Source organism: Leuciscus leuciscus (assembly GCF_965113295.1).
Source record: "Leuciscus leuciscus genome assembly, chromosome: 7".
Lineage (NCBI taxonomy): Eukaryota > Metazoa > Chordata > Actinopteri > Cypriniformes > Leuciscidae > Leuciscus > Leuciscus leuciscus.
In genome coordinates this window covers 20,584,125-20,656,213 of record NC_138731.1, presented here as the reverse complement: position 1 = coordinate 20,656,213, position 72,089 = coordinate 20,584,125, and the positions used below count along the sequence as shown (strand labels likewise).

General features: G+C 36.0%; 3 protein-coding genes across 6 annotated transcripts; all 3 read right to left on the bottom strand.

Moving 5' to 3' along the window:
• Positions 1 to 11,992: 11,992 nt before the first annotated feature.
• Positions 11,993 to 16,373, bottom strand: LOC309503713 (melanoregulin). 2 transcript variants are annotated; one of them, XM_082176488.1, is made up of 5 exons: positions 16,113 to 16,321; positions 14,986 to 15,172; positions 13,459 to 13,549; positions 12,373 to 12,536; positions 11,993 to 12,183 (listed from the first exon to the last, which is right to left on the bottom strand). In XM_082176488.1, exons 1-5 carry the CDS (start codon positions 16,178 to 16,180, stop codon positions 12,112 to 12,114), a joined length of 582 nt encoding a protein of 193 aa, XP_082032614.1. In that variant the 5' UTR covers positions 16,181 to 16,321; the 3' UTR covers positions 11,993 to 12,111. The 2 variants fall into 2 exon arrangements, with proteins under 2 accessions (XP_082032614.1, XP_082032613.1); XM_082176487.1 differs by having other exon boundaries at positions 12,000 to 12,536; positions 16,113 to 16,373.
• A 267-nt stretch (positions 16,374 to 16,640) lies between these two features.
• Positions 16,641 to 44,472, bottom strand: cfap65 (cilia and flagella associated protein 65). Of its 3 annotated transcripts, none has more exons than XM_082176463.1 (33): positions 44,338 to 44,472; positions 43,565 to 43,644; positions 43,006 to 43,175; positions 41,684 to 41,786; positions 41,276 to 41,469; positions 40,930 to 41,129; positions 39,181 to 39,305; positions 38,865 to 39,087; positions 38,504 to 38,772; positions 38,064 to 38,261; positions 37,430 to 37,816; positions 36,416 to 36,553; positions 35,573 to 35,812; positions 35,072 to 35,296; positions 34,845 to 34,991; positions 32,644 to 32,809; positions 31,854 to 31,982; positions 31,500 to 31,713; positions 31,277 to 31,405; positions 31,015 to 31,191; positions 30,860 to 30,926; positions 30,666 to 30,776; positions 29,740 to 29,931; positions 29,389 to 29,538; positions 21,990 to 22,133; positions 21,727 to 21,843; positions 20,860 to 20,997; positions 20,719 to 20,763; positions 20,378 to 20,601; positions 20,143 to 20,265; positions 18,909 to 19,199; positions 17,051 to 17,185; positions 16,641 to 16,879 (listed from the first exon to the last, which is right to left on the bottom strand). In XM_082176463.1, exons 2-33 carry the CDS (start codon positions 43,637 to 43,639, stop codon positions 16,759 to 16,761), a joined length of 5,367 nt encoding a protein of 1,788 aa, XP_082032589.1. In that variant the 5' UTR covers positions 43,640 to 43,644; positions 44,338 to 44,472; the 3' UTR covers positions 16,641 to 16,758. The 3 variants fall into 3 exon arrangements, with proteins under 3 accessions (XP_082032589.1, XP_082032591.1, XP_082032590.1); XM_082176465.1 differs by having other exon boundaries at positions 41,276 to 41,442; XM_082176464.1 differs by having other exon boundaries at positions 44,436 to 44,465.
• A 556-nt stretch (positions 44,473 to 45,028) lies between these two features.
• Positions 45,029 to 48,711, bottom strand: mnx2a (motor neuron and pancreas homeobox 2a). The gene is made up of 3 exons (XM_082176768.1): positions 48,092 to 48,711; positions 47,203 to 47,363; positions 45,029 to 46,266 (listed from the first exon to the last, which is right to left on the bottom strand). Exons 1-3 carry the CDS (start codon positions 48,513 to 48,515, stop codon positions 45,916 to 45,918), a joined length of 936 nt encoding a protein of 311 aa, XP_082032894.1. The 5' UTR covers positions 48,516 to 48,711; the 3' UTR covers positions 45,029 to 45,915.
• Between the last annotated feature and the right edge of the window lie 23,378 nt (positions 48,712 to 72,089).

Genomic DNA, 72,089 nt, shown 5'->3' with positions numbered 1-72,089 from the left:
CTTTCTGTGTTTTTACTGTAATAAGGTATGAGGCACTATTACGCATCTCCTGATTGAGTACCTCCAGATCAAAACGCAGGCCAATAAGCAGAAACAAGTGATATCATCAGGGCAATGATGTGCCCTGGGCACGGATGTCTCAAAGGCTCCCTTCACCAAATTTTTCACCAACAGTATTGCACCTGTATGCCCCATCATACAGGATTAACAATGGCACTAATACGCGGGGAGAGAATGCACACAATATTCTGTACTTTCACACCACAAATTGGTTTATTTATATCTCACCAGTATCTATTAACATCTAAAAAAGCTTCTGACCTCTCCAAATCATATCACAGGAAAAAAATTCAATGAATAATTTACATTTACATTTCTACATTTAGCAGACATGCTAACTGTCGTTCACCACAGGCATTTAGCGTAGAACAAAAAAGTTGTTTTAACTTTACCTTAGCTGAGGGGTATCTTTCTCGATTTCCTCAGAGAAAATGCTTCCACAACATCATCAAAATCCAGTTCCCTCACAAAATCGCATTCAATGGCCATTAAAGACAGTGAACTGAGACGTCCTTGACACATTTTTTAGTCTTGAAATTGTGCCATGATATTGTGAAAATGACCAAAAGGCGGTGGCTTATTTTTTTTTTTTTAATGCTGGCGGGAAAGAGTTAAGATAAAAATGTTGGTAATTGGATGATTAGATGTAACCATAGGCTGTCATATTTTTGCACAGGATCAATTAAACATGAAAAGAAAGGGAGAGATATCAGAGTTCTTTTTAAAGAAGCATAACCAGGCAGTTGCTCATTATCATTTTAAAGAGATTTTCACCGAAACGGGTCGCTGTGAACAGAGCTAAAAAGGTAAAAAGGGTGTTGTTTTACACAACCATTGAGGAATTTTAAGAAAAGTATATTACAAACTTTACACGAAGACCCTAAAGAATCATACGAACTTGTGGAAAATGGGCATCCGATGACCCCTTTAACTGTTTATGCCAGCTCCAGTTTGGATCCTGCCTCTTACGATGATTTTAGATGACCCAACCCCTGCCAGGACTTCAGATGATGCCAACTGTGAATCAAACATACACAACTGCAAAAAAATAAATAAAAAAATCATTATGATCCCAACTTGTTATAATTGCTTTAATGAGCTCATTGTTTCTGTTTAAATGAATACATGATGTTATACATGATCTGTCTTGTCTTAGAACTGTACATTTTCTGACTTTACTTTGACACAGTCACCTCTGATAACAGATTAAACTACATTGTAATGTGGAAACATGCATTTTCTGTAAAGCTGCTTTGAAACAATATGTATTGTGAAAATTGCTATACAAATAAATGTGAATTGAACTTCACAATAAAACAGACATTTGTTTTATCTTTGACTGCAGTAGTAATGTGCGGGGCGTTCCTATAAAGGATGCACTAAAGTATCTTGCTGAGTGCAATAATTATCTGACTGTACTTTGCAGATGTTTTAATGTGTACAAATAAATCATACCAAAGGAAGATTCCTCTTCAATTATAGCCTTATATCCACCACACTGGGCTCCTCTACGGTCGACCTCTACCAGCCTGCCAGCCTTGGGCGTTCACTCGTAAGTGAATTCAGCTGTGTATATGTCTGTGATATCTTGGTGTTTCTTCAAATTGGGGCACTTTTATGTTCTAAAAGTTTTAGTTTTATTAAAACAGTCACATTTTTTTATTAAAACTTTACTTTCATTGTTATAGAAAGATGACATTTAAACTATATTGGAAAACTTCTATGTTATTTCTTTTTGTCATTGTTATAATATAGGCCTAGTTATAGTTTTTGCTGTTGATTTGGTTATTTATTATTTATTTAATTGTCATGTCATTTCCACCACAGCCAACAATTTGTCCCTTTAAACGTTATTGTGAAAATACAATTTGTATATTTAGGATATATAAAATATTAAAATGCTATGAATCATACAAATGTCCAAAATGTCATTTATATCACCATAATCTCCAAACAAACAAACAAACAAAATAATTCATTCATTTAAATAGAAATTGCGACATACTGTATATTAGATTTTGGACTTTTGAAATAAATATCAGTTTGCTATATACACTCACCAGCCACTTAATTAGATACACCTTGCTAGTACAGGGTTGGACCCCTTTGCCTTCAGAACTGCTTTAATTTTTTTGCGGCATAGATCGCAAGGTGCTTGACACATTCCTCAGATTTTGGTCCATTTTGATATGATGGCATCAAACCCTAGAGATGTTTGTGTGTGAAAATCCCAGTAGATCAGCAGTTTCTGAAATACTCAGACCAGCCCATCATCAACAATCATGCCACATTCATATTCACTTTAAGAACCTTTCTTCTCTATTCTAATGCTCAGTTTGAACTTCAGCAGATCATCTTGACCATGTTTACATGCTTAAATACATTGAGTTGCTGATGGGCTGATTAGATATTTGCATTGACGATCAATTGAACAGGTGTATCTAATAAAGGGGCCAGTGAGTGTAACTGTGTAATTCATTCATCTATTATAATATGGCAAATGGATATTCCAAAAGTCCAAAATGTCATTAAGTCTGTCACAACAGGTCAGACAAGATGAAGAGCTGGGGATCTATTTGCAGCAATAAATATATTTTTTTTCCAAAAACAAGATAACCAAAAACAAGATAATCCTTACTTGAAACCATGACAGCTTTGTAACACAAAGACAACACCGAACAAAGAGAGAACCGAGCTGAGGATTTAAATACACAAGATAATGAACAAGAAACTGAACAAGAAACAGGTGGTTAACATAATCAGTAACTAAGGGAACAAATGACAACATACTTAGAAACCATGGCTGAATCCAAAATCGCCTCTTAAACCCTAAATCACTATTCCCCATACGTTAGTCCACTAATACTGCTCACTTGAAGGAATGAATGAAAACGAGTGAGCGAATTCGGACAGCTGTTGAGCGTACATCGTCTGAACACTCGTTATTGTGGTGCAATGTGGGATTGAATGAGTGCACTCAATAAAGTCCACTATGTTTTCGGACACTACTATAAATGGCTGTACCCTCAAACATCGGCCTATTTGAGGGTATAGGAGGCAATTTTGGATTCAGCCCCTGACAGCCGAAACAGAAACTAAACAGGAAAAGGGAAATCAGGAGAAACGGAACAAAAGAAACGTCAAACTACAATTGACGTCAAACGTGACGTCACTACAATTTCCTTAAAATAAATAAATAAAATATCATAATTGTATGAAAACTGGATAAAAAAAAATAAAAAAAACTTAAATGTCACAAAGTTAAATGTTTGTTTTGTTTTGTGTGTGCCTACATTCATAGGTAATTAGACGTTTTTGAAAGCGCTCTTCTTTTTTTCCTGTTACGTGGCAGTCTGAATTTCTCCCTTTCTTTCCAACACTTTTTCTTACTGCTGTCAGCATGATGTTATTGTTATATGGGACGGTTTGGTATTTCAAGGTCACAGAGTCAGGTTTGGTGAGAGCCAGTTTTCCATGGGAACATACACACAATCAATTGAGCATTAGTTTTGCAGGGCAACTGACACAGTCAGATTAACATAGCATAGATTGGGATTTATTAAACGTTTTTGAACCAAGGACTCCTTTCATAACTCGGAACTGTTCATTAATCCCCTCACCTTAATAAAGCATTGTGAATTACATAACGGAATCTGTATGTCTCCATCTTTGCAAAGTTTTCAATTTGAATATTTGGATATAACCTCTAACATGTCATATACTAGAATTATAATAGATTTTAGATTGTATTTTGGTGTTTTTGTCTTTACAAAATGCTGTGATTCATCTCAGAGCTGATTGGAATTAGTTTGGTAAAAAAAATAATACAAATGGAGACAATTAATGAGAAAAAAAATACACTACTGTTAAAAAGTTTGGGGTCGGTAAGTTTTTTTGTGTGTTTTTGAAAAATAAATATTTTTTGCTCATCAAGGCTGCATTTATTTGCTCAAAAATACAGTAAAAACTACTAAAAGATACTAGAAACGGCTACTGGAAACAAAGATTACTGTTTTACTCTACAATATTCCTTGTCACAGTTTTGCAATGAGATTTTGTTTACAATTCTGCTGACCATTTGCCTGTTTAAGACCGAACTCTGGGGGTCCACAGACACATTAAAACTCAAACCTGACACATATCTCAAGCACATACCATGTGGATGCAAACGGCAGTAAAGCTTTCTCTTCTGAATGTTTATCTCCATTCAGAGGGCCTCTCTCTTAAACAAATCTCTCTGCTCACCTCTCTCTCCCTGAGCGCTTGTGACATAACTGCACATTTCACCCTCTAAGCACATCTGGATTTCTGCTCTGCTCCAAAAAAGACCGTTTCACTCCTCAAATCAGCTTAAACCAAACTGTTTAAATCAGTGAATAGCATCAGAAATGAAAAACACTGGACGAGTCAATGCCAGTATGCTTACGTGCAAAATTTCAGATTCAGTATGGTCCAGTCTCACGGGAACAGAGCATAATGGCTTTCATTTGTGGGCTACGTCAGCTGACCCAAATAAGTCTAATGTTTCATGAGGGGGTAGTGTGAGCTTGGCCAAAGGGGTCAGTTTAGGTTGTGGAGTGTCTTATGGTGAGATAAAGCAGAGTAGAGCAAGGCTGTAGATAAGGACACAGCACATGAGTCAACTGGATTGATTTAAAGCTGGTTATCCTACCTCAGTCTGGTGACCTGACCCTTGTGTTGTTTAGGAAGGAAACAGCAAAGTTGATTGTAGATTTAACATGATTTATGTCCTCAGACAAAATACCTTCAACCAAATGTGTATGCAATGGCACTGGACTGAGCTGTTAGAATGCATTGACATACATTTCGTACCATTCAGATGTAAACCCATGTGAAAAAGACGTGCACTTGTAGTGAGTGCACTTCAAATTTTGAAAGTATACTTTTTTAAAACCTGTACTTGCAAATATTAATAAAAGGCCACTTACGTGTACTAAATGAAAGTGATATTAAGTAAAAGGCCACTTGAGGCCACAAAATAATATTTTGTCATGCTTTAAAGTAGGCCTACACTAATTTTGATGTATTGACTAACATACTAAAGCACATGTAAAGTACTAAATTGCAAATTCATCATTACAAATGTATAATTATAAACACAAAACATTTTTTTTAATGAAAATCATATTAAAGTATATTTTAGTTTACTATAAATGCTTCTCAGTACATTCAGCAATTGAGTATTTACATACATATAACAATGTACTTATGTCCAAAAAAATACTCTTATGCTGAGATAATTCCATTTAATATGATATAATACATTTAATTGCAATTAACAAATAGGAAATATAACTTCAAAAACATTCCATCCAGTTCGTACTTAAGTATATTATTTTCTAATATTCTAATATGTGATAAATACGTAATAATCTCTCTTTGTATTGCTAAAGTATAGCTAAATGCTAAAGTACACTTCTTTTACAGAAGGGAATTTACATTAGATTTCATGATGGTCAGGTTTGTAAACATTCTCAATGGTCATTGTAATTATTCTACTCCTGATTTGATAAGTTATGGCCATTATTAAAGGTTTTTCTCATTTTTCTTTTTCCATAAAAAAAAAAAAAAAAAAAAAATCAAAGTCTGAATTTTCGTATGATGAAGTAAAGAGTTCATTAAAGACAGCAGGCCGGGGGAAATAAGCAGTATTTGGAATGATTTGCACATGTGATAAGTAGCATTTTTACTTACCTACAGTGACCTTTCACCTTTTGCCCTCTGAAGTAATAAATCTGTATGTTATCCAACATGCCTAGGGCTACAAGTTACTCTCTTTCACTGTGACGCAAAACCTTTAACTTAAATTTTTCAGATTTTTCTGAATTTTCTGGCCTCATGAGGAGGACATTAAAGAAACTTATTTTCATTCAGAAAGACTTACATCTATTTATTTCACCGCACCAAATAAGTTAGCCAATAAGAGGCCAGTGTCTAATCATTGATGGCTTTAAGCCACAGACCGCATTCCCTCAATAAGGAAACACTCTATGGCCCCCTCAGAGCAGAAGCAAGGATCATATATTAAATTCCTTTTCTCCTTTCAGAAACAAATTTAACAATAAAAAAACTGTTCCTTGCTCCTGCCTAGAAATCCCCCACTCCTTTCTCAATAGAGAAAATGATGGAAAAAAGCATATATACGATGAACTACAGAAACCTCTGGGCTGCGTTTATCAAAAGTTAATCAAGAGACCTTTGATTGCAATGGTTCAATTATCTACTTAGGCTTTCAGTCACATCTGTATAGAGTTTTTAATGAAAACAAAAAGGCACTGGTCCTAAAACAGGGCCTTGAGGGACTCCATACTTTACTGTTGTGTTTTTTTAAGATTTTATTGGTTGTGCTTACAAAAAGATAATATGTTAGATTTAAACCTGGTTTTATACATGCACTGATATCAACTTGATACCTGTCTCTTCATCAACATATTGTACAGAACAAGATTTGGTATTTTAAACGAAAACTAACCTGAATGTGCCAAAGAATAAGATAGCAATGTTGGCACAGTGTGAACTGTGATTTTTTTTCCCCCTACCAAATATTACAACTATTTTTGACGATCATTATGTCATTTTTCAGTTCAGTACTATTACTATGCTAAGTCAACTTCTTAAATTAAACACATAAAATCTGTATTGAAATGACGTGCAAGAGGAAAAAAAAGCACGTTCATTAATTTATTAAAAAAAATGTATCAAGCCATCAGACATTTTAGATGCAAAAAGTTACTAGTGAGCCAATTATTTTAAAAGTTAAAGGTTTATAATAAAGGTTCAGCTGCTGTCTTGCTCCTGGTCTGTTTGTTCATCTGAAAATTTAGTATTTTCTACTTGCTTTCTTAAAGGGTCCTATTATGTTCTTTTACAAAGTCATGATTTAGTTTTTGGGGTGTCAGTCTGGGTTGAACGCATCGATATCAATGAAGGCTTCCGAAATACGTAATGTGCTGTGATTGGTTAACTGGCCCAGTGTTGTGATTGGCAGGGCATAGCGCGTGTTCAGGAAATGTCCCTCCCCTTCATAACCACCAGCTCTACTCAGATGTAAATATTAACGATGGCATCAATTTTTAAAACCAATTCGAGCCTGATTCAGACCCTGACAATGTTAACGAACAAGTGGATTGTGCTGAATGGATTTCAAGCACAGATTTGCAAGGACGGCTTTCACAGGACGTTTCAGAGTGGTATGTTGTTTTTGTAATTTTCTTATAGATACGATGTTATCCACCATTTAATCATATATGTCGGAAAACTATGGTAATACAAACAGTAATCCATCACAAAATCATGGACAATTTTCCTAAGGGGCAGTGAACAGTCTTACAAAAACAAAAGCTTACAAAAGCTAAAGTAAACACTACATCAATACTGAAATGTTAATTAGCAGGCTAGTGGAGGCAAAGCTTTGCCTTCATTTACATCATAGCTATCATAGCAACTATATAAAACTTATAATTGGAACTGTTAATAGAAAACACAACTATGGCGGGGATCATTTAAATGAGGAACATTATGGATTTGAAAAGGAAAAAGTGCATTGTAGTCCAAACGAGCCATGCGTTGTAGTTCTTAAAATGTGGATTCTGTTAGCCTATATATAAATGAAATATCTCCCTTTGGAGTGGACTTTGAGCTTTGTAACCTTTGAAGGGGGCGGATTCTGGAATCCACTGCTGCTACAATGTATATCTCATGAGTGATTTTAATAATAATCAAGGTATTAATCAATATTTTTCCTTCTAAATATCACATGAGTTGAATGACTGAGTTGAATGAAAGAAAAAAAAAAAAATATATATATATATAGATCTGTTCTTCTAGCTCACCATCACAGCTATGGTCACAATGGTCATTGAAATCTATAGTTTGAGTGACCATTTCTTAGTGAAAGTATTTACTTTACTGTTAGATTAAAGTGTCCTCTCATTGAGAGAAAGTTATGGAAGAGTCTCCTGTTTATCGTTAGAGCCCGACCAAATCCAACCTTGAAGATGCTGTGTGTCTGTGTTAGTATTCTTGGTTACAGGTTAAGGAACAAGTGGCATTTTTGGAGATTGACTGAGTTGTTTTCTTCGACATGTTGGCGCCCAACAACCCAGATCTGCGACCTGGAAGGTTACGATGTGCCTAAATTCAGGGTCCGAGTGTCAGCCGCATAATCGATGGAGATATGCTTCAGTCTATCTGTATATGTGTGGAAAATTACTATGTTTATCTATTTCTTAGCCAATCAGAATCATTCATCCTGAAGCAATGACGTAGCTTAGACCTTGGTGAAGTGTATAACTTCTGTGATCTTTGTAACTGTAAGCGGAGTGGCCAACAAACTGCTTGTGAATCTTGAAGCTGACTTCTGCCTGATGAAATGCAAACTGTCTTCAGTAAAAAAAAAATCTTTAATTTGTTATAATTCTGACTCTTGTCTTAATTGACTGCACTTCTAACTCCTGGTCTTAATTAATCATATCTGGTCCCTTGTTTAACTGTAAATAAATACCCTAGCAGTTAATGGTAGATGATGCAGGCAATTATTCTTAGGTGACATCCCTGGCTAATCAACAAAACAAGGTAGGAAGATTTTATTATTTTAATAGGACCGTCTGGGTGGAAGAGGTTGAGAGAAGGGGGGGGTGATAGTTACACTCACAGATCCGGCGGCTCCGGAGTGAATGGATATACACCGGGCCAACCGGTTCCGGCGGCTTCCGGTGAGAGGCTGGGTGGTGTATACATCATTGGGCAATGTAAATGTAAATGTAAAGACATTTGGATGATTCTCAAGTGTAAAATCGCGAACCTGATTCTCAATTCCTCTCCCATTCCACCCTGAACTTAGTGATTTAGGCAGGTGGGGATTTAGGTATTAGATTAGCTAAATAAAAATATTAGAAATAGGGAGGTTTGCCAGGGATGCATCAGGAACGATCCCGAGAAAATTTAACCACAACTTGACTGGCTACAAACAAAGCTCAAATTTTTAGCCTCGTATTGCTTACAATGATTAATTATGTTTTGGGCATCATTTCCCTGGACAAGTGTGACTCAAGTTAAACAGAAACTTTGTGGAAACCCCTAGTAGGTTGAATGTTTCCGTGCAGCTTATGAAAATGAATGTGCTGCCAATGATAATGATTCGGCTATTGTGATTGAATCCACCGCCTTCACCTTACAGATGTTTTTTATGCTCAAACAGCAACTTTACACACTAACTAAAGTTGATAAAGCATAATAGGACCCCTTTAAACTAACACATTATGCCACTCACATGATCCCTCACATCCTTATTATAAGGAAAAGGGAGAGATGTCTGGCTCCACGTCTATTTACCTCATAGGGCAGCAGAGCAGCGAGAGAGAGACAGGTCTGGCTGCTCTCTTTGCCAAGTGTTCTTATGATGAGAAAACCATTCTCACATCCCCCATAGTCTGTTAAACGCACTTACATAGGCATATAATGGTATTATACACTTATACAGTGGCACCAAAAAGTATTTGGACACTTTTGTTGTTGATGGTGCTTCTGCCATTATTGGGAGATTTGACAGTGCCAGTAAAATGACAGAACTGCAGCACTATTATTTGATCAATCAGGCACTGGTTTTGGTGCTGGACATCATAAGGAGTGTTTAGATAATGGTAAACTCTGTTAGTAATTTAATATTTTGTTTTCCTCTAAGAAAATAAAGTTTCCAGAGTTAGTCATACTTCAGCATATTACACATGTAAGTCATGTCCTGTGTTGTGGTGTGTGATTTGCAAGGTAATGTCAAAATTTGAGGCCAGATGGTACACTGCGTATATTCCATTATTTAGCTTGAATGAGTTCAGGACGAATAAAAGCCAGCAACCAACTTACCGCATTCACCTTTTAAATGGTCTGAAAATGAAGCTGTCATTTCTGTAATAATTGACCATAATTCCAATGAGACTGGATGGTTGCTGTATAACAATTTTAGGTTCAATATCGTATACCACTTACCTCTGCTGATTCCGCAGGCACAGAGTTCCTCTGAAACCCTCTACCTCCCCCAGCTCCACCTGCCTAGATCTGCTACGGCACTTATGTATGTCTATTTATGCATCATCAGCATATGCTCACAGCAGCTTGTATGTGTATCTAATGGCAGCAGCAAGTACACATTTGCTCTGAAGCAGCAGCATGTATAGCAGATCTTCTAATTTGGGTAACTTGAAAAAGATTTCTTGTACAACTGTGATACACGGAAAAAGAAATCACTCAGAAATTCAGTACTCGGTAACTCTCAGTAAATTCCACAATCAATTACAAAGAAACAGCAAGTAACACTGAATCAAGTGGGGAATTTTAAGTAGTTTAAATAGTATTTTCTTTTAAAACATACTCCAATAATCTGTTTTATTTACAACTTAAAAAAAAAAAACATTATAATAAGCTTGAGCAACTCAGCTGTAGAATTGTGTGAATAGAAGAAGTAAGTACTGAAATGGAAGAAGAAATGGTGGCAGGGTTTGAAAGGAAATAAAGTTCAGAAAGAGAGAGTAGAAGTGAGAAAAGAGTGGAAAAAGAGACAAAAGAAAAAAGGGCAGGCATCCTGCTTTACTATAGTACTCTGACCCAGTTGTAAAGCTGATATGAAGTTGGACTCATGCAGTAATTACAGTCATTATGAAATACAATCACATATCCTTCATAGCGATGAAATGCCCCTATTTGTCTCTGTCTGTGAGGAGGTGAATGGGGGCAGATCATTTTTCATAGACAGATCATGAGATGATGTAAGCTGTGGAGAGTTGGAACCTGTCCTTTGGTCATGGATGAACATTTCCAGCAATTGCTAGAGGGACGGGACAACAAAGCCAGGACTATCACACTCATGCACATGCATACACTGACATGAGCAGACGCACACACAAACACATAATCAGAACAAGGTGTTTCTGCTGGCCCTCAGCACTGCGAGAAAGCCAAGCTTGAAGACTCAGAAGATTTATAATAAAACCCCTCCTCCTCCTCCTTACACTGCTTTCTCAATCTCTCTCTTTCTCTGCACCACATCTGTTTTTTGGCCCCTCACATCAGGCCCAGGAGACAACAATATGTAGGTCAACGTGCACAGCTGAAACTATGACCACACTCACTTATTATCTGATAGAAGGACATTAAACAGACATGTGTGGCATCAAGCAGAGGGTTACGAAACACGCTGTAGTCAATCTTCATCATGAGATTTCTCATCTCTTCAAATGATTGGTGAGATCATGCTGGAATACTGCTGAGTGAAAAGAAAGTATTTTCAAATAAATAGGTTAGACTGACCTCTGCAGGCAAATCTGATGAAGTACATAAAATCACAAAAGGGGGAAATTCAAGTGTGTGTTCACTACTCACTGCTCCTAATGTGTGTGCTTGGATGGGTTAAATGCAGAGAACAAATTCCGAGAATGGGTTACCATACTTCACATGAGATCACAGCAACAACAACCATCCAATCAAATCCTGATGGACAAAATCTAGTCCCGCCCACTGTTGGGTGTAATGCATAAGTAATTAATTACTACAATTTAATAAGTTTCCCTTGAAAAAATGTCAAGTAAGGGATTACTCTTACTTTTTCTGTAATTTAATTATTGTTACTTCTGATGTAAATGGATTAAACACTGTATAGAAGAGTATTTAAAGAGTATAGAGTATTACATTTAAGTTCAAAAAGACTTATTTAATTTATTTTAACTATTTAAACTGTATTTTTAATTCACTTTTTTATGTTTATTTACTTATTTACTTTTCATTATTAATGTTATAAGTAAATATTATGTAACTGTTTATTTTTATTCCTTTTTTTAAAACTTTTTTAAAGAAAAATAAAATTTCACTCAGATATTTGTCACAATAGGGAAGAAAAGACACTCACTGGTTATGTTTCATGTCAACTTTAATGTCATTCACTCTTAATTCATTCATTCAAAACATCAGTGAGTTTATTGATTGAAATAATTAATGAGTAGAAAATGAGTCCAAAAGCAAAACTTCCTTTCCATCTCAAGACTACATTTTTGGATATTTCTTTTTGGCCAACCGCACAAAGTCTTCAGCACTGTCCAAAGACACGAGGCGATCCTAGAAAATGATCATTACAATTAAAATATTTCATTTATCCTTCAAACTGACTGAAGTGCTTGTAAAACTGGGACAACCTTGATCAAGCAAAATATAACAATGTAGATACTGTAGCTCCACTGTAGATAGCTCATCATGATGAGTCCATGTAATGTACACATACTTGAGGCTAAAGATAGGACAATTTACCATGACGAAGACGTATCTTTCGCTGTTGCTGAGCCCACAGGGGAAGAGGCTTGTCTCCTTTGACACTATGTGCAGCAGTTCTCTGGCCTTCTCCACATTCTCCCAGTCACTCCGAATGGTTTGTCTGTTCACTGTCAGTAAGGAGTCCACCTCCCTCTGGTAACCTGGATCAACAACATACAGATACATTTACAGGAATGCACGTCTTCAGACACCAAGGCATGCTTACGCTCCACACAGCCATTACATGGGCAAATAAGGGTCACGTTTGACTTGGTATTCTATTGCTATTATCCGCTGGCATTGTGCATTGTACATTTAAGCTTAAATAATTAACCGTTTTAAGCACAAAATGAACATTGTTCCCGCTGTGACAAGAGATGGAAAAGTTTGCAAGAGAATTTAATAAGATAGAGAAATTTGAAAATAAAGAATAAATATCATATAAATAAAACAAAAATATCTATAAAAATGCATACACTACCACCCAATGGTTTGAGGTCAGTAAGTCTGAATCTCTTATGCTCGCCCAGGCTGCATTTATATGATCAAAAATACAGTAAAAACTGTAATATTGTAAAAATATCTATTTTCTTTTTGAATATATTTTAAAATGTAATTTATTCCTATGATGCAAAGCTGAATTTTCAGCATCATTACTCCAATCTTCAGTGTCACATGACCCTTCAGAAATCATTTGAATATGCTGATTTGCTACTCGAGAAACATTTCCTTATTATTATCAATTTTGAACACAGTTGTGCTGCTTAATATTTTTGTAGCAACTGTAATACATTTTTTTCAGGGTTCTATGAGCAGAAAGTTCAAAAGAAAAGCATTTATTTGAAAGATAAATATTTTGTAACAATGCCTTGACTGTCACTTTAGATCAATTTGATGTGTCCTTCCTGAAAAATAGTATCAATTTCTTTATAAAAAAACAAAAAAACATTTTACTGACCTCAAACTTTTAAACATACTGTATATAAAACAAAACATATAAAGATAATATAAATATATTAAATACATTTTGAAAAAATTTAAGAAAAAACTGAATATAAAATATAAATATATAGTCCACCTCACCCAGCTGAAGCAAGATCTTCTTCCAACGTGTCCCGACTTCTTTACGGGCACATCTCAGACTGTGGATGTCATAGTTCAGCTTCTCCCATTCCTAACACACACAGGTTTCCATGTTTTCTGGGGACTTTCCATATAGACATAATGATTTTTATACTGTACAAACTGTATATCCTCTATACAAAACATCAAAAATGACTGGTATTACTATCATTGTGGGTACATGGTCCCCACAACATATGGTTTACCGGGGACCACACACACACACACACATATGTTTTTATAGCACTATTCATATCTAGTCTATAAATCAACAAATCTGTGCCAATGCAACAGAAATGTACAAAAAGTAAGAAGAGCAAGACCGAGAGAATGCTCTGAAGAGATTTGTGGACGGAGAAGTAGTTTGCGTGGCAGAACATCATATTGAGTTACTGTCAATTGACTCTAACAAGTTCCTAAGAGCATTATAGACCATGTGCTCTTCCAACTGTCCAAAGACTGATAAACATGAGAAAAGTTAAAGCTTACTGATCCTGAATGAGGATCTGATAAATGAACTTCTGAACTTCAGAAGTGATAAATATTTATCCTTGTATCATTATTTTTTTAAATTAATGTGCCCTTATAATCTTTAATCAAAATAACTTCCCCTCCCTCTTGCTGTGACATCTCTTCTCTGATGACATGTTTACTGGCGGGAGGGCGGATCAACCTGTCACTCACATGACATCGCAGCAATAGCAAACCACAACATCCAATCAATTCCTGAAGGACGATGTAGTCCTATCCTACATTTTTTCTTGTTCGAGAAGCCGTTTCACTCGGATATTCGTCACAATAGGAAAGAAAAGACAACTTCTGTTTCCTCCCGACTGAGTAAGAATGTCTGCTGTGCTCATGTGATTTTGGTTTACAGTTAAAATGATTAAAATGTAGCGAGGCCAGATCAGTGTCCTGCTGTCCTCACCTCACCATAGCGTTGTGTCTGAAGTGAACTCTTCATCACTTGTCTTTCTGGCACAGTTGAGTGAGCCGAATTCAATTTGAGAAAATTGGCAAATTACATCGGCCTAAATTCCAATGTATTTACTTGTAGCCAAACTCTAATACAAAAAAGTTAAAATCGCATCTTCTCTAAAACACGAAGCCGTACTTGGTTTTGAATTGGTTCATGCATAAATATATAAGATAATCTGAAAATGTGTGAGCTGATGCTTGAATGCATGCATTTGAGTGTTGTAAATAAGACATGTAATGGGTAGAGGGATCCTGTCTGAATATAAGAGGCAGCTGTGGGCTCATTGACACACAAACTTCCCTAGATTATTGTCACACTTGATATTTTCCAGAATTAATTTTCAAGAATTGTGTAAACTGTCATTCATATGCCCATATTTAAGTGCAACTCACAAAGAATTTATGAATTAACTTGGATGACTGCAGTAAAAATGTATTCACTTGCTTAGTTCTGTATCTGTGTTCACACTTCGTTCTTACTCTCACAGTGCATGTGTATTTGTTCCTCACCTCAGTATCTTTGTCCGCTTTGTTCCTCATCTTGATGAAGGTGTTTAATTCAGCATCTGATTCCCCCTCAGTAATGGAGATGGAGGTTTGAGTGCTGCTCCAGGTCGTCCTCTCCTTCTCTGCTCCACATCTGCTGTCCTGAAGCTCACGACCCACTGCTGTCTCACTGTCCCTGGACATACTGGGCCTGCATTAAAAGACTTTATTAAACAACACTGTACAAACACATCTGGATAAAGTTCTGTTAAAAATTCTATTAATGAATTTGTGATTTCTACAAATATATAACTATATATAATTATTATAATATATACATATATATATAATTATTCTTATAATTATTAAATATAATTAAGATATTCAACAATACATTATTATTATTTAATTTCTTATTTTTGTCATGATAAAATATCTTTCAATTATTTATACTCTACAAGAAAAATACTAATTGTATGTCATTTTTACAAATATAAAACAATAATTATTCTTAAAATGATTAAATAATTAAAATATTCAACAATAATAATTCCTCATAACATTAGTTAATCACTCACTGCTTGTGGAAATTAATTTTAAAAAATTCCCTTGATAAATTATTCTTTAATGTACCCTATACAAGGAAAACACCTATATAATATCACATTTTATAGTTGTAATTTTTACAAATATATAACAATAATTCTTAAATATAATTAAAATATTCAACCATAATAATTATTTTTATATTTATTTTTCCGTAAATATTCGAAACCACTATTAACCATTTCTATAATAAAACAATTACTCACTGCTTAGAGTATTCATTTATTTTTTTAATTGACAATAAATCATTTTTTAATTATGTATTCTATACCAGAAAAAAAAACAGCTATATAAAAACACATTTACTGTATATTTGTCATTTTTACAAATATATAACAATATTTTTGTATATTAATATATTATTAAATATAATTAAAATATTCAACCATAATAATAATTAAGTATTTATTTATCTTTTTTAAATACAAAAATAAATAAATAAATCACTCACGCTTGTATTAATTTCTATTATTTTTCATAACAAATTATTCTTTAATTATGTACACTCTATACAAAAAAGAAAACACCAACATTTGGTCACTTACCTTAAAATGCAATTTTTCTCCTCAATAGTTCCATGAATAGGACAGCAGCCAGAATAAAAGGCGCCCATTTAGAGCAACACAAAAAATTTCCACCAAAAATGAGCTTAAATTCAGTGCATCATATTACTCATGGTCATTGCTATAGTAGAGCCGTCATCCTCCATGCACCAGGACAGAAATTTGTGCTGCTGAAGTTATTTCTCACAGACGATGTCCTTAACTTGATAATGGGCGACTCTGGCCATGTGACTGCACTGTTTAAATGCCCTTGGGACTAACAACAGGCAAGGTAGTCAGGTCTAGCACAGATTAAAAAATAAAAAAATAAAAAACTGCAAACATCTGCTACTTATTTGAAATGTATACATTTATGTCTATATATATACTGTATATATTCGGTATATGTTTAAATGACATCCTGTACTTCATGTGAGCCACATCTCTGGACTTTCTTTCTAAACAAATTGCTTCAGAATTCAATGGACTCACATTGCGCAATAACAGTCAGCATTAGTTTAAAATATACAGTTGTTGGTGGTGGGAGAGACTCCGAGAAATTACACCAGGATTGTCATTTTGAATACAGTTTAATACGAATCAGTCTCATGCATGTCATACAGTGATATTGAGTGTTAAGTACGGCTCATTACTGCTCTGACTCCAGGTTTGAGACTTTGGCCTGGGTAGACATGTACAGGCTTGGGCGCAGCTCCTTTCTCTTATTAGATTCAGCACTGGGCTGTCTGTTGGAGCCAAGGCTGTTTTTCCTACAGTACACATACATAAAATGAGAAAGTAAAGTCTTGGCTAATATCTCTTAGGCTCTTCAAACAAGAGTCAATGCCACTTGAGTGCATTTCTTATTATATCTATATCTTTTTTTTTTTTTATCTGATCCAGATAAAGTGAGATTAAAATAAAATGTAGATGCCAGTAACCTGGAAGAGGAAGGCGGAAGAGCGATGATTCGCGGTCGTGTCGTCAGCACCAGCTCACCCAAGAAAGCCTCCCTCATTAAGTTCTGCAAGGTGTTGAGCAAAATGTCCTCCAGCAGGTCACAAAACTCAGGAAACCTGCAGAAAACAAAGAGAGAACTCACTAATGGGCATCCGGCTCAGCACACTTCCAAGGTGTTCTTATTTGTTCTTTCAAGAAACTGTAATTTTTTATTTAAAGGGATAGTTCACTTTGAAATTAATTTTTGGTATGTTTTAGCTTACCTCAAGGGCATCCAAGATGTAGGTGTCTTTTTTTCCGCAGTAGTTTCAATTTTGATATTTTTAGGTCAAACCGTTCTTGTCTGTCAGTCATATAATGCAGGTCGATGGTCATTATCTCAAAACACAAGCACAGAGTCCAAATTAAAACAATTCCCCGTCGTCCAAATTAAACAATTCCCCATCGTAAGTACACATTGATGGCCTAAGACACGAAACGAGCGGTTTGTGTGAGAAAACGAACAGTATTTATATCGTTTTTACCTCTTGAACACAGCCATGTCCGAGTGATCTGATCTGACGTGTACGCAGACTGGTGCATAGATATATACACACTAGATGTCGCCTTAAAGACATTCGTTCCAATGAACTGCCGTAGACAAGGCGACATCTAGTGTATATATCTATACCCGCCCGCGCTCTCAGATCACTTGTACGCAGCTGTGTTCAAGAGGTAAAAACGATATAAATACTGTTCGTTTTCTCACACAAACCGCTCGTTTCGTGTCTTAGGCCATCAATGTGTACTTACGATGGGGAATTGTTTAATTTGGACGACGGGGAATTGTTTTAATTTGGACTCTGTGCTTGTGTTTTGAGATAATGACCATAGACCTGCATTATATGACTGACAGACAAGAACGGTTTGACCTAAAAATATCAAAATTGAAACTACTGCGGAAAAAAAGACACCTACATCTTGGATGCCCTTGAGGTAAGCTAAAACATACCAAAAATGTATTTCAAAGTGAACTATCCCTTTAAGAACTTATACCCACTGTCTTGGGAAATCTGGTTACTGTACAGTATATGATGGCATTTTTAAAAGTGTGATTCCCACACATGGAATAGTCATGGAAATTAGGTTTTTGTTGTCTAGCTCTGAAAAATTGAATTTGAAAAAAAAAAATTAAAACACCAATACTGTAATCAAGTTTATTGGCCATAACGCCTGTAAGTATGGAAATGAACTGATACTGATCATTTTAACTGATAAAGAAGTTTATCAGGAGAGCTTTTCCCCAAAACATCCTTAGCCAACTATGGTTGCATCATAACCAACATAATTCAACGAGTCGGTGTTTCCTGAAACCATAGTTCTAACGAACATGAGCAAATAGCAACGCAAAGTTGTATGGTTGGAAGCATAGTTTCTTGATTGTATGACATGTGGACTTAATAAATCCCTATCTTGAGCAAAATAAGAAAGCTGACAAAAAAAAGAAGCAATCCTTAGATTTCATGTCCGTAATTCATAGCAAAAAAAAATAAAAAAAATCGCATTAATTTGATCTCAAACATATTGTTTAATTAATAGATGTCCACCACCTGTGTGACATCATTAACCAACATGGTTGAACGACAACTTTGAACGACAAAATTTATAATAATTCAATTTAATTATTTTACTATACTGCCATACAAAAGTTTAAAAACAAGCAGCTTTGTCAGAAGTACAGCAGAAATATACATATCAAATATGGTCTTGGACAGTGGGGGGCCATGCAGTGAACCACTGCAGACTCGCATCACCATGTGGAATTGCAAAACTAATATTGACTGCTTTAAAACAGCACACCTGCGAATGGACTCCTGGACCTTCATCTTTGTCTCCTCCGGTAGTTCTTTCAGAGACTCCTGGTCACACTCACTCCAGGGTCTGTCTGCAGTGCTACGGTTTCTGGTGTAAGTCTTTGCTGGAGCGGCACTGGACATTTCTACAGGGTCCTGGCAGCCTGCAGCAGAGCGGGGTTGAGTTCGTGCGGGGAGGGCAGGAGCAGGAGCGGGTCGCAGCTGTGTGAAGTACGGCACCACCTCAGTGTCGCCCTCTACCAGAGACTGCTGGAACTGAGGCTCATCTAAAAGACTCCTGTAGAAGACAGTGAAAGGTGTGACCTCACATTGAGGAAGACTAGGAATGACAATTATTCCATTTAAAACGACAGAAGACGCGCAGAATGTGCATTACCGTTCAAAAAAATCGGGATCAGGTTACTTTTGTGTTTTTGAAAAAAAGTCACATGCTCATGAGGCTATATTTATTTGATCACAGTAAAATTGCCTAACATTAGTAAAATATTTCTATTTTAAAATATAATTTATACCTGTGATAGCAAAGCTGATTTTTCAGCATCATTACTCCAGTCTTCAGTGTCACATGATCCTTCAGAAATCATTCTAATATGCTGATTTGATGCTCAACAAACATTTCTTATTATTATTATCAATGTTGAAAACAGTTGTACTGCTTAAAGGTAGGGTAGGCAATTCATTTTATAAACACTCTTTGCAATACTGGTTGAAACTCAGCAATCTATAATATAAGTGGCCTAAATATTAAAACATGTACATCTTCTGTGAAAGTCTCAGGACAAAACATTTTCATCCAATCATTGCATTCGGTCCTCGGACTCTGATTTATGCGTTTCTCTGGCAACACTATAAACTCCAAAATGAATCTGCATCAGTCAGGTGGTACTACTCGAGCTCTGTAAATAGTTTTTTTTTTTTTTCATTATCATTGTAATGTTACGTGCTTTGAGACACAATGTAATTTTACTTCGTCTCTCGTAACGCTTTGCAGAGTTTTGAAGGAGGCGTGGCTTTGGAGAGCGCACTGAAGGGAGGGTGGGATCTCATGCTTTCAACGCTAGCTTGCTATTGCTAGCCTCTCTGAAATTGCCAACCCTACCTTTAATTTTTTTGTGGAAACCGTGATACATAATTACATGTTTTATATCATTATAAAACATGTCTACTTTTGATCAATTAAGTGCATTCACTTCTTTAAAAAATAACAATGTAATACATACTGTAGTAAAGAATTGAGCACGTGTGTGATGACGTCTCTCTCGAGAAGAGTGAGAGGGGGCAGGTTTGCAGGAAGATGGCAGCTCTCGCCTGTGCCAGACTGAGAATGCTTGGGCTGCGTAGATCTGAAAGAAATAGAATAATAGACATTTGTTTACTTTTAATCCTCAAACTAAATCCCACAGGTTTCACTGAAATAAATTCCAGATCAATGCTGACTTTTGCACCCCATTGTACCTGTTGATGTAATGAGTGTTGAACTGAGTGGGGAAATGTGTCTGGTACTCCATGAGGCTGTGAGAGCGTGCCGTAACAACCAAGTGGAGCAGTGTAGGACAGGGAGGCTCGGGGCGTCTCCTCCTTTCCTGGCCTGTCTGCTGCGGGACCCGCTGTTCAGCCCGACTGGGTCTCGCTGAGGGACCGCCCACAGCGTGATCACTGCTACGGATGGGCGGAAGGGCCTGCCACATGGGGAACAAATCATTAGTCTCTCATTTAGAAACAAATTGTACCATGTAAATTAAACAAACATTTTTGGGTGAATCACATAACTTAATTGCCTTGTCTTTGTGGTTTACCTTATATTTTCTTGTGCCAGTTTTCTGTTCAAGCACTGCACCTTCCTGAGGAGGATAATTCGTTTTTTAACATGATGTTTTGATATGGTGAATGGGATGTGAAAGGCTACTTGTCAGTGTTAAAGATGTGTGATTTCTGACCTGAGTGCATTTATCCAGTTGCTTTGTCTGTAGCAGGTCTTTCTCAGTGAGTGTAAACTCATATTTCTGTCTCTCTGTCTCCTCCTCCCACTGTCGCAGGTCTTTGTGATACTGTGCTAGCATATTCACAAGTGTTATCTGTCAAAGAGAGCCACAAACATTTAGATGTGTTTCAAGTATACAGTGGCCCCTAAATAATGTATGTGGATATTATATGAAGTCAGTTCTCCTCAAGTTCAAACAAGTGGCCTTGACTCAACTCAACAAGTGTAGTCATGATCGTGTTACGTAACTTCTACTGTTTGATGTCAGTAAGATTTTTTTTTTTTAAGATATTAATACTTTTATTCAGCAAGGATGCATTAAACTAATCAAAAGTGACATTAAAGACTACATTGTTACAAAAGAGTTATATTACAAATAAATCCTGTTCTTTTAAACTTTCTATTCATCAAAGAATACTGATGTACCACAAAAATATTAAGCAGCGCAATTGTTTTCAACAATGGTATTAATAAATCATGTTTCTTGAGCACCAAATCATCCTATTAGAATGATTTCTGAAGGATCATGTGATGCTGAAGAGTGGAAAAATGATGCTGGAAATTCAGCTTTGTCATCCAGAAATAAATTACATTTCAAAATGTATTACAATACAAAACAGTTATTTTAAATTGCAAAAATATTTCACAATATCACAGTTTTTTTTTTACTGCAGCCCTGGTAAACATAAAAGACTTTCTTTCATAAACATTTTTAAATAAAAATCATACCGACCCCAAACTTTTGAACGGAACCTTATCAAATAAGCATACTGTATGTGTCTATATGTGAATGTGTTCACTGGTGTATCTTTGTATTTGTCACCTCACAGAGGAGGTCTTGTTGGTAGAAAGCAGGGCTGGCTGAGGCCTGTATTGACACGATACAGAGAACACTTTCCCCTGGTGCAAGACGACCACTCATAGGACAGATCCTTACAGTCTATGGTCAACATTACAAACAAACACATGCGATCAATAGTCAATATATACTGAGTAGACTGGCCATGTTATCTGATCAATACACATTTTTTGGAATGTCATCAGAATTTTCATTTTTACAGAATCTAATACCTAAAATATACACACCTGCTGGCATTGTGTGCTTGTTACGTTCCACTTATACAACACTTGGTCTGTGTATGAGACATTGGTCAAAAAAAGAATGCGTGTGCTTCGAGAGCACACTGGGATATCACCAAAACACACTCTATCTTCAGACAGGAACACCACCTACACACACAGAGAGAGAGAGAGAGAGAGAGAGAGAGAGAGAGAGAGAGAGAGAAAATATTCCTGTTTCTATTTATTGTAGAACACTTCTTATATATGGCTTGCACTGTAAAACATTTTCGTAATTTTAACGGTAAAAAACTGTATAAAAGCAATGGAAAAGACATGTTAATTGCTTAACAGTATGTACCCTTACTATATACAGTGAAAAACTGTAATAGCTCTCACAGGGCATTTCATGTAATTTTACAGTAAAATACCGTTGCATTTACCGTACCTTATCGTAAAAACAAACGGTAGCCATTTTTATGTTTTACGGCACTGAACTAAAGTTTACGGTAAAAACTGTCAGCTGGTTGCAAGCGATTTACCGTAAAAAATATTTATATATAAAAAAACTGGCAGCTGGTTGCAAGCGATTTACCGTAAAAAATATGAATATATATATAAAAAAACATGCCAGCTGTGGTTGCCTGTAATTTAAAAATATTGTATTACAAACCAATTTGTCATAAAAGTTATTATTGAGAATTACCAGAGGTTCAGACGTTGATGTTTTATTGAAAATAATAAAGTTTAAAGTCACCATCATTGAGATGAGTGTTTGCTTTAGTTGGGCTCTTGACCCTTGACTTTCTAACCGTAGATTTTCTCTGACTGCATTAACTGTGTTTATAAAACACATTTGTTATGGCATTAAAATCAGAGAAGAAATTTGATCAGGTGTTGTTGGCTATTTATTGATGATAACATAATCGTAATGTAGTGGCCTGATCTCATAAAGAGTCTTATCTTTTATTGTATGACGAATGTTTAATACTAATATATTTCATGTTTTTGAGTGTAATAGCTCTGTGACCCTAACGCATGCGAGTCAGCAGTGACAGATAATCTGAAGAACTTTAAAAAAACACATGGTGTACAAAAAAGGTTTTGAACTACTGTAAAATTTAGACCAACACAGACATCAAGAATCAGCGTATGAATCTCAACAACGGTGACAATCAACAAAATAATCAAATAAAACTCTGAACATCACAAAACAAGCTACTAAAAAGTTGCTAAAAAAACAACAGAAAAAATAAAAGCAGATAATAATAATTAAAAGAAAATACTAAGGCAATTCAGCATAATTTATTCATGCATGCTGAGAGATATTGATGAGTTTTGAATGATGGCTCCCATCATGCACTGCACTTTTATCATCATCGTTGTTGAGATTCATAATGCTAATCCTTGATGTCTGTGTGTGTCTGAAAGATACAGTAGTTCAAACCTTTATTGTGCACAATATAATTTTTTTTATATGAATCACTACAATCAATAATGTAAAATTAATTAACCATTTAATAAAAGGTAAGACTCTATGTGAGCTCAGTGAATCAGACCTCTACATGATGATTATGCCATCATCAATAGATAGCCAATGTCACCTGACTCATTATCTCTCTGATTTTCTTGCCATAACCAACATGTCTTATAAACACACAGTTACAGCAGCCAGAGATAAACTAATCTTAGAAAGTCAAGGGCCCAAATAAAGCAAACAAATAAATTGTTTCAAATGAAACAATAAATCATCAACATCTAAACCTCTGTTAATTCTCAAACAGAACTGTAGATGTATGACAGAAATAAAGACAATCTGGTTAATAAGTGAAGCTGGTAATGCTGTTTGTGGAGTTGTTTAATCCTCCTCTAAGATCTTGAGAGATTTAATGTCTTCTTTTATCTTCAGTTGATTTCATCTAAGGCTGTGGCCGAAGTCAGTTGTAGTTCTTTTGTTTCTGCTCGTCGCTTCTGTTTTTTCTATTCTTGTTGTTTCTCTAAACTGACATTGCCAGAATTCCCTGCGTGACACTTCACATTTGATGTTATTTCATTTAAATAATTATGTTTCTTCTTAGTTTTTGTTATCAGTTATGTACATTTGGGGTTTATATTACATCATATATTGTTTAATGAATGTTTATGGCATTATTTGGAGTCATGTGTGTCATCATGATGGTGTTTTGTATTTGTGTGTATGACACTGTGCACCTTCTTTATATTAACATTTGCCTCAGCTTATGGAAAACTAATGGTGGTGAACTTAGAATCATCATGTGGTTTTCTTTTTTACCGCCTGTATTATTATGGTGGTTTTCAGGGTTCGTACACCTTTTCCAAGGTCAAATTCAAGCACTTTTCAAGCACTTTCAAGGTCCATTTTAAAGCTTTTTCCAGCACCTTACACCACCATAAATTACATAGCAATACATAGTCAAAATTATTATTTAGTGTTTTTATCACATGATTATTTTGTGTTTTTATCACATTAAAAGAGATAATGCTATAAACATAATAGCAGAAGGATCAGATATTTATGCAAATCACAAGTTTTATTTTTCAAAATGTATCACTGTCTAAGTAGATAATGCCTATACTCTGACAGTGCACAGGCACCTGCCTGATAAATAGCCTATATTAATTGAAAGAAAAAATATGTATTTTCATTGCCAAGACATATACATTTATCTACTGGAATAGAGCAGTGTAAATACTGCATAAGGCCATCCTCAACCTTACAGTAGGCTACTTGTATGACACTCCAGCTGACACGATTTCTGTTCAGCAATAAACGATTGTTGTTATGCACTAGGATAACGTTTGCAGGTTTTAAGTTGCGGGTAGTTAACCTTACAGTTACTGTTCTGTAACTTTGGCTATGTTCACTGCATTTCAGGACGTTCTGTTGTTGCGTCGACCAAAGCGGAGCGCAGCATTGGCAAGCTCGCGCTCACACCGCGCTCAAAGTTAAAAATAGTTCAACTTTTGCCGCTGTGCTCTGTGACAATTACTGTACATTTACTGTAAATGAGCAGCTAAAAAAACAGTATCATGAGCTCCATGAGCGTAAAAGAACAATGCAGTGCTTCACTTCAAAACACATTTAATTAAATCACCTTTCTACGATTTGATAATCTCACTGATTATCGTATCACGATTTTGATTAATTTTGCAGCAATAATAAACTCCATCATTAGACTGCAAATAGGTTTTGTCATCTTCGCAGAAAATAAACGTCTATTTATTGCAAATATTTGTGATGAGACATTTTGTGCAAATAAAACCTGTGACAATGCATTCTTGCACATTTGAAATGTTCGCATCTCTGATGATGTTAGTCATCTAACACTGTTCACCAAAAAGAACACAAAAATGCATAGATGACAGGTGCAAAATGCAAACAAATTTACAAAAGTAAAGAAGACATTTTCAGGGAAAAGTGTTTGTTTTCAACAACAAAAAAGATATCAGGGAAACCTTAGTCATTTTTAGTCACTTAAAACTAAAACTATATCAAAATGTATTTAAAATAGAAATGCATTTAAGACTTACTGATATAAAAATTATAATTCAACTTTATTTGGAGTACTTCTTTATTACACAATGCACATTTCTTAATATTAAGCCTAAAATGTGTTTTAATATCACTATTAGTAAGGATAGTATGTAATCTCTGTATAATATCAGTCTTTAAATGCAATATATTTAAAGCGTACCTAAAGTGTGCTTGTAATATTTCCACTTCAGCACAATCAAATATACTTAATAGTGCTGGGCAAAGATTAATCGCGATTAATCGCATCCAAAATAAAAGTTTGTGTTTGCATAATATATGTGTGTGTGCTGTGTATAATTATTTTTTATATATAAATACACACATATGCATGTATATATTTAAGATTTTTTTATTTATTTATATTTATATATAATATAAATTATGTATGAATACATATACAGTATATACATGCAAATATTTCTTAAATAAATACATGCATATGTGTGTATTTATATATACAAAATAATTATATACAGCACACACACATATATTATGCAAACACAAACTTTTATTTTGGATGCGATTAATCGCGATTAATCTTTGCCCAGGACTAATACTTAAGTATATCTTTAGTTGAACTTCAGCACTATTTCTGGATAACTAAGTGCATTAAGTACAACATTTTTGTTCCAATTTAGCAGACTTTTAGTATACCAAATTAGTATACTAAAAGTACAATTGCAGGGTATTTATACTAAGTACATAAATATGTAAATGTATTTGTAGTATACTGTAATGTATTTCAAATACATTTTAGTATATTTATTTTTCACTAGGGTCCCATCATGTGCAAACATACATCAGCAGTCTCTTATATTGTCTGATTTAGAGTTTTACAATCCTTTAATTTATAGATATATTAGTTTGTATACTGGTTCAAAAGCAGATCAGACTGGCAATAAGAGAGGGCAGTTCATAAAGGAGATCAGAGTGATTATTAGAGAAACTAGTGCAAAATGCCCGTGCAAAATCAGTTTTTGAGTGTTTTTAGTAATTGTTGATGTGTTTGAGTGCTCATTGTTACAATTACACAGCAAAAGAGCATGGTAGAAAGCACAAAGTGAACTCCGAGCAAACGCTTGAGCAAACAGTTTGTGAATAGGCTACTACAAATGATGGCCGTGAAAGAGACTGTGAACGCATTGAATAGGATATGTTTAGTTGGTGAATAGCTACTATTATACAGTAGCGATAACGTTAAGCGCACCAGAATGAAATATAATATTCAGAAGTAAACAGCATAGCTGACTTATAGATTCAGTTTACATCAACAAATGAATAAGCGCGTCGATTCAGGGAGCAGTGCAAAGTGCCCGTGCAAAATCAGTTTTTGTGAGCTGATCGCCGTCAAAAAAGATCAGGAGATATTTCTTAGCGATGGCTGATTTCAACAGTTTCAATATGATAAAAAAGTTATTTTATATAGATACAGGCCTAGGTGAGATCACTAGTGACATCACAGCTAAGAAAAAATAGAATGTTGACAATCGCATAGCGACCAGTCTGTTTGACTATCTCCATTACTCTGTACTGCTTACTTTACTACAACAGTTCGTTTGCTTTATTGCAAGATTTGTTCTGCTTGAAAATAATATTTATTCTGCAAGACCAAGTTTGAACTGATGTCTGGAAGTTTGAGCTGGCTCTCAAAAAACATCAAGCCATGCTGATCACTGCGAGTCTGGTGCTGGTGCGTTACTTCTTCAACAAGGTGAACAAACATGCATCTAAATCTAATACAATGCAGTCGGAACGAACCACACAAGGAAAACTGATCGCAAAGACAACGAAGGGACAACTAGAATGGCATTTCACAAAATATCAAGGTAAGTGCACTGTCATTGTACCATCTCCATCTGAGCATATATTGAAGTAAATCAAATAAATTATCATTTATGCAGTAAATTGCACAATTTAAAGGTTTTGTTTTGTTTTATTTGCTGCTCTAGGGCTAGGCCTTAACGTCATTCTTGATAAGGAGGAAGATGCTTTGTTCAGGGTGAGTCCTGCTTTAAAAGGTGATACACTTTATCAAAATCCTTTAACTTCTGGTTTATGTTGTATAATTAAAAAAGGGTGATCTTGACATTTAAAGAGAGCTGAATTATTTTTGAATTAACAGTGCAATCAAACAAATAGGGTCACTGTTTTTAAAAAATCTTTTCAAAACTGATATAATGCATATTTTTGAGTTATTTACGATGTGTTTAAAAAAGTTTATTTTGTTCAATAACATTTCAATGTGTACATTTTTTTGACAATTTTTATTTCAACCAGTTAGTTGTAGCCTATGTATAGAGCTGGTAAGTCCCGCTGACTCTGTTTTTTATTATACTGATAAAAATTAAGTAAATTTAAAAATACAATAGTTTCTGCTTTCTTCTTTTGCCACAGTGTCTGAGACTCCTACTAAGAACGACACTGCCTCTCAGATTGACACTGCCTCTGAGAACGACCCTGCCTCTGAGAACGACACTGCCTCTCAGATTGACACTGCCTCTGAGAACGACACTGCCTCTGAGAACGACACTGCCTCTGAGAACGACACTGCCTCTGAGAACGACCCTGCCTCTGAGAACGACACTGCCTCTGAGAACGACCCTGCCTCTGAGAACGACACTGCCTCTGAGAACGACACTGCCTCTGAGAACGACACTGCCTCTGAGAACGACACTGCCTCTGAGAACGACACTGCCTCTGAGAACGACACTGCCTCTGAGAACGACACTGCCTCTGAGAACGACACTGCCTCTCAGATTGACACTGCCTCTGAGAACGACCCTGCCTCTGAGAACGACACTGCCTCTGAGAACGACACTGCCTCTGAGAACGACACTGCCTCTGAGAACGACACTGCCTCTGAGAACGACCCTGCCTCTGAGAACGACACTGCCTCTGAGAACGACACTGCCTCTGAGAACGACACTGCCTCTGAGAACGACCCTGCCTCTGAGAACGACCCTGCCTCTGAGAACGACACTGCCTCTGAGAACGACCCTGCCTCTGAGAACGACACTGCCTCTGAGAACGACCCTGCCTCTGAGAACGACCCTGCCTCTGAGAACGACACTGCCTCTGAGAACGACACTGCCTCTGAGAACGACACTGCCTCTGAGAACGACCCTGCCTCTGAGAACGACCCTGCCTCTGAGAACGACCCTGCCTCTGAGAACGACCCTGCCTCTGAGAACGACACTGCCTCTGAGAACGACCCTGCCTCTGAGAACGACACTGCCTCCACTCAGATTGACACTGCCTCTCAGATCGAAAATGCCTCTCTGACTGACACTGCTTCTGAGACTGCCTTTCAGATTGACACTGCCTCTGAGACTGATGCTGCCTTAGAAACAACACTGCCTCTGAAACTGACAGTGCCTCTACGATACTGTTTATTAAACACTAGGGGTGTAACAATATATCGTGTCACAATAAATCAAAAAATGCAAAATACAAAAATGCAACAATATGTATCGTGGATAGTTCACCCAAAATAAATAAATATATATTTTATATATATATATATATATATATAATTTTACAACGGTATAAAGCAGATTTTAATATTTTTGTGAAAATAAATGATAACGTTTATTGGTTAATGAACTATACCGGTAAGGGTTGTCCCGTGAAATCTAAAAGGTTACTACTGTATTTTTTATGGTAAAGTACTGGGAACCACAGCTGATGTTTTTTTACTACACATTTAAGTCCTTCCGATGTTTTTTGTTTCGTTTTTTTGCCGTAAATTTAAGTCCAAAGTAAGGTTGCTACCATATTCTTAACGGTAAAATACTGGCAACCAAACTGACGTTTTTTAACCGTAAATATCACAGGGGTTTTTTAACAGTGTGTATCATCAAGCACTCTTACTTGTCCAGGTACTAGGATTCTTTGAGTGCAAGGCACAGTAATACGTCCATCCTGTACTTGAATGGGTTCTGACTCTCTTTCGTCAAAGCCTTGGCCCTCAAATGTTACAAACATGCTGTCCCCCTCCACCACATGAATTGGAATGTCCACCTGTAAAACATGGAGTTGTGTACCAAACTCAGAACAAAACACTTAATATTGTGCATATTAAAGTTGCCAAGTTTACAACCTGGCAAACCACAACTGACTACAATCTAATCAATTCCTGATAAACAAAATCAAGTCCAGAAGCCGTTTCACTTTTATATGTCACAATAGAGAAGAAAATATTTTTGAAGTGAAGTAACTAACACTGTATGTTTTAGCCTCCAGTGGGGAGAAGATCCACTCCACAAGGGCGGTGTGGCCTGGCTTGATCTCTCCACCAGGGTTCATACACTGGAAGATCGGGTGACTGAAGTTCTCCTCCATCAGCTCCTCCAGTGGAGTGGTGTCGAAGTGGTATCTCAGTGGGAGAGTGCCTGCATTATACAGTTCATACACCTGTACAGATGAAACATTTAGCATATTTTTGACTATTAAATATAAACAGATGGTATCTAGCAGATGACTAAGAATCTGCCAATAATTAAACAATGAATCATTTTTGTTGTTTTTTACTCACTTTATCCACAAGGTTTTCAACCTTTTTGACTTCAAGGCCCCCATTGTCCACAACAATATATTTGGAGACCCCCTTAATCTATGCAACAGTTTATATACATTAAATTTCAGGATTCCTGAGGGTTTAAGCGCTAAATGTTCTTCAGGGATCCCACTCTTTTTAACCAATAAACTTGCATGTCTTTTCCAGTTGTTTGTGATTTACTGGACTTTTTTTTTTTACTATAATTTCTTGATTTTTAGTTGTTTAGCTCACTATAATACCTGTTTTGTCTTATTTTAAATAATTGTACGTAATCTTGAGGCCCTATTGGCTGGTTAGCATGACCCTGTTAGATACTTCAAAATACACCAAATATATATTCTGAGGAAATAAAAATTTTAGCAGCAACATATAAATCAATAATAATAATAAAAATTATAGTATAGTTGATGTTTTGTCAGTGACCTGTTTTGGAGGGCTCATAATATGATATAATATAATATTAAATAATATAATAATATATGTAACATTCTATTATAAAAAGAAAAAAGTTTATTATATAGACTTTCTTGTGTATAAAAATAAAGAGCTTTCAGGAAAAAACATCAATTCAGGTAACCTATATACCAACCTGTTTAGGGGGGCTGAACCCACCAATTGCCATCGGGGCAAAGATGTGCCGATTGGAGGAAAGGTGAATGTAGCGTCTATCTCTTTCCACAGTTGTTCCTGTAAAATTCAGCTAAAAGATTCGAGAATTATCAGCACACATTGTTTGCTAAAAAATTATGCATTTGCTGTAATGAAAAGAATAATTTGTCTCACCAGTATCTCTCTTCCACGTGAAAGTTTCAACAAGACAGGAAGACGGTCTGTCCCCACAAATTCGTGTCTGGGAGAGAAGCATATGCCTTATAGTTTTCTGTGCATCATAAAACAACACTTCAGAGCAGAATCAATACAGTGCTTTTTTTCCTGACCTGTATGTGAATTGCACTGTCCTCTGTTGGCCGGGTTGGAGTTTACCAGAGCGTGGGAAGATGGAGAAAAGCCTGTGCTCCTGAATCTTCATCAGGTGGAGCTCAGATGGACTGAAATCTCCAGTCTCAGCCCAGTACTCCAACTCAATCTGTTGGTCCTCTGGGAACAAGAATGACCTAAAGGGAGACCATTTTGATAACTTCTTTATATTGCCGGTGTGACTACCGTAAACTATCGGCAGACAAAGTTACGGATGCTCACCACTCTACAGGAATGCTTCCTGGGTTTTTAAACAGAAGCAGAATACTGGTGGGGTCTGAGCCCAGGGGAGCAGCGCTGAAGCTAAAATCCATCATGGCTGAGGTAAAGATAGAGGGGCGATGTCGAAAACTGCAGAAGGTTTCAATAGATATCAAAAGTAAGTTTTATAACTGTTTTAATTGAAGCAAAAAAAAAAAAAAAAATACTCTGTTTAAAGTATTACCTGTGTCTAGTGTGCACCCTGAAGGTGAGCTCAGATGGGCTGGGATCTCTGCATAGATAAGTGTTGAGCGCATCCAGATTAAAGAGGCGCCAGAGCTGAAATTTACTCAGCCGCTCCACATTGCCACAGCTACGGACATCCATCACCTCCATGGTAGGATACACTCCCTCAGCCTGTACATGGCATATAGATTGGGGCTCTCCTTCCACAGAGCCTGGCCACCAGAAAAACAAATTTTAGTCCAATACTGGACTAACGTTTGGAAGGTTGTAGTATGCAAGTTGTTTCAATATTGTCTAATACACACACAGGAATCACAGTTTGAAGCGATTCTTTTTTTTTTTTGTACGCTACCAGAGGCATTGAGGATGTGGTAACTGATTGTCCAGCAGTAATGGGCTCTGCGAGCCGGTCTCACTGTGCAGCGGATCGGAAGCCTGCAGTCGGCAGGTATGGTTCCCTTTACATTCTCCATCTCCAGAACTGAAAAATTAAAGCTTAATTGACTTGACAGACCGAACATTAATCATATGTACAACATAAATCTACACTACCTTTCAAAAGTTTGGGGTCTGTACATTTTTTTTATGTTTTTGAAAGAAGTCTCTCACCAAGGCTGCATTTATTTGATCAATATTACAGTAAAAACAGTCATATTGTGGGATATTATTATAATTTAAATATAACTGTTTTCTATTCTATTTTCAAATGTAATTTATCTCTGTGATGGCAATGCTGAATTTTCAGCAGCCATTAATTCAGTCTTCAGTGTCACATGATACTTCAGAAATCTTTCTAATTTGTTGAAAACAATTCCATACATTTTTTTGCTGCTTAACATTTTTGTGGAAACCGTGATACATTTTTTTCAGGATTATTTGATGCATAGAAAGTTCAAAAGAACAGCATTTATTTAAATAGATTGTTTTGTTGATATTGTAAGTCTTTACTGTCACTTATTCAATTTAACATCCTTGATGAATAAAAGTATAAATTTCGTACAAACAAATACCCCCAAAAAAACACATCATTTGTATATAGCTGAATATACTGTAGACAGTGAATCATTTAAAGTGAGACACAGAGTCCTTAAAATGGCAGTAAACATTTTTTGGGATAACAATAGAGAGTTACTGAGTCCTACCCAAAGGATCTTGAGTCATGTCTTCAAGGAGGCCTGTCTCAGTGATACTTTGCTGTGTGGTCAGAGAGTAGCTGACGGCACAAGGGCTGTCGTTCAGTAGAGAAACTTCAAATGACTTACAGCTTTCCACCAGCACCTCTCCCAGATCTATAACAGGGTGCTCTGCCTGGGGAAAAAAATCATTTTACAAAGTTACAAACAGTTATGACAATCATTTTCTTATAGAAAAGTGTACATGTCCAACCCATACAAACCCAAAGTCACTAATCAAATGTAAGAAAATCTTTGTCATTGATAATGTAAACTCTGTTGTACATATGGTCTGATGTTCTTATTTCCATTCAAGCACAAGATGCTCTTTAGATCATTAGATCATCATCTTTAGATTATCTCATGATAGCACACATACATTGGATAGATTTTACAACGTGCATTTTCATCTGGAAGATGTCTTTTTAGCAGTGGTGGACGAAGTACACATACCATGTACTTGAGTTAAAGTAAAGATACTCAAGGTAAAATATTACTCAAGTAAAAGTAGAAGTGCTGCCTTTAAACATTCACTTGAGTAAAAGTACAAAAGTATTTGCCTTCAAATGTACTTAAGTATCCAAGTACTATGATTTTTTTATTACTATAATGTCCTATTATAATTTTTGTCACAAGACTCTTGCTTAACTCAGTCTACGTGAAGACTCTGTCACTCTTGGCACATCAATCTATTAATAAAATGACATTAATTACATAATTAGTCTATATATATATATATATATATATATATTTGAATTGAATACATTTTTTGTGTGTTTAATTTTGGACGGAAGGGGACTGATCCCATAAGGTATAATACATTTACAGTATTTACTGTACATATTTTTCACAAGCGTCTATGGTCATAATTATAAACATCCTAATGTTATGATACATTCACATAAACCTGCACAATGCCATTGAATATATATATATATACACACTATATTATGGGAGCAGCCAATTTCCCTACAAAATTAAACACCAAAACGTATTAATGCAGTGTTTCTGCTACTCCTCAGAAAAAAAAATGCTATTATATGCAAGTAATTTTAGTGTCAAGGTAATAAGCAATGTTCATTATGCGTCAGTATTTACCGATAATTGCTGCAATAATAGCTGCTGCTCTCTGCCCCGCTTAAAATGATTGGCAACACAAATTGTTTGGAACTATTGAGAGCTACACGAATCACGTGACCGCGCAGCGGCGAGATCACAGTAGGCTTGCTCGACTTGAAACGGCACACTGCACAGACCAATCGGTGAATGACATTAAAATACCGCAAGAGCGGAGAGTAGACGGCTCTGTATGCTTTTCAATCGCTCTCGCGATTTCGCTCTATACTTTGATGTCATAAACTGATCGGTCTGTGCAGCGCCGGTTCAAGTCGAACAAGCCGTGTGTGTCGCAACCTCTTATATACTGTCTATGGTCGCAACTCTCATATTTAACGGCTCTGGTTCGCGCTTAGTAGATACCACCAAGGCAAGTTCAAAACAAAGCGCGCACGTTGTAGGCTACTGTGATAGGTGGCTCGTTTGACCAGTTAAGTTTTTATCCACTCATAAATAAAAAGGAACGACTGATTTTGAAAATGTAGTAGAGTAAAAAGTAAGATATTTGACTTTGAAATGTAGTGGAGTTAAAGTAAAAGTCTTCCCAAATTTAAATACTTCAGTAAAGTACAGATACGCAAATATCTTACTTTTTACTCTACTACATTTTCAAAATCAGTCGTTCCTTTTTATTTATGAGTGGATAAAAACTTAACTGGTCAAACGAGCCACCTATCACAGTAGCCTACAACGTGCGCGCTTTGTTTTGAACTTGCCTTGGTGGTATCTACTAAGCGCGAACCAGAGCCGTTAAATATGAGAGTTGCGACCATAAAGCCTAAAAAGCAGTGGTGGACAGTAACGAAGTAAATGTAATTCGTTACTGTCCACAACTGCTTTTTAGGCCATTTGTATGTAAAACTGAGGTTTATCAGATGTTTGTACACAACAGATGTCTTGCAGATGAAGCGTTCTTTAACTGACGTCTTAAGCCCGGGACACACCAAGCCGACGATCGGCTTCGGTTCTTTGGCGTCGGTTTGGTGTGTCCCTACCTTTAGAGATGTATGATGATGATCTTCAGCTTTGTGCGAATGTAATCTAATGTAACACACCTGGAGAGAGCCTTTGGATGCCAATCCAACAGCTTCAATGGTAAGGCGGGACTTCTTGCATTGTGGTGTTTGGACAGGCCAGAACGTGAGACTGGGCTTCATGTTGTACATCATCTCCTCCTTTGGAGCAAAGGACCACTTCTGTACCTGAAAACAAACAAATGCTTTCAATCAATAAGATCGAAACTACTATGCCCCGAAACACCACACTCATGCTGCAGCCTTACCTTGGATTCATTGGGCTGGAGAATGTCTGTGTTTGGCAGTACAGTCAGAACCCTTTGGTCAGATCCACAAAGCGTCCACTTGAACTCCACCGGCACCCTGCTCACATTCTTCACCCGCAGAGTTCGCTCAGAGCAGGAACCCACTGCTGTGGGCTGAAAGAACAGACTGCCACCCTCCTCCACGCTCATGGAAAGCTTCTCTGCTACAGCAACCACATTCAATACCTACAAAAGATTCATTTGAAGGCTAAAATGGACCATGAAACCACTTTCCAGCTTTCAGTTTCAGAAATTCCTACTTTTGCTTTTTAATGATATTTAGAAATGAGTGACTGAAACGCCACAGAATAATTATGTGAAGATTCTTGTTTTCATGATTCTAGATTATTCTAGTCAACTGAACGTGCTTCTCTGTCGCTCAAAACATTTCATCACTCATCCACTTGGCTTTAACCACTCACTCCGGCAACTCTTATTTTTTGTAAACATTATAGTGTTAACCTGTGCGTGATTGGGGCTGGCATTCAGCTGTAGTGTCAAAGGGATACTGGAAGAGTGATCCGGAGATGGAGTGCATCTGAATGTGAGGATCTGGTGGCTTCCAGGTGGCACCAAACCACTGGATGGCAGCACAGATACTGATGGACACTCGTCTGGGTCCAGTCTGAAGATCACTGGCAGGTCTCCTGTATTCTGCAGGAGAATACTGCGGTATGCTAACTGTTTCAGGGCAGGGAATACCTGCAGGGAGATGGATGGTGTTAAAACCTTATAAGTATATTTACATACAGTCTCTTTCCATTATGCTCTCTCACTACATATTGGTTGTGTCCGAAAGCTTAGGTAGTGACTTGTTGCCTCACTGCCCTATCAGGAAATTACTCTGCAAGCAGCCTTTGTGCAAGTAGGCTTCCGAGACAACATAACGATTTAATAATCTACAACAAAATAAAGAGAACTTTGGTGATAGCTAAGCAAATATTTAATTACTACAATAGTAACTTCTCGCTAGAAATGACATCAAAAATGGAAAAAGTTGGCAACAAAATGTACATTTACGCACAATCTGACCACCAACTGACACTTTCAGATGCCGTATTTATTTTTTAGCACAACTTTCTCGGGATTGAAAGCACAGAATTGTGGGATATCATAGGCAGCAAATTATACATCTGTGCTGCCTTCTGAAATCAGTCAGATGAAGAAATGTCAGTAATCATGATATGGTTTGAGCATTGGATTCAGATGTGTCTTTCTACATTAGTATGCTGCCTGCAGATGCAGTGTTTTTCAGATTTTGGACACAGCCATTACTTTGAAAGATGTCATCATTGTCAGACTTACTACTTGAGGGTGTTGAAGAGAGATCTTGGGGATGAAGTGCTCTTTTCCAGGCTGAAACGAGTGGCCGCTCACCCTGACTGTAAGGCACCAGGGTGGACACAAAGTCTGATCCTCCACATTTCTCTGATCCCTCAGAACCTGGGGATGACAAAAACAAAATTCAAGTAAATTAAACCTTCATGCTCAGAACTCATGGTCACATTATGTCCCATTTACACTGACTGTGATTTAATTGATGGAGGTCAGCAAATATATATACTACCCTGTTGTAAAATCCAGCATTGCTGGTCACCAGCATAAGGTATTTTTGCATGATGTGACCAGCATGAGATGCTGGTTTGCTGGTCCCCAGCATGGGAAGCAGGAGTGCTGGTGGACCAGCTACACCAGCTCAGTTTTGCTTGAAAACAGCATGACCATGCTAGTCCACCAGCTAGATCAGCACTACACCAGCTCTAACCATATAAACCAGTCTAGACTAACATGGAATTCATGCTGGTTTATGCTGAATTTTTCAATAGCTGTTGGTTGCAAATACTTTGACATTAATGATGTGTTGTGCAAATGATCATGGCTTTTGAAAATCTGATCACAAACTAATATTCCTTATTATTACTGATATTGATGGTAAAAATAAGATGTTGTTCTACTTTGAACAGAAATCAGTTTTCTTGCTGGTTAAAATGAGGGGAAAACATAATGCATCATATCATGGACAAGAAGAACTTCTATCAAGAATCAGATTGACTTAGAATGCTGAAAACTTCTACGCACAATTTTTTTATTCTATCACTGTATGTGGACAGAGACCATTTATATAGAACCATGACATTTCTCATTGTCTACATTGTCTATTGTTAGGCGCCACATCTTAATTGCATATAGTTAAACTTCTCTGAACTTGGTTGAGTTTCAAGACATTTTATCTTTCCGCTAGTTGAAAATGAATGACTTCAGGTCCCTCTGTCACTGTGGATCACTATCGGTGTGAACGTCTCTTTAGTCTCACATTACCTTGTAAAAAGTGAAACACTCAAGCTGTGCTGCATGGAAGATGTTCTGCTGGTTGGGACTGTACTTCACTCTAAAGGCTGTGGTCTTTAGAGGGCCCAGCTCACAGGAGAGAGGAGAGATGGAGAAAGGGGACTCGGTTTCATTGGACCACGTCAGACAGATCTTGCCCTTGGTGTGGTTGGTGATAGAGACTGACTTAGATGCTGGGCCGTCATAAAAAATTAGTTCAGAGGGCTGAACTGTAACATGGGGGACGGGGAATCGGGAGTTTGAGGTGTTGTAAAGTTCTGTTTCTGCTTCAGGTGCGGAATTTACATGGAAATACTCCTCCAAGGGACTGCGTGGGTTGAAGGGAGGTGTGGAGCTGCCAGTGTCCTCTGCTGGAATCTAATAAAAGTTAGATGCAAGGTTATGTGATGTAACATCCATGTTTTATTTTCCAGGAAGATTTAAAAATTATTATATATTTTTTAGCTGTGGTACACCCTATTTTTTTGTGAATTGAGTATGATTTTGAGTATGAGGATAGGATTTTGGCCTAAGAATTTAAAAGAAATGGAAGGATATCTGACTTAACTCTTAGATGTCAAAGCATTTGTAAGTTACACCACAGTGCATATGGACAAACACACACCTCCTGCATTTGCAATGCTCCGCTATCATCCAGTTTTAATCGGTGTTCTTCCAGCAAGGCACTCATTAAGTCAGGAGGGTAACAGGTGAGCCCTCGTAGCAGATTTAATCTGTAGACGCTCAGGTGTCTGGGCTTTAAAATGGCTGGCTTCAATTGCTCTGAGTGACAGGTGCCAATCAAATCCAGAAACAGTGGCTCCTTTAATAAGAAAATCAGAACTACACAATCAATCAAATGAAAACAAGTTAAGAAACAGTAGATATTCAACCAAGATGCTGAAAAACAGACTGACTGATAGATAGATAGATAGATAGATAGATAGATAGATAGATAGATAGATAGATAGATAGATAGATAGATAGATAGATAGATAGATAGATAGATAGATAGATAGATAGATAGATAGATAGATAGATAGATAGATAGATAGATAGACCTACCCTGTGAAGCAGCAAACAGATCATTGCCTTGTGATAGGCTATAGGGTTTTGTGGTCGGAACTTCACACGCAGGGTGAGTTTGCTGCCGCCTGGCAGAGAGCCACAAGGCTTATCAACACTGAACACACTATGGCTGCCAGTGTCCACATCAAACTGGTAATGAGCCAATACTGCAGAGGAGTTGATGATCTTTACATTGTGTGTGACCTCTGTGCCCTCCTCAATACAGCCAAAGTCTAGTACAGAGGTACTTAGATACACTATTGGACCTATAGTGGACAGAAGAAGACGATCAAACCACGTTTGATATGTTTATTAGCAGATGTTTGGAAAGCTCTTAGGGCCTATATAGGGCCTGTACCTATGCTGGTGCCTGACACTTTGAGCAGTTCTTCGCTTACAGCCCCAGGACAGGTAAGACAGAGGTAGTCCACACTTATGGTGTCCACTGTGAGTGGGGAGAAGCAGACAGGGACTTTCAACACTGAATTTGGGGCGATCTTCCCCTCATGCACCTCACAGCTGAACACAGACTCCATGAGAGGGGGTCGTCTCAGCCAGGACAGACTGAATGTTGCGCTGACCTAACGGAGAAAGAGAGTGACTCTGAGAGAGAAATATCTGAGTAATGTCTAAATATTCAATAAGCAAAGAAAGCAGGGTGGAGGGAAACATACAGTGGAAAGGTTGTAGATCTCAAAGTGCTTTTCATGAGAGTCTCCTACTGCCACACTGCCAAACTCAAGCACCTTACATCCTTCCTCCTGTCCCATGCAACTGATTTGGAGGCGGGGGTACTTGGCTGTGGAAGGAAGTTAAATGGGATGTGAGATAGTTTTGATATTAAAATACTTATTCCCAGTTTAACATACAGCGACAACAATGCAACACTATGGCTCTTCAGTACTAACATTCCTCCTGCATTGCAACTATGACTCAACCAATGCAATGAATTTGGAGCAGGATTATTTGTCTAACCAATGAATAGTCATTCTTTTTGTAATAACAGTGACACCCACATTTTAGCGGCCTTGGATTAAACTATTTTTTCTTAAACAAATTTTCCAAAAATTAAAAGTATTTCTACACCATGAACCAAACCAACCTCTGATATGAATCATAGCTTTGTAAACTATTATTTGAAGAAAAAAAGTATTTTTTATTTTTTTTTACAAGACTGTACACTTTAAGAGGAAATAAACTATAAATCCTAATTGAATAAAGAAGAATGGTCAAGTTTAAAACTTGATTGATTATATAAAAATTGATTTATATAAAAGTATAAAAAACAATATATTTTAAATGTATGCAAAATATTAATTTTCACAAATATATATTCATTCTCAGTTAGTCATTCACAATGCTTTATGGGAGTACACTTTTTTGTCCTGTTTTGTTTGCTGTGGGCTTATGGTAAGGTCACTTTTCTGGAATTTGGCTTTTAAATTTTTTTTATTTTTTTTTACGTTGAAATTTTACTTCTAAAATCATATATCATAGATTAACATTAACTTCTGAGCTCATGGTAGGTCTGTCTTTAAAGGTTTATAAAGAATTGTTAAATATTTATTTCTCGACTGTATGTAGAAAATTAATGATTTTACAACTGAGAAATGTTAGAAAAGACCACAATACATAAGTTGGCAAATTTGGTTCAATTAAAACCAATTCTGGTGCGATTGCTCTACATTGTAAAAACAAAAAAAGTTGCTGCCTTAAATTTTTAAGTACAATCAAGTTGGATATTTAAGTCACTTCAACTTAAATTACATTAAATTGATAAAAACACATGTTGTCATGACTTATTGATCATATAAATTATTATAATTTTTGTACAATGTGTTAGTGCGGTTCATTTGAAAAAGTGTGACCCACTCAAACCCTGGTGGGCACCAAACAAGCGGACCGAGAACCCTGAAAAGGTGGTGCGGTGCGGTTCGACTGAAATATGAACACAACAGGGAGCACATGGACCATCTAAACGAACCAAAAACAAGATGTGATGTGTGTAATGGAGAAATTCCTGATGCTGTTTTGACTCCTTTACACATTTGATAAGCTCTTTGCGAGTTCTTAGCTGGTAAAAATACCACCTTATGTACGCACATCCATCAAACGCATTTAGCCCAGGACACAGCATTGGTCAGTAACTTCTGTCGCTAAATGTGTGTAATAAAAATCTGTTTAGTATCTTTAGATTTGCTGTTAAAAATGACAGTGTGAACGTTAAGTGAACGAGGACAAAATGCATAATTTTCTTTGTTGGCCAAAAGAACCGAGAGAACCAATCTACAAGTGTAAACTGTAAACACCATAAATGTGCATTTTGAAATTCTTAAAATGTTGCACAACCAAATTTTAAGCATCTTTATCTTCTTTGACATTTAATTGACGTTTAGAGTCCAACAAAAGCTTATTGTACTCACACAGCCCACGCAGAAGTACAGTACAGCTCCTCTCCCCATCGTCTCCGAAAGCACAGCAGGCCTCAGCCTGGCACACTACAGCCTGCTGGGGCTTGAACTCTACTGTAACCCTGCATTCTTCTCCAGGCTTTAACTGTCCAGTCTCAGGGGACAGCTGGAACGGAGGATCCACAAACCACCTGAATCCTGTCTGCAGCTTACTAGTGGGAAAATGTGCATTCGAGTGTTTTAAAATTCTGCATTTTCTTCACAATTTCTCCATAACTCAGCTGCCTTTGTGACAACTTTCCCACAGCTGAAATATTCTTTAGGTGGCAGCTCTTTAGCCATGCAAACACATCTTTACCTGGAATTACGAAAGAGGAAGCTGGTTTGGGAGCTGTGGCGGGCAGCACAGGGTGGCAGGATCACCGTGTCTGGAACCTTCAGGTCATGATGAGGAATCACAGCTCGCAGAGACACCTGGAACGTGCCTTCCTTACCCTGAAACTCTATAGTGTCCACGTACTCGCACTGAAAAGAGCAGGCCAAGAAAGAAGTCTATACACAAATCCAAAATATATTTTTGCATAATCAATTGATGTGCATATTAAAGTCAATACATTACAGGTCTTCTAGTTATCTAAATATGATCTGTCATTACTTGCTGTGAATACTGATTATAAAATGAATTTTAATTCACTATAATCACAGGATTATTGACACAACAAGTTTGAAATGATTTAACAGATAAGACAAGCGGATTAAACTTTACTTTCTCAAGAGGCTGAAAAGTAACTGGGAGTGAGAAAGATGTTCCTGGGCTCAGAAGGATGGTCTGATGATATGGTGTGTTGAAGAACTTGGACTCAGGAGGTCTGCAATTGGCAAAATAAAACAAATCCATTGGGGTCAGACATATTTTTGTAAAGATTTAATCTAAATTCCTGTTTCTAATAAAAGCTGTTAATTTGAATTTACTATTCATCAAAGAATCCTGTATAAAAATGTATTACGGTTCCCACAACAATGTTAAGCAGCACAACTGTTTTCTACATTGATAATAATAAGAAATGTTTCTTGAGTATTAAATCATCATATTAGAATGATTTCTGAAGGATCATGTGACACTGAAGACTGGAGTAATGATGCTGAAAATTCAGCTTTGCATCACAGGAATAAATTGTATTTTAAAATGCAGTAAAAAGTTTAAAATTACTATTTTTTATGTTTTTGAAAGAAGTCTCTTATGCTCTTCAAGCCTACATGTATTTGATCAAAAATACAGAAAAAAAATGCAATATTGTAAAATATTATTTTAAACACTGGTTGTTGTTTTTTTAATATGAATATGCTTTAAATTATAATTTATTTCTGTGATGAAAAGCTGAATTTTCATCAGCCATTACTCCAGGCTTAAGTGTCACATGATCCTTCAGAAATAATTATAATATGCTGATTTATTATTAATGTTGGAAACAGCTTAATGTTTTTTTCAGGATTCTTTAATGAATAATTATTTATTTATTTTTTTAAGAACAGCATTTATTTAAAATAGAAATATACACTACTGTTCAAAGGTTTGGTGTCAGTATTTTTTTCTATCTTAATTTTTTTTTATACTTTTATTCACAAGGATATGTTAAATTTATAAAAAGTGATAAAGATTTATATTAGAAAAGTTTCTATTTGGAATAAATACTGTTCTTTTTAACTTTTTATTCATCAATGAATCCTGAAAAAAGTATCACAGGTTCCAAAAAAATATTAAGCAGCACAACTGTTTCCAACATTGAAAATAACTGAGTATCAAATCAGCATATTATAATGATTTCTGAAGGATCATGTGACACTGAAGACTGGAGTAATGATGCTGAAAAATCACAGAAAAAAAATCTTTTTTACCATTATTTTATATTGTAGAAAAATATTTCACAATATTACCTTTTTTTTTTCTGTATTTTTGATCATATAAATGCAGGCTAGCCTTTAAACTAAACCGTAAAATTTCCCCAAACTAATTAAGGTAGCGTACTTGCCAGTACACTTAGCCTTGAATGCTTGTATGAGTTAGACTAATGTTTTAAGTGGACTGACCTGACGGTGAGTTTCTGGAGTTTTCCATGTATGCTTCTAAGGAACAGAGATTTGGTATACTCTAGCCCTGGCTCCCAGTCCTCCCAGACCAGCTCAGCACAGGTCTCCACCCCAAAGAAGCAGTTTTGGGTTCTCTTCTGAAGACCCCCTGACCTGAGGCTTGAGACCCTCTGAAAACAAAGTAGGCACATCATAATGTCTATTGTATTTTTACACCAGCAGAGGGCATTGTATTTCAGCAAAGCATTTTAGCAGACTGATAGCAAAAAGCCAATGCAAAATCATTCAACTTATTAAAACTAGTGGCAAACAATAGCAGAAGAAACGAAAGAGTGGACATAAAAGAGTAATAATTTACCATTTTTATTGTGGAAAATTACAATGGTTTTATGCGTGTTTATATATATGTTGTGTTTAATTATAATTGTTTCACACAGTCTAAAAGGTTACATTGTAAACTAATTAGTGTGACAACCTAATAGCCTATAGAATGTGACATCTTTTTTCTGCACAATTAAAGTGGACTTTTTTGACTTTCAAAACACCTTATACATCTTACCTTTCTATGTGGGTTGTGTGCGCCTCCAAAGGGAATGCCTGAGTTCAGAGGATTCACTGGATTATCCGTCAACATTGCAACTGAAACAAACCAACAGAGGTCAGTAGTGCTGTATTTCATAACAGTTATAGCTTTTGTATCAAATTAGATTAATCAGACATGGCTGTAGTACTTGAAGGATTTGGGACTTTATCAGAGAGATTAGCCTTAATTTCTTGACTGATATTATGAACATATAAAGTCCATACTCCATTAGGCAATATCTGTATTACTTTAAACAGCTGCATGCTAAAGTGATACATTTACATTTATTCCAAAAGCAAGATCTGTTATATGCCTGTCTGACTCTGAGGTTAACCGAGGCTGGTGTAAATGTATGACCCTGTCACTCATTTTTTTTACCTCTCTATTAGCTTAAGTGATTTGCTTTATGAAAATCAGTGACAGTAAATGTGACTGACTCAGAGGATCATCAAATGAAATGTTATTGATAAAGATACAGTGGGTTTTATGTTTTAGATTTAGAAAATTACTCTCATCTTTTCTTTTAAAACTTGACAAGGCGTTAAAATAGCATAAATTCTATAATTCTGTTCAAATCAATCATAAAATTGATTGCTTAACAATAAAAAAACGTATATTATTGCGAGTATTGCTATTACGAGTAGCTATTACAGTCACACGCTTATATTACGTTTGTTCCTTCCTTCTACTAATACAATCGCAAAACTCGCGTTTTTTTACATTTTGTAGCCTACTAAAATATAACTTACCACAGTAGATTTATTTAAAGCAGTTATATATCAAACAAGACGCCAAAACTGAATAGAAATGTGTCGATTTATTTGTTTCGCCATGCTGAAAGTTTTACCCCCAGTTCAGTTGTGTTCGAGCTCCTTGACAACGCCGACGGAAACAGCTAAGGGACATTCTACATACAGTACAGCGAGCCGTTGTTGTTTTTTTCCTCAAAGACTTCAACAGTAGCCTCAGGTGAGATCGAAATGCAGGTGCAATCGTGCAAATACGTGATAAATGTTCACAGTTTGCCACTTTGAGTGCTCGAGTTTCCTTTGCTTTGCCAGGGTATTTATTCCCGTCACTGCAATGCATTTAATCAACATATAAATATGTCCAATTCTAGCTTGACTGCACCTTCTCTGCTTTAATATTTAATTGTTGGCCTAACACCACACCCCTGTAAAAATGCTCTTTTGGTCATTGAGGTAATTAATCTTTTCAAATTAAATGGCCCGGTGACATCAGCATAAGGAGTAGATTATTTTACTTTTCCTTCATTAACTTAATTATTTGCCTATCAGTAAACCCCCCTGAGTAATTCATATTTGAGAGGCTGTGGCCATAAATATCAGGGCTCTCGTTGTTTATAATGCACTGTAGATTCATCTGCGCTTTAATCACCATCTCTGTCAGCTAGAGGTTAAAAGGGAGAGGAGAGTGGGACGATGAATATAGGATGCTGGTAACATTCATTTAGTTTTAAACCTTTCGCTCATGTGCCAGATGCATAAACATAATAGCCTATACATTTATTTTTGTATGCACTGCAGCATTTTCACATCCTCAAAGAACAAAAAGAGTTCAATGACAGCAAGTGAGAGAATGCCTGAAACTCATCTTCAATTTAGTTTATTTCCCTTTGTCTCCAAGTACATATTTTACCAGCGATCTTTGAAGGTCACACAATCCTTCAAACGGAGTCCTGATATCACGTTGAATAAATTAGATATATAATCTATAACAGTTAAATAACATTAAAGACACCAACAGCAACAACATGACATAAACTAATGGACTAACTAATGAACCGTTCACAGTTTGCCCTTGTTCAATATTTGCTGAGGATTTAGCAGTTCCTCTGTGTTTCTTAGTCAATGGTTACTGGAAGAAAGCTGACACTGATGACCTCTGGACAATCTTCTGTTCCTCAGCATCCACTCGAACGAAATGTGTTTAAGAGACCAAGTCAGCCTGTGACTTTCAGTGGAAAGGCCTCCTCATTTGGTTCAACAGCTGCTTTGTTTTGTTTTTTTCAAACAAAATGTCCATATTAACATACACATAGTAAAGAGTTTGATCGCATAAGAAAAACAAGTTTGAAATAGTGTACATTTGCAGTTTACAAGCAGCCTTCAAGAAAAAATATTAAGTGCAAATAAACTGGAAGACCATTTTCATGAATTATTTAAGACTTTTCGACTATAAACGTCAATGAACTTAATTTTGACATCAACAGCTTTCAGTCTTGAGGTGTGGTATTTTAAACCTTGATGTAGTTAGCAGTCCGATTCATGAATGGACATGCAGACTATCCAGCTGACATTAATCCCTCATAACCCCAGCCTGATCTTTCGGTCTCCTCCGATCTCTTCCAGGTCGTCATCAGAGTAAGAGCCATGAGAGCTGTAGCTCAGCGCGGAGCTGTGCTGCAGGAAGTCCGAAGGGTGAGGTAGGCTCACACCGACGTTAATGGATTTTCTGAACTCTTCCTCTTCTTCTTCATCTTCCTCCTCTGCATCCAGATCCTCATCGTCATCGTGTGCACTGCAGCGACTGAGGTCTTTGGGCTTGTTTCCTCTTTTTCCTGACTTACAGCCATCTGTTTCCTGCTGCGCAGCCTGCTCTTTAGCTTTACGGCTGCGCTTCCACTTCATCCGTCGGTTCTGGAACCAAATCTTCACCTGGAAAATACATAACAAACATCACAATCATTTGCATAAATCCATACATATTACATAATCCATTGGTATTAGCTTTTGGGAATATTCAAGAGCTTTTTATTTGAATGATTATTGTTTTGTTGTTTCTTTGTTCGCAATATGTTTTCACCTTATCCCTTCTTTCTCAGAACCTGATTTCATGAGAAAGCGTAACTATTTTACAAGGTGGCGATTCGTACAGTGTGATTTGTACGGAAATGCATGATTTTTCTTTTTAAAAAATCATGAAGGTCCAACCCTTAAACCTAACCAGGCATGGGGCATGTTGTACGAAAACATGATATTCAAAAATTCATACGAATTTGCTACCATTTCGTTAAAACATAAAATGGTTATGAATTGCCATGCCACTGTAAAAAAATATATGATCAATAAGTTATGACAACATGTGTTTTTGCATTGCTTTAACTCAACAAAATAAGTTAAGCAATTTTAAACTTTTTTTTAATGTTATACACAATTCAACAATTTTTTTTAAGTCAGTTCAATGTAATTTAAGTTGAAATTACTTAAACATCCAAGTCGATTGTACTTACAAATTTAAGGCAGCAACTTTTCAGTGTGAGAGTGTGTTGCTTTCTCCTCACTTGTGTCCCAGTCAGCATGAGAGACGTGGCCACAAATCCCTTATTTCTCCCAATCCAATTTCATTAGACAACTATTTTACGAAGTGCCGATTTCATATGAATCCGTACAATGTGATTTGAATTAAAACTTATGATTTTGGGGGGGGGAAAAGTATATGACGGTCTACGTCTAAACCTAACCAGCAGTGGGGCGTAAGCTTGTACGAAAATGTACAATTGCGATTGTACGATTTCACATAAATTAGCTATCAATTCACTAAAACATAAAATTGTTATAAATAGACATGTGAGTGTGTTGCTTTCTCCTCACCTGTGTCTCGGTCAGCATGAGAGACGTGGCCACTTCGAAGCGTTTGGGTCGTGATAGGTACTTGTTGAGTTTGAACTGGTTTTCCAGCTCTAGCAGTTGCTGGCTGGTGAAAGCTGTGCGTGGTCTCCGGCACTTTCCAATCAAACCAGATTGAGGTGCCCCTGAAAAGAGAGTTTGTTGATTAAGGAGGTGTAAGACTTGTGCCAAAAAAACAAAGACATACGGTGAAGACACCAAGCAGACGCAGCAAACAACATATTCACCTCTTGTTACTCCCCCCTAATAGATAATGATAACAGCTTTACTTCAGTTTATTGTTGATGACAGGGCTGGGAGATATTGCTTTAGCGGGACAATAAAACACCAGAGAGCACCATTAACTTAATGAAAATTCAATAAATGCTATCAGATAACTTTATTGATGAAGCTCAGGCTGTTTTAAGTGTTTCTTTATAGTTTTCCTTTCTATGAAGGCTGTTTTAATGGAGTTGTCATTTATGATGCAATGAAAAGACTGAAAATAAAAAAAAGCTTACATTATAGTTCCGTTAGCAGTAAATACTGATTCAGTTATGCTAGAGAATATTTATGGCATGTGAGTGCACTTTTTGCAGAGAGAACATGAATATATTTTTTGGATATATAAAGGTTTATAGATGTTTTTGTAACATTATTTACTATAAAACAATATATATAATTTAAAAAAAAAACTTGTAGCAAACTTGGTGGAAATTAGCATAGTTGAAAAAAATGCTTTAAAATTACATAGCTCCATTATAGTGGCATCATTTAGACATTTTCAATGGCTCGACAATACTTTTTAAATTCTAAAGTATAGGCTATTTAAAAAGTAAACCTTATAAGAATTCTGCAGAAGGGACACACATACCGCTGTAGTCTGCAAGGCGAGGCATTATGAGTCCTGCCCGGAGCCAGTGTTCTAACGGAAATGAACCGGCCACGGCTGCTGCTTTCAGGTGCTCCGGGTACGGATGCGCAAAACCAGAATACGCGAAGGTGGGATGTTGCGCTCCGAATGCCGTGATGGAGTACATAGGTGAGGGATACATTCCTTGCACAGACCCTTGAGAAAGTGACGTAAATCCCGGGTGAGAAATGTTTAGCATGCCTGGTTTGGGGATGACCCCTGTTTGAAGCTGAAAAGCGCGAGTAGGAGAGTTTTGTGTCCGTTTGCATGTTGCGGGCTCGATGTCAATGCCTTCATTGCACAGTCCCGGGGAATCCTCGCGAACTATCCGCTGAGAGCTCTCTGACAACAGAGCGTCTATTCGAAAGTTCTTCGACTTATCCATGGAGCCGAACTTTAAGTGTCAAGTAGCCTACGGTAGGAGCTAAAAGTATGGTTATGAGTTTAAGAGTTCCTTTTTTTTCTCCTTCACACTAGGCCTGCATTTACAATTCAATTTTACTTTGACCGTCGGTAATATTGTCTAATTCTTTAAGACAGTTGTGGATATTTTGATACTGAGTGTTTTCATCTCTATACCCGTGACGCAACGCAGTGCCCTGGAGCGCGAGCAGGCATCAGTTTTTGACTGTCTCGCGCTCTAGCACGCTCCTCCTAAACACACTCTGATTGGTTCATTTGGATGCCCTTATAGTTGAGAATCTTCCAATACATTCTAATTAATTCACTACACAGGAATTTATTTCAACATCAAGCCATAAAATTCACATCTCTTACGACTTATCGGTCGATTGATAAAAATATGAAATATTATAAATTGGCCACACAAACATTTGTTCTCAACAGTTGGTCTTATAAAAATAATTTGTGTCTACCGAATTATTTGCAATAGGCTAGGCCTATGTACTGGACAATATTAATAAAACAGCAACGTGTACAGAAAAATTATTTTTACAAATAGCCTACAGCATATTAGCAATCAAAATATCTCACAAATAGTTTACATATTCATTCACATTATCGATATGATTTCGATTGGTTTCTTATTTCACTGTATAAAGATTGGGTTTACACGGTATGTTATAATATTTATTTTTATGAAACGTGATTTTCCTCATCAGTAGCCTAATTCAATTCTTAGTGGAACAAAATGTTTAAGATTTATGTTAGGTGCAAGTAAGCCTTATTGAATATAATTAGAGTTCAATTATTAATTAAAATTGCAACGATAGGCATATAACAATTTAAAAAAAATATTTGAAAGAATAGAATCGAAACCTAAAGTGTTTTTTAAAGTGCAAATTATAAAGAGATATGTCAAATTACGTGCAAAAATCTTTTAATTTGAAATTCTGAATAGCCAGTCGTTTATCGTGTTGCATATGCTGTTATGTCACATTCAGATAGCAATTAAAATTTTACAAGGCTACTTGACTAACTAAAGTAGTTTATTTAGAGCACTGCAGAGGACTTCATAGTGCACAAAGGAGGAATTCAACATAAATTGCACTCTTACTGAAATTAAGTTTCAGGTTTTTCCTGAATGGTGTAATAAATAGCCTACTTAAAGGTTCAAATACATTGCTAACTCACATTAACCTTGACAAAGGGACAATGGCGGACATGTTGACCTTTTCCACTCCGCGCGCTCGCAGGTGCGATGCCGCCTTACTTTTCTCACACACACTAGTAATGCGGCGTGTTTGCATGACCACCCGCTCACCCCTATTTCTTCTTATCGGGTGCAAACATATACTAATGCACAAATAAATCGACAAGCATGAAACGCAAACGCACATGCTGAGGTTGTGATGTTCTGACATTATTTGCCGGTAATTGGCTGCTTGTTTTTCCAGTAGCCTAACGAATGTCGAAACAACTGGGAGACGTTTGGAGAGAATAACGATCTGAAACTATGGTCGCGTGCCAACATGGAAGAAAGTGGAGTACGTTTATATATTAGAAAGAAAGAAAAAACATTGATTAAAAAACGAGAAAGATGCCAATATTATTATAGCTCAAAGTCGTGGCTTTCACACCTGGAGACTGCTGTTATAAGTCGTCTGAACAATTTAATTCTCAGTTAGGCCTATTTGTTTTTCTCATGGGAAGTCTGGTCATGCTCTCAGCACTGTCAGTGAGTTCCCAGACAAGACCTTGAGGTTATAATTAATCTCAGTTCATTAGGAAGATAAAGGTCAATTATTAGGCTTCTACCTGTCAATCATTAACAGTGGTAGAGTTTACACAGTAGAACAGATAATAAAGAGATCTGCCTTTATTTTCTTTCATTTCTGGAAAGAAAAATAAATGGCATATATTTTGAGGTAACCTGTGATGGTAATTCAGTTTTACATTTATTTGCCTCCAACAGCTCAAAAGTGCTATTTGATGGAAAAAAAAGTTGTGCAATTGTGTGAATCCCCACATTTAAGCACTGCAATTAATACATTCTTGCTGTCAGTGGCTTACTTTTCATTCAATCGGAAATTTAAATAATTAGATGACGATTTTAAAGGTTTCATTTTTTCAGACTGAAATCTACTCCCTCCAATATCAATATAAATAAAATGAAAATAAATGAAATGGCATAATAAAATGTTTCAAATAACGATTTATTTATTATTATTTTAAGGCACAAAATCAAATTAGTTATCAAATACTAATATTATTAATCAGTAGGCTATAAATATTATACAATTAATACAACTTTTTAAAATGCAACATTGTGTTAAAAAGGAAAGGGAGCACAGACCTCTACACATAACCTCTGCAAACAATAAAATACAATGAGTACCACATTAAGTAGCCTATATCTTTGGGGTTGGGGTAGGACAGCTGTGAAAATGAAACTAATAAATCATTTAAAAGAAGATCAATTAAAAGTTTATATTCAATTGAAAATAATTTGTTACAAATAAAGGTACACAATAATATCAATAACTAAATTAATGTAGTAAATTAGGTGCCTAGTGGTCCCTAAAAATGTTCAACACCCTGTGCAAATAACTAAATAGACACAAAAAAAGCCAGAACCACACTGTACAAATGATATGATCAATAAGTTATGACAATGTTTTTACTTTGCTTTAACTAAAAAAATCTAAAAATTACAAATTAAGTATTTTATGTAATTTAAGTTGAAATGACTTAAACATCCAAGTCGATTGTACTTTTGCAACTTTTTTTTTTCCATGTGAAAACTCATCTGGAGTTTTCAAAAAGCATAATATTGAGCAGGTTTCTGCCCTGATCCCCACCAATTCAGAAACTGTGCTATTTAAAAAATTGGCTTACCCGAGCAACCTGAAGCATATACAACTGAGTGAATGGGCCAGAAACACATCTAAATGAATGAAATGTTTCATAGCACGAAGGACCCAAAGTGGTTATTGCTGAAAATCGCTTTATAAATGTGAGGACTGAATAACTATACAAATACAGATTTATTTTTTACAAATATTTTACTTTAAAATGATTTGATTTTAATACATTTGTATACTGTGAAATTTGAAGAGTGAGTAAAATGGTAACACTTTTTTTTCAAGACAGATCTACAAATAAATGTCCTCTTTCTAAAAAAAGGAGACCACAGATGCCTAACAAGCCTGCCAAAAGTGCAAGCACTCAGCATTCTGGCTGTCCAGAAGGGAGCCAACACTTGTATTCAAGAGACTGTAAAAGAGTCACTGAATAGACAGCTATTCATACACAAATGCAACATGGGCTGCCCCTTTCGTAACTGTCTGACCTCTTGCTCTAGGTCAGATGTAAAAAAATAGCAATGTGCTATGCTTGTGTAGGTTTCAGTGACAGCTTTAAAGCTAATGTGATGTCTAATTTCCAATTCCAGCCTTCCTACTCAGCGAATTTAAGTCTTTGTCCAGACCTACCAAAAGTTAAAATTGCATGCTGGATTCCACTGAATTGTTGCATCTTATTTTAATTTCCATTCAGAACCATCCCATTGTTGCACTCTTGTGTCCTTGTGATTGACCAGAGGGAATTGAAAACTTCCTCAGTAACCAGGGCTGGGCGGTGCAGGTTAACCAGTTCAGGCCTGCGTTGAATCGTTTGATTAATGACAGCTATGTTGCAGAGACATCAAGACAATGGCTGAGGCAAGAGGGGTGTGTTTCTGGATAATTACTGGTAAATCCTACCGTTGTTGAGTTAAAGCATAACAGAAAGTTCAACACACACGTGCACGTACTACACAGAGAGGAAGACTGGGATGGATAATTAGACAAACATCTGTTGCTCCGGAAGAAATGGTGGCAACATCAGGAGCTGGTGGTGCATCGTGGGTGGTTCTTTTCCTGAGATAAAAAAAACACAAAAACATATAATTCTCTGTTACCAATTGAGACATTTCATTAAAAATATGCCATAGTAATTATGAAATTATACATTTCATAAAAAAGTAAATAAATAAATGTGCAATACCAATTATGGCATTACATTTTATAGTAAAAAAAAAAATTCAATGCCAATAATGATATTATTTATTTATTTTAATGAAATGTATAATGTCATAATTGGTATTGCACTCTATATATTTATTTATTTTAATGAAATGTATAAACTGCAATATCAATTATGACATTATAAATAAATGAATAAATAAAAGAGCAATACCAATTATGGCCTTATAGATTTCATAAAAAAAAATGGTAAAATACATAAATAAAAGTGCAGTACAAACATGACATTATACATTTCATTTAAAATAAATGCACAATACCAATTATGGCATTATACATTTCATAAAAAAAAAAGTAAAATACATAAATAAAAGTGCAGTACAAACATGACATTATACATTTCATTTAAAATAAATGCACAATACCAATTATGGCATTATACATTTCATATAAATAAATAAATAAATAAATAGAATGCTTTACCAATCATGACATTGCACTCTAAAAAAAATATAAGATCAGTAAAACATGGAAAACTACACTATATTGCCAAAAGTATTGGGACACCCCTCCAAATCATTGAATTCAAGTGTTCCAATCACTTCCATGGCCACAGTTGTATAAAATCAAGCACCTAGGCATGCAGACTGCTTCTACAAACATTTGTGAAAGAATGGGTCGCTCTCAGGAGCTCAGTGAATTCAAGCGTGGTACCGTGATAGGTTGCCACCTGTGCAATAAGTCCATTCGTGAAATTTCCTCACTACTAAATATTCCACGGTCAACTGCTTCCGCTTCTCTATCTGGCAATCCAATGGACAAGTCTGGGTTTGGCGGTTGCCAGGGGAACGGTACTTGTCTGACTGCATTGTGCCAAGTGTAAAGTTTGGTGGAGGGGGGATTATGGTGTGGGGTTGTTTTTCAGGGGTTGGGCTTGGCCCCTTAGGAACTCTTAATACTTCAGCATACCAATACATTTTGGACAATTTCATGCTCCCAACTTTGTGGAAACAGTTTGGGGATGGCCCCTTCCTGTTCCAACATGACTACGCATCATTGCGTGGTCATGTAAATGGCCCCTATAGTTGAAATGACTTGCACAGCCAATTTGATTATACTTTATATATAAATATTTTATAAATATTATCAATTTAAGGCAGCAACTAAACTTAAGTTCATAAGTTAAAATAGGTGGAATTTTTTTATTTTAATGAAACATCTAATGAAATGTATACAAAGCAAGGTCCATTAAGACATGGATGAGCGAGTTTGGTGTGGAAGAACTTGACTGGCCTGCAAAGAGTCCTGACCTCAACCCGATAGAACACCTTTGGGATGAATTAGAGCGGAGACTGCGAGCCAGGACTTCTTGTCCAACATCAGTGCCTGACCTCAGAAATTCGCTTCTAGAAGAATGGTCAAAAAGTCCCATAAACACACTCCTAAACCTGGTGGAAAGCCTTCCCAGAAGAGTTGAAGCTGTTATAGCTGCAAAAGGTGGGCCGACTCCATATTAAACCCTACGGATTAAGAATGGGATGTCATTAAAGTTCATGTGCATGTAAAGGCAGGCATACCAACTTTTGGCAATTTAGTGTATGTTTTTACATGACTTTAACTCATCTAAATATTTTAAGCAATTTCAAGTTTTTTTTTAAGTTATACGAGATTCAACAAAAAAAACTTTTTTTAAGTCAGTTTAAGGGAACATTTAGAAGACAATGATGTACTAAAAATGGAAACGTTTTTCATTTGTTTTTGTTTTTTGTGTACAGACAACAACATTGTCAAAATGATCCCGTTCACACGGATCCGCAAAAATGACTAAACACAGTATATTATTCATGCCAGGCCAGTAGTTGGCGCTGTGACTTTGTAAAGAAACACTACGCGCCTATAGACCTTATGTAGCCCCGCCCCTTTTCAGCGCTGCGCTCGTTGTCTTTTGACTTCCGGTCTGTATTTTCACACCGATCTTGCGTATTTATGAATGAACGGCTCGTTTAAAAATTTTCCCGGTCTACTTACGTTTGTTAAGACATCTGCTTTAAACATTACAGTCCTCGTGATAACTTTCGATAACTTTATATTAAGTAAATCCACTTCAAAATCTAATTACTCCTGGACAGCAATGCCATAGAAATATATAGAGCGACCGCAAAAACGGAAGTTAAAAGACAATATTCTAAAGATGGCGGCGCCCTCGTTTCTCTGGAGCATAAGGTCTTATAGACTGAACATGTAATACGCCTGTCGCGCATTTGTAGATAACACGGAGACCATAACAGTATCGATTTTACTATGAAACCCTTTTTCAAAAGTTTGCGTTTTCAGCACCCTGAAACATTATTGTCATGTCAATGAACAGCCAAAATGCAAAAGTGTCATGTAAATGGCCCTTATAGTTGAAATGACTTGCACAGCCAATTTGATTATACTTATAAATTTAAGGCAACAACTAAACTTAAGTTTATAAGTTAAAATAGGTGGAATTTTTTTATTTTAATGAAACATCTAATGAAATGTATACATTTCATAAAAAAAAAAAGAATAGTAAATAAATAAACTAAATGCATGCAATGCAATCTCTTTCCAGACATATAAAATATTAAAACAGTTTAATCAGTACATTTCTTTGGGGTCATTTCTGCTCCTGAGCCACAATAATTTATGGGATATCATTCCAGATTCCTGAACCACAATGTAATAACTTCCAAAGTATAGCCGTATTTTTATATGTCAGGGTGAAATTTAATTAGCAAAGCAAAAATCAAACAACATGCACATAAGCCAGGGCTGAATTGCCGTGGCCTTTGTGTACGGGTATGTGTGTGTTTGGTCAGTCTGGGGATATATAACAGGACAGGTATGATGGATAACTACTACATCTAATCAGGCTCTGTGTTTATCTTCCAGGACCATCCTAGTCAGCTCACAGTTTCATCCAGGGTTGTATGTGTGTGTGGCTGTCAGAGGTGAGCAAATTAAATATGACAGTTCAATTAGCCCTGCTCGTCCGAATGGTTGCACCTAATCCTGATGTAGGATAAGCATCCCCACCCACCAATAGACTATATGTTTTTTAATCAGACAGTCCTCACTGTGGCAGGAATGAAGGGACCACATGCAGCCATAATTCAAAACCACCTCACTTTTCTGAATTGTGCACCCTTCCCATAGTTCACACGCTAAGTAATGCTTTCTTAAAAAGAAAAGAATGAGATTTGCATATCTTAAGTAGAAAGCAGAAAAGCAAAAACGCTACAAATAAAAAAAAAACGATAACCTTTAGCTTTTAACCCCAATCGAAAAGTATAGCTACACACCATTAGCCATTTGAATATCCCATGAATAGCCAATATTTGAATAGCCATCGTGAATAACTCTGAAACAAATATCTGTGTACAGCCTGCGATCCCTTTATGTACTGATTATGTCTGTGCTTTTATATCATAAACCTGTCATTCATAAATTACAGCATCGGATTTCCATCAGGAATTCATTAAATATTCTCTTAGATAATGACATGCACACATTAAATCTCTGTGTTTGTCTGGAAGGTTGTCGTTAAAATTTAATATTTGCTTTGCAAATCTATGCCAATTTGCAGAGTGACTGCATAGGCTGCGAGGTGTATTTAAATGTGTGATGATCTATAAGGGGATCAAGTCTAGGGGGCACAGAAAGGGTCCTAAAAAGCATGTTCTCATCCAGAAAGAAATCCCACTTGTGAATAATTTAGTATCTTGAACATTACTGAAACTTGGGTCTTGGGAACACTTTTCAAATTTAATATTTTTCCCTTAACAATAGTGAAATGTATATTTCAGAATGAAATTATAGGTATATTCCGATGAACATGTTGTGTTTCAATGGAAACAAGAACATCTGATCTTTTGTACAAAGAAATTCAAATGATCTCAAATTCGGGTTAATGAATAGTGATGTGAAAATGCAGAATTTTAGACAAAAGAAATGTACATTCTATAAAAATCGAACTCCAAAACTTCCTGCTTATTTACAGGTTTTAATCCGATTTTAATCTAGTTCCGATTTTTTCCATGTCGACTGTCTTAAATAAATCATCAAATAATATAATAACAATATAATACGTTTCATAATAATAAGATTGACATTATCACTACTCAAAACAATTTAGTGGGCAATAAGCTGAATTGTACAAGCCTGTGCCCCCGAAAGAAACTTTCAGTGATCAGTTGTTAAAAGAACCACTTTTTTCGTAGTGTAAAGAACCTTTTAATAATCTGAAGAACCGTTGTTCACTATAAATTCATCCTGTAAAATTCTCTATAAAGAACCTTTTGAGCAATGAAAAGGTTCCATGGATGTTAAAGCTACTCTGTGTAGGATTTACTTAGCCTGACTACGTCAGACTTCGTACTTCCGCTCAATTTCATTTCGCTTCTGTACTCAGTCTGAGACAGCGTCATATAGCTTTCCGTTTTCCTCCGGCCTGAAAACAGCCGGCCAATCAACGAACAGAGGGCGGGCTGAGAGCCGTGACGTAGACGCTGATTGTACCGTGGATGCGTAGATTTACTTCACATAATCTGCAAAAGTCGTTCACAGCCATGTTCACTCCGGTATTTCGCTCGATGGTTTTGTTTTCGCATCATACATGTGTTTACAGTGGAAGTTAGATGCGGCTGAGCATGCGCATAACACACGCCATAACCAAACGTTATGTGATTGGCTTACGGGTAACCAATGATTTTAAACTTCAGACAAGCGCCCCCCCCCGCGAGAAAGAAAACACTTTTCAATTATGCCATGCCAGACTCTGTCTACGAAGCAAAGCGAAGTAGCAGAGTTTGGTATTACCAGGCTAGGATTTACTCCCATCTAGCAGTGAAATTGTATATGACTACCAACTGAATATTACTTTCTAGCTCCTCCCATTCCGAAGGCGTTTTAACTCCTCCGTATTGGGTGGCCGTATTATTTCAAATCTCCCTCTGGCATTCGTCACGGTGCCACTGCGTGTAAAAACGCGAAAGGTGAAGCTTGTATGTCCCTCTTTGTCTAATGTATTTTCAAGATGGATGCGCAACATGGCTTCCACCATTCGAGCGACTCGCTCGTATGTATTCTATACACACTTACGAGAATACTTAATTAGTTGGTTGAAGTGATTACACATTAATGAGAACTTATCATTTTTAAATAACGTGTTTTTTGCTAAAAATCTACTTAAAATATTACACAGTAATTGCTTTAAAGGTTCTTCATAGAACCATAGATGAACCAAAGAAACGCCTCATTCGCAAAAGTTTGATGCGATATTACAATTTTGCACATAAGTTAAATTCGCTACTTTGGATGGAAACATGAAGAAGGTTTATATAGACCTTATGCACCAGTGAAACAAGCGCGCAGCCATATCGAGATTTGTCTTTGAACTTCCGTTTTTGTGGTAGTTCTGTATATATGGCAACGTTGTCGAAGAGTAATTAGCTGGTGAAGTGGATTTCCTTACTGTAGAGTTAATGAAAGTTATCATTAGCAACTGTAATGTCTGAAGTGGATGTAATAACTAATGTCAGTAGAGCAGGAAGGTTTTAAAACGAGCGATTCATTCATAAATCGGTAAGATATTACCTATTATAAGGTCTATACCGAGTTTTGACAATGTGCAGTCATCGTTTGCTTTAGGTGTAACAGACACACTTGTGGCACATTTTACATTTTGGTAACTTGGTGGCTACGTATGAATTTGTACAATGTCATTTTTTATGTTTCCATATGATCTGCTTACTCCTCTCTGAAGGTTAGGTTTAAGGGTAGACCTTCATGCTTAGATTTTTTACATCAAGTAGAATGAATTCATACGAAATCACCACCAAAACAGTTACGTTTTATGCATGAGATGGGGTTTGTGTTTCTGCATCTGTGTAAAGTGGCATGTTGCCAGCTCTACATATGGCTTCAGCCCATTTAGGAAATGGTCTTGGACCAGCAGTCCGGACCAGGGAGGCCTAAAAGAGGAATTAGCAATCCGTTAACTGGCCGTTCTGTCAGAGGTTCTGACAAGCTGAAAGGGAGGAGCTGTCAAAAGCTAATTTATCTCCCATGGAGCCCAACATGAAATTTCATTCGCTAATTAGAAACCCCCCACCCTTTCTGTTCTAGCACTTCGTCACCTCTCCTCGATCCTTCCGCCTCTCCGTCATCGTCCCGAGGGCACAACATCACAGTGACAATGCGGCATTATGGAAATAAATTGTTCCATTATGCCGCATTGTGTAGTGGAATTGGACTCGCTGCACTGCTTTAGTGATGGAGGAGGGTTCTACTTTGATTAAGACGGATGATTTATTGAGGAACGGTCGCAACATGTTTGGAGTCAAATCTAGGAAGGTCATACATTGCATACATGCATTCTAAAATAAGACCATTATGCTAAAGCACACTATTCCAACCATTTTCATTTTGTCATACACTCTTAGATCAGCCTTAATAAGATTAAAAAAATACATTTATGCAGAATCTATTTTAAAAGCACAAGCTATTTTAGTGCATGTATTGCAAGTTAAAGGGATAGTTCACCCAAAAAAGAAAATTCTGTCATCATTTACTCGCCCTCAAGTTGTTCCAAACCTGTATGAACTTCTTTCTTCTGCTGAACACAAGAGGATTGAAGTATGTCGGTAACCAAACAGTTGATGGACCCCATTGACTTTCATTGTATTTTTCCCCATACTCATATTCTTCAAAATATCTTTCTTTAGTTTTGTGTTCAGCAGAAGAAGAAAAATTCATAAAGGTTTGGAAAAACTTGAGGGTGAGTAAATGATGACAGAATTTTCATTTTTGAGTCTCTTTAACTGGGAAAACTACAGATTTCCACACCTGTTTTTCTCCAAATAAGATTTCCTATTAGACATTGGCATTATTACATGCACAATCCTTGTGAGCAACTAATATATCTTTGTGTTTTTTTCATAAGTTCCTGATAAATAAGAAGATTTCTTTGTGCAATGTGTGACTATAGCTGAATTCGTTTTCCTGTGAATTGTCCACTTGGCGTCAAGAAAAGCTAATGTCACCTCCGAAAACAAGCTAGAGTGTTTAACAGCTCATCATGTTAATAAAAGCAGGGGACACTGCGATCACAAAGGGTGTACAGCCACTTAAACAAATGCAGCCGGCGATGTCCTTTTCAAGCAGAGTCAACAGATGTCACTTAGTTGCTTTCTACTGAATAGGACTTGAGGTCAATCAGGCAGATAAAAGATTACTGTTTGGGAATCTCTCAATTATCGTCTCACTGACTGACCCCACAGAGACAAGAGGGAGGAGGAGATGGGAGGTGGGGGGGGGGGGGGGGGGGGGGGGGGGGGGATGCAGACAAAATGAGCCCCAGCTCAGCCAAAAGCTTGTATTCAGTGAAAGAAGCCATTTATCAGGCTACTTAACCCTTAAATGCGGTGGTGTGGTTGAAGGGTTGGACACTCGCTGCAATTGGACTAATTAAAACACTGCAGCACTGCTAAATGGTACATCTGGTCATGCATTAGTTAAATGTCCTGCTGTCCCTATACTGTGATTAATATGTCCTTTGCAAGCACTGATGAATGCCTAGTTTAATGTCTTTTACTAATACAAAAACAGTTTGCATAAAGAATGTACAATGCAAAAAAACTATTTAATTGGAAGTTGCATGCAACTGAAATAGCCAGACATGGATTTAAATTTAAGCATTAGACAGATGCTCCAAAGCGACTTGCATTACATTCAAGTACACATTTTATTGGTGTGAGAATCAAACCGTGTGACCTTGGCATTGTTAGCCATACTAGTTGTGCAACAGGAAAATAATTTGGCATTAATTCAATCTAATAATGCAATATAATATAATATAATATAGTAGTATAGTACAGTACAGTATATTAGAGTATATATAATAGTTTATAAAAGCACAGCATCAACTGTTTTTTTCTTTCTTCCTTACAGACAAAGAAAACTTGAATGGGGGATTAATTTCTATTCATTCACTCAAGTTTATTCAGCAGCAGTTAGATCATCTAAAATGGTCTCTTGAATAAAGAATAAAATTACAATGAATGCTCTATTAAATCATGGCCTCACCCACAAATTTAATCTTGCGTACCTGTGTCTCCGAGTTTGTTTGTTTATGCTGTTTGCATTGGTAAAGAGCCATACTGCAGTGTGACTCTTCAATGGGAACAGAAGTCCTCAATTAATAACCATCAAAGGACAGATTGTCATTTGTCTTTGGAAATGGTTGACATTTTAACACCTGGTATTGTTTACAGGTCAATGAAAACAAATCACAGAGAACTTTAAGTGCGTATGAGGTATTAAAGGCTCTCAGCATAGCTAACGTTATAGAATATATAATCTGTCTTTTATTATATGAAGTGTCAATAATAGAGACCAGGAGATTAAGTTCAGAATTGGACTAAAATGCACTTTGATTCAGGCTTCAGGTGCTTTTCAAATTTTCTTTTCCTGTTCTGCATATCTAGAAATGTCTATTTCTGTTTCTTTGACTAAACTTACCCTTACGAAAAATAAGTTTATTCATGTGTCGAAGGGTGGTATGCTTCTTTTTAACTAAAAATAAGTATACTTTCAGTCTATTTTTTATGTATTCTCAGAAATAAACTTAAAATAGCACTTAAGTATACTTGACTTATACTGACAGAAAGGTCTAAGTATATTTGGACTATAGTAACTTTTGATCGGGATACTTAAAAGTAGGCTATGATGAAGTATTCTAAGTATACTTGGCTTGTAGTCGTGTTTACTCTTTTGATTGAGTAGCCTATTAAATACTCTTTCACATAGTTTTACATAATGTTTTATAAATATACATTGTTTGAAAATATTGCTTTATAAATAAAACAGATTTATTATTAATATCTACTTTACTCTTTCCCGCCATTGACAGAATTTTCCAGCAATCCATGTTTTTTACTGTTATACGGTAGGGGGCGCTGTTACACATCTTCTGAAAGAATTTCCGGATTCAAACACAGATGAAGAAGAAGCAGAAACAAACAAGTGAAAAAAGATTGCTTACGCAAATGTAATGTTTTATGAAACTTACCCACATTCAAGTGTTGATAAAAAGGATGCATGAAGCTAGAATAAAATGTTCTTAAAATAGAAAGAGTTAAAGTACAGTTAATAGTATATTTCAAGTATAAAAAATGAATACCTAAATAGGAACATCCTTAAAGTGCAAACATAATATACAAATAGAAACTATAATTATGATGTTATATTCACTTATAAAGTTTATTCACAGTATAAAACTATTAACTAGAGTACACTTCAAAGTCTACTTTCATAAAATAAAAAAGTATTACAAGTATTAAAATAGTAAACCACTAGTATACTTATAAGTTCACTTGTAGTACAGATGCAGTACAAATGAGAAACGTAGTTGTGAACTAAATTTGACTACTGTTATACTTATAGTACACTTAAACATATCATTTTATATACTAAAAAGTGAGCCAATTTAGTCCCAAGCAGTATTTAAATAGTACACTACAAGTTTACTACTAGTACATTGATATTAGTATACTTGCTACATAAAGTATTAGTATACTTACTAAATAAAGTATACTTACTACATAAAATATATTTGAACTTCATAAAATGAACTTGAAGTATACTTCTTTTTCATAAGGGTTATCATGGGCTACTCTGAAAATGTCCTTTTAAATCCTTGAAATGAGCAAATTAATTCTCAGTGGTTCCAGCTTGGCCAAACTCAGCTTTTATTTGTAACCTTGAGTGTGAGAACTAACAATAGATTAAGTGTAGAAACATTTGCAAAACATTTGGTGTATTTAGATGCATGCTCACACGCTTACATATCAATATTACAAATTTTCTGATAAAATATGCAACAGTCTAGCAATGTCCTGGTGTTTCAACACTGCCCATCCATTTAATCAACATGAAGGCTTGTCTATGTCACTGTTTCAGGAAAATGAATCAGGTTTACGGTAAAAGGACTCTGGAGGTGTGTGTGTGTGTGTGTGTGTGTGTGTGTGTGTGTGTGTGTGTGTGTGTGTGTGTGTGTGTGTGTGTGTGTGTGTGTGTGTGTGTGTGTGTGTGTGTGTGTGTGTGTGTGTGTGTGTGTGTGTGTGTGTGTGTGTGTGTGTGTGTGTGACAGTGAGTGAGAGAGAGAATGTGTGCCAGGGAAAGAATCCCACTGAATTATTTCAAAAACTCACACAGAAGGAGCGTGTGTGTGTGTGTGTGTGTGTGTGTGTGTGTGTGTGTGTGTGTGTGTGTGTGTGTGTGTGTGTGTGTGTGTGTGTGTGTGTGTGTGTGTGTGTGTGTGTGTGTGCGCGTGTGTGCGTTTTTGCCCAACCCCTCTTAGTCTATTGACATGATAATGGGTACAAATCGATGAAGACTTTTCACTCTCGCTCTGACAACAGTGTGGAAGAATACACAAATGTTACACCACCACCCACTAGCAGGAATAAATCACGATCCTACGCCTCCTCCTGGGCCTGCCATTGTAGAGGCTCCTTTAATCAACTAATTCCCAGCGACACCCCTAACTCGTGCTGCGTCTTCTGTTTTGTCTCATCTCTCTCACAGCCACACAATCCCATCAGTCTTAATCTGTTTTAACAAGGCCCTAATCCACCAATTAGACCCTATCAAACCTCACGTTAAGACATGGATGATAAATTACCAGCGTGCTTTAACTGTCACAGGATTAAACCCCGTTACAAATTCTGTAAATCCATTCGTAATAAACCATGATTAGAACTTTTAGAGACCGTATAAACGGTCAAAACCATAAGCCTAAAATCACACACACCTAAACTCACACCAAGAACAGATGTCTTGGGCCTAACAACCCAGATTGAGATTATACGTCATGTAGCCAATAAGACAAAACTACCATTTTGTAATGTTTTAAGAACATTTTCCCTGGCTAAATGAACATTAATTTTCTTGTTACGCAAACATCCTGTCAGAAATTATGCTAAGTGAGCTATAGTGCTAAAATACGGTTTCATAACAATAAAATAAGAAAGTAAAATGATTAAATAACAGAGGCCATAAAGCTGATAATTCATTAACTCATGAATGTAAATTTAAATTAAGAATGGTCAAACTGCTCATACCAACATTTAAAGAATGTTTCTCTAACAATGTATTAATAGCATTTTCATGCTAATGTTTTGAGGACATTTTATCTTTAAAATTAACATTAGCATTACTGCAAGAACATTTCGTTTGTAGTTTTGAGAGAACCTCTACAGAATGTTTTAGTCAAAGTTCTGAGAAGTTTTGCTGAGAAGACTGGACGTTTTTTGTAAGTAGCTACTTGTAATGATTAACAGATCCAAAAAGAGTTTGGCTCTCTATCCTTTGAAAACTTACATAACTAAAAACAACACGATGACAGCTGGCATGTTATAGCTTTGACTATTTAAGATGGTTAATGAAAAATCAGGTCAAAACTGAATCAAACCATCTGAATTCCACATTAAAGGCCCGTTCACATCAAGGACAACAACTATAATGATAAATATTAAGCTCTAAAAAATTATTCTAAATGTAGAAGAATAGCAGAGTTTACACCACAACTATAACGATAACGGCACAGAGAAACAATATTGTTGGAATCACTTTCAGAACTTTTTTTTTTTCCAGCTGATGAACTATAAAAACATCGACAGCCAATCAAAATCTATCCTGCTTAAAAGAGCTCAAGCACTTAAAGACAAAACTACAGTGTACGCAGTTAAAATAAACAGAACGGTATCGTCCGATGGTGTGGACACTAATATAGATATCATTATAGTTATCGTTCTTGGTGTGAACGGGACTTAACAGTGTCTTTTTAGGCTGTTTTTAGATTAAGATCACTGCCCACATACCAGTCCAATGAAATGCTATTACAATTTCCCAATATCAACTCTCAAATAGATGATGATATGTGCAAACCATACCTTAGTAAATATGCTATGTTGGCAATTTCATATTCTAATTGCATAAGTGAATGAGGAGCAAGCTGAGTGTGTAAATGAATTAAATCAATAATTATCTGCATTGATCCATGTCCGTATTGATTATCCCAAAACGCTTTGCGTTTTCCAATCTGCTCAGCGAGATTCAGAGTCTACAGAAGGGCTCCGAGCTCAAAGCGTTTATATGGAGATGAAATGCTCACCTTCAGGAGTGAAGTGACTGGAAAACAGTCACAAATAAATGGAATCAATGTAATCAGCTAACAGCTGAACGCCATTGCCAGTTTCACACCATTTGTGTTTTAGTTGCTCCCAGGGGCTCCATCTAAACCCAGCACGGGAAATATTCTTAATTAGATTACATAAGAAATATAATTTCTTAATCACAAAGCATGCTTCGTCGAATTGTAAATAAGAGACATTTATCCTACTCTAAATTCTCCATCAAAAACAGCCTTTCATATTCTCTTATGCCACCAAAAACAGAAAGTGGAAGGGTAATGCACGGAAGACAATCAAATACACTGTAAGCATGAGGCCCAGGGTTGTTGACGAGGACGTAACTGTGGCTAACCTTAATCAAAGTGTAATTCATTCCTATGTGTGTGTGTGAGCTACAGAGTTAAGGTCACTCTAGTGATTAATTTAGACATGGAAAGAGGTACGACGTCACTTTGAGCTTGCTGACCTTGATGGTTGTAAATCTATTGGCCAACATATTTCTTTGTGATGTTCTGAGACCTGTTGGCCACTGCTTAGTGGATCCTTTGCCTAATTTCATCAGCTGCATATTACAGTACTAGGCCATGCAGCTGATTCACATGCTATCAGAATGTGAACCTGGAAACGAGATTGTGTGTTCGCAAATAATAGGATATTTACTATACAAATAAAAGTGAAATGCCATAAATCTTTTTTTTTTAACAAGTCGACATGAATTTTTCAATCACTAATTCTGGTTTCCACTTTTTAACTTTACATTATTTAGCATTTGTTTTAGCTTTGTCCCACTAGACTATATCCTAATTTCTGTGTATTGGAATTTGTAGTATGCCGTGCATATTGTTTAATGTATTCATCATCAACCTAAGATCCATATAATTATGGTTTAAATGTTTTTAATACACATTTTTTTGACATAATAAATGTGGGGCTGGTGGCAGTCATGCACTTTCAGTTTAGACTTTTATTCAATTAATTCAAATAAATAAACTCCAACTAAAGCTATATCATCTGACAATGAAACTATTCTCCTCAACATATGACTTAGAGTTATAGCCTACTGCCTCCTAGTGGTGTCTTTGCCACAATGCGCAAGGATCAGTTATCCTCAGAAATATTAATACACCTTTGCTGAGCATTTTTCTGAATAAATAACCTTTTTGGTGAAGGTGAATAACAAGTGCATTAGTTTACATTTTCAAACCAATCTGACTGTGCTATCTAAAGCGACACAGAGGAATACTGATTGAACAATTAAATATCATTACAAATCACTCATTAAAAGCGTAATGGTATTATTTTTCACTTTCTACCACTTTAAAGATAAACATACCAATAACAGAGGGTTCCAACTTCCAGATCAACAAAGGTGGCTTGCGGAACACATAGTGAAGAAGCACCTCAAACGTTTTATCCATCTCGCTTGGCCCACGTGGATAAATATGTTCTGTATGAAAAGATGAATAAAAAAAAAATAAAGATGAAAGATGATTGGTTTTGTTCTGGCATATGCATTTCTAATGAAGTAGCCTACTGTCACCCAACACACGGACGTCTAATGACCGTTAAAAAGATGTCCAACACGTCCCATCATGGTTGAAAAATAGTTCCAATAGCCTATTTAATTTGAACGGACGTCTTTGACAATATCTGTTCTCTGTTATTATTATTTTTATGCCATCCTACCGTGACTATTTGGCCAGGGACACGAAGTGGCCGTCGGACCATGTTTGCTGGGCATTTACATGGGTCCTACATACCAAAATGTATGATTTTTTTTTTTCAGCCACATGATGCACTATTTGATTACCCTGGTAAACCAGAGTTCTCGCGAGAGCACAAGTTGAATTAATCTTTTAGATTTAGGTCTGGATTTCCAGGCTACTATTTGATATGGTAGGCAAACGTAAAAATAAATAAATAAATAAAAACTTCACGAACGCATTTCTTTACACACACACACACACACACACACACACACACACAAAGAACTTCTCTGGAAGACTGTATTCTAGTAGGCTAATTTTGACTTTATTCTCAAAATATTACGACTTTATGTAATTGTTTCGAGATTAAAGTCGAAATATTTCGAGATTAAAATATCTGATGTGTTGAGGCTGTAAATAAATGACTTTATTTGAATGCCAACTGCTTTTAAATTCTATATCCAAGTAAGATGTTTATAAAATATTTTAGGGAAATTAACAAAAACGTTGAACATTTATTTGATTGGATTTGCGTATTTTATATGGCAATTAGCCATGCTTTAAACTTAAATATACTGTATATATACTTTTGTGCTAAAACGTGCTTAATATACAAAAAGCTAAAACTAATGAATACTTTATTATTAATCTATTATTGCTCCTTGCAAAATTTCACATTCACTTAATTCTCTCTTCAAAATGGAGAGAGGTCCAACAGTACATCCAAAATATTTCATCATCTAAGAATCTTAAAGCTCTTAAGACAATAACCTTGTCTTAACCAACTTTTTAATTTATTTCATTAAAGTTTTCTGTTCTGTTTTTCTTCTGTTTTTATATGTACATATAGGCTATATGAAACCTGTAGGCTATGTATAGGCCCATATATGTATAAATTATGGATTTTATTATCATTTAATTGTATGTAACTTTTACATTTTTGCTATGTAGCCTACTTGTATTTTTGATACCTTGGCATTAAAAAATAAAAAATAAAAAATAAGGTGGTTAGAGGACCTGCCCGTCCTGAAGAATACAGAATTGTTTCTATATAAAGATAAAAGTGTTTGGAAAATGCTGAGGTGCAATATAGGTGATTGTCTACAAAAAAAAATTGTGTTATGCTACTTAGCGAAGTATTAAATAACTATATCAACCGTTAAATAATATATTGGAGATTAAAATAATATCAGATTTGTCTAATTTTAAATAAACACAAAAAATAGAGATTAAAAATTAACTTAAGAAAGAAATTTACTTTTGCTATGGTTTAATAAATGTCTATAGATATATATAAAAAAAATGTTTTAAAGAACTTTGGCGCAATTTTGTCTCTATAAAGTGTTGATATGGCAACTAGTGTAGGTCATTCTGGTGAATGATCGTGTTTGCGTACTGTATGGACACTACAAGACACCGTACCTGAGGAAAAGCGCATGCGCATTAGTTAATTGCCCGTCCTCCTGTCTGTGTGTGTGTGCACATCTCCCGCCAAGTTGTGAGTATAGCTTGCTGCCTGTGGCTGTGTAAGTTCATCATACTCAACAGAGGTTTATGTAATAAACACGTTTGGCTTGGATTCAAAACACGGACTCCTCACTTATTTCTACAACTAGTAAATACACCAAGTTTCGTCATGCTAGCATGTGTGGAAGTATTTAATCAAGTGTGTTGAATTGATACAGGAGTACAGCTTACATTTTTTTTCTTCCTTTTTTTTCCTCTATAAGGCGTTTGATTGTTTAGAGCACCAATTTATTATTAAGTCATTGCATAGATTTGGTTTTGGAAATATGTTTTGCAAAGTAATTAAAACCCTTTACAATAATAGAAGCTGTTCGATTAAATTAAAGAATGGCACTTCCCCAAGGTTTAGTTTATCTAGAGGAGTCAGACAAGGGTGTCCCATTTCTCCCTATTTATTTCTACTTTGTGTGCAGCTACTCTCAACGTTTATCTGTGAAAGCGGTATTTCGGGTATCCGTATAGCAGATCGAGAAGTTATTATTAGCCAATTAGCAGATGACACTACCTTATTTTTAAGAGATGCTTCCCAAATCCCTATAGTAGGCTAATTGATTATATAAAACTGTGTGAGTTAATGTCTATTAAAGATTGCACCGCATCCTCTTTTTATAATATTCCAGTTAGATCTGAAGTTACATATTTAGGCATCGATGATCACTAAAAATCAAGATAAAAGAAGTACCTTGAACTTGATAATGAAAAGCCCAAAGAAGATTTAATGCATGGCTGCAGAGAGACTTGACCTCGAGAGGCAGAGCACTGTCGATAAAACCCGATAACATTTTATTGGGAAAAACGAAATATCTTTAGAAGTTTGTAATAATGAATACATCCAAGGATGGTGGGTTGAATTTTCTGGATTTCTCATCTCTGAACAACACTTTCAAAATTAATTGGATTAGACAGTTTTTGTGTAATCCAAATTCAATTTGGAATTGTATCCCTAATTACTTATTTTCCAAATTAGGTGGTCTCCCTTTCCTATTGATCTGCAATTATAATATTGCTAGAATCCCTTACAACTTATCTAAGTTCCATAAGCAAGCATTACTTGCGTGGTCTTTCATTTTTGAGCACAACTTTTCCCCTCACCGGTACTTTATTTGGAACAACCGGGATATTGTATATAAGTATAAGTCTTTGTTTTTAGTCAATGGTTTGAGAAACATATTTTGACTGTTTCTCAGTTATTAAATTCAGAAGGTCTTACTTTAAGTTATGAATCATTTTTACGTAAACCAGCAGGAAAACTGCTTTTTGTCACATCCTTCATCACGTAATTATAGAATTAGATCTCTATTTCAAAAGGAGCTTGTAATTCCATATGTGGCGTCATATTGGATGAATTTGGTTGACCATATTGATTGGAAAAAAGTATATACTCTGCCTTTGAAATACATAACTAACAAGGCTATAGAAATTTCATTCAAATTATTACACAAATTGTACCCTGCTAAAGCTTCTTTGAAAAGGTTTAAGTCAGATATAGACACAAGTTGTTCTTTCTGTGGCGCCCCTGATGAAACTGCTCCTCATATCTTCTGGGGTTGTCCTCATACAACTATTTTGGGACAAATTTTCTCATTTTATTAACTGCAATGTGCTTCCGGGCTTCTCTTTGTTTGTTAAGGATGTCATGTTTTGCTTCTTTAATATACAAAAGCTAAAACTAACGAATACTTTATTATTAATCTATTATTGCTCCTTGCAAATGAGCTATAAATGTCTATATGAAACCTGTATGTATAGGCCCATGTATATATGTATAAATTATGGATTTTATTATCATTTAATTGTATGTAACTTTTACATTTTTGCTATGTACTTGTATTTTTGATACCTTGGCATTGAAAAATTAAAAATACAAAATAAGGTGGTTAGAGGACCTGCCCGTCCTGAAGAATACAGAATTGTTTCCATATAAAGATAAAAGTGTTTGGAAAATGCTGAGGTGCAATATAGGTGATTGTCTACAAAAATAATTGTGTTATGCTAGTTGAAAGTCTCCTCATATCCTGATAGCAATCCCAATGTTAAGCGGTCTAACACACATAACATTTCTCAAAATCAGGTACGCCAATATTGTTTATATACAACATTATTTATTTGATTACAATAAAATTCATATAACATTTATATACAATAATAGTTAATAAACAATAACAGCCATTATTCAAAAATATACAAAGATGGTGTTCTCTGGAGATCCTTTGGAGAGGGCCGTGGCAGAAGCAGCTTTCACAGGAGAGGAATTCTTTTTAATTCACAATTTAACACATATTACACACACAGCACAATCACACACAAAAAAAAAAACTCATGGAAAATACTACAAAATATATCGACCAGACACAACAGCAGCAAAAAAAAAAAAAAAAAAAAAAACACAAAAAAGGGAGGATTCCACACTACCACTGTCTGTGAGTTATCCATTATTCCATTTGAGTTTATCATTTTATAGTCTCTATATTATAATTTAGTACTAAGGCCCATGTGGATTGGAACTCTTGCAATCTTGAACGCTGTTTACTTGTAATTTCTTCAATGGGCAAGAAATCTATTATCTGCTCCAGCCATTGACCCACTGTGGGTCCTGACTGGGAAATCCATGCAGTAAGTATACATTTTTTAGCAAAATAAGAAAACATTGTAAGCACACATTTTCTTATAAAGGGACACTTATTTTCTATATCATAATTCAATAAATATAACATAGGGCATGGCTCAAAAGTACAGTTACACATATCTTGAATTACTTTTCTACACATAGGAGAATTTGTATCGTTAAATGTATTAAGCTTCACTGGAGTTATATAGTATTTATACAGAAATTTATAGTTAGTTTCTTTAACTTTAATGTTCACACTCAAGGGTAAGGTCAAATCAGTACACAAATTTAACCATTCTTTTTCACTAAACTTCCTTTTAAACTCTAATTCCCAATTTATTCTTAAAGAAGAAAAGGAATTCTGGGAACTTTCTGACAAAATGTTATACAGATGAGATATCTTCCCCTTAACCGAAGTAGCAGAGATAATAAATTGTTCCAACTCAGTAGGATATAATCTAAGTTGTCCCTTTTCATGTAGAGATATAATAATGTGACGAATCTGCAGATATTTAAAAAAAATCTGTTCTAGGAATTTGATATTCAACACAAATAGCAGAAAAAGATTTAACAGATTCAGAGTCTTCATCAAACATATGCGCAAAGGTTTTCAGCCCATGAAGTGACCAGTTTCGAAAATCAGTTTGGGAAAGTGCTAAAAAGTCAGGGTTAAATGCAATAGGAGAGTTTTTACTTATATAACCTTTTGTGTTCAAATACCTATTACAGTCCTGCCAAGCTTTCAGTGTGGCTTGTAAGGGGGGCAACCCCTCTACACTCATCAGAAACTGCAAATTATTAACATAAGGTGTTGTTGTGATCTCCAATGGATAGCATGTTTGTGATTCCAAAGTTACCCACAGGGAACTATTTTCTAACTTCCAATTTATGATATTTCTAGTTTGGCAGGCCCAGTAATACCACTGAAAATGTGGAAGTCCTAAGCCCCCTTTTAGATATGATTTTGTTAAAGTGGACAGCTTAATTCGGGGAGTCTTATTGTTCCATATAAACTTTGTTAAACATCTATTGATAGTTTAAAGAAAGAAAAAGAAATATAACATGGTAACATATTAAAAGCATAAATAAACTACTCATTTTAATAACACTGATTTTCCCAATGAGAGATAATGGAAGAACAGACCATATCTGAAGTTTCTTTTTACAACTCTCCAGTAAAGGGTTATAATTGTCCTTAAATAGTTTATCCAAAACGGGTGTCACTTGTATTCCAAGATATTTAAAACCATATACAGACCAAGAAATGGGGCATTCTTTCCTAACATTTTCTTCATTTGGAATATTAAGAGGGCAAGCAATTGATTTTTGTAAGTTAACCTTATACCCTGAGATCATAGAAAATATTTGAATATCTGCCAACACGTGGCGCAAAGTTATGGTCTAAATTAAAATTTGCCCTAGCTAGAACTAATTTATTCCAGTTTTCTTCAGATTGATCTTGCTTATGTAACGCTT

Excerpts from the sequence above, each read along its gene's own strand:
- LOC309503713 (XM_082176487.1), bottom strand. The coding sequence starts at position 16,180 with ATGGGCGCCTTTTATTCTGGCTGCTGTCCTATTCATGGAACTATTGAG. Across the intron at positions 13,550-14,985 it reads AAGCGGACAAAGATACTGAG|GAATGGGAGAAGCTGAACTA; the intron begins GTGAGGAACAAA and ends TGTGTGTGTTAG. Across the intron at positions 12,537-13,458 it reads GAAGATCTTGCTTCAGCTGG|GTTACCAGAGGGAGGTGGAC; the intron begins GTGAGGTGGACT and ends TTGTTGATCCAG.
- cfap65 (XM_082176463.1), bottom strand. The coding sequence starts at position 43,639 with ATGTTGACGGATAATCCAGTGAATCCTCTGAACTCAGGCATTCCCTTT. Across the intron at positions 38,773-38,864 it reads AGTGTCAGGCACCAGCATAG|GTCCAATAGTGTATCTAAGT; the intron begins GTACAGGCCCTA and ends TGTCCACTATAG. Across the intron at positions 29,539-29,739 it reads TGGAGGCTAAAACATACAGT|GTGGACATTCCAATTCATGT; the intron begins GTTAGTTACTTC and ends CATGTTTTACAG.
- mnx2a (XM_082176768.1), bottom strand. The coding sequence starts at position 48,515 with ATGGATAAGTCGAAGAACTTTCGAATAGACGCTCTGTTGTCAGAGAGC. Across the intron at positions 47,364-48,091 it reads TCGCCTTGCAGACTACAGCG|GGGCACCTCAATCTGGTTTG; the intron begins GTATGTGTGTCC and ends CTCTCTTTTCAG. Across the intron at positions 46,267-47,202 it reads TCATGCTGACCGAGACACAG|GTGAAGATTTGGTTCCAGAA; the intron begins GTGAGGAGAAAG and ends TGTATTTTCCAG.